This window comes from Pongo abelii, chromosome 8, assembly GCF_028885655.2.
Source record: "Pongo abelii isolate AG06213 chromosome 8, NHGRI_mPonAbe1-v2.0_pri, whole genome shotgun sequence".
NCBI classification, from domain to species: Eukaryota; Metazoa; Chordata; class Mammalia; order Primates; family Hominidae; genus Pongo; species Pongo abelii.
Window position 1 is genome coordinate 131822637 of NC_071993.2, and position 51746 is coordinate 131874382.

General features: G+C 41.9%; 1 protein-coding gene across 8 annotated transcripts; it reads right to left on the reverse strand.

Moving 5' to 3' along the window:
- Positions 1 to 6080: 6080 nt before the first annotated feature.
- EEF1AKMT2 (EEF1A lysine methyltransferase 2) lies at positions 6081 to 51520 on the reverse strand. 8 transcript variants are annotated; one of them, XR_010141641.1, is made up of 9 exons: positions 50435 to 50652; positions 48987 to 49052; positions 47783 to 47897; positions 31861 to 31968; positions 23199 to 23415; positions 18258 to 18375; positions 13660 to 13792; positions 13235 to 13346; positions 6081 to 6416 (listed from the first exon to the last, which is right to left on the reverse strand). XR_010141641.1 is itself a non-coding variant. In XM_063727795.1 (7 exons), exons 1-6 carry the CDS (start codon positions 50773 to 50775, stop codon positions 18281 to 18283), a joined length of 942 nt encoding a protein of 313 aa, XP_063583865.1. In that variant the 5' UTR covers positions 50776 to 51520; the 3' UTR covers positions 6081 to 6416; positions 18258 to 18280. The 8 variants fall into 8 exon arrangements, 4 of the variants coding, with proteins under 4 accessions (XP_063583865.1, XP_063583866.1, XP_054378990.1 ...); XR_010141642.1 differs by lacking the exon at positions 13660 to 13792 and adding an exon at positions 14602 to 14707 and having other exon boundaries at positions 18190 to 18375; XR_010141640.1 differs by lacking the exon at positions 13660 to 13792.
- Positions 51521 to 51746: the final 226 nt, after the last annotated feature.

Genomic DNA, 51746 nt, shown 5'->3' on the forward strand with positions numbered 1-51746 from the left:
TCTCTGAAGGAACGTTTGGAAGAAAAAAATACAGGCCTTCCCCACGCCTCTCCTTAGCTTTTTAACCTGAAAAAGCGCCTGGAAGCTGGATCGGCAGACTCCCAGGTCGCATGATGGGTGACAGCCAAGTGCAGACAGAGTCAAGGGCTACCAATCCTGAGCCAAACCTTCTCCTACTGAATGGGACTATCAATTGGGACAAGTGGCTGTTTCTGTAGTCCACAGCTAAAGGCGGGGGAGGGGACCCTGTAGACCTGCAATTCAATGTCAAAACTGTAACTGACACAAGTTACTCTTAAATAGATAAATTAAAATGAAACCAAAACCTGGCCTAATAAGGAACAGTGAGTTTCACCTGGTCGGCTGACTCCATTCCTTCCCAAGTCCTCAAACCAGGTGGCATCTTTTAAACGAGTCCAGGATCTGGAGCAAGGAGGAATCTCCCTGCCAGCCGGTGGGGACTGCTGGGAACACATATGCTAGCATGTCATTTGGAAGTCTGCTAATATGTTGTAAGCAGCACAAGACGCTTGCTTGGCTTCCCAGGCCAATAAACAATGCCATTCCAACTCCTGCAGCAGTCAATAGGAAACAGTCCCTTTTCTCCACCATCCAACAATTGAACAAACATTTGTTCCTGTTGAACAACCGTCAGCCTGGCTCCATCTGCACCCGCTCCTGCAAGGCGAGCGCGGCGGCGAAGGCGGCGGCACAAATGCCCACCCCAGGATCCCAGACCCGCAATGCAAGCCATTCCGGGGGCCACTTTCCTAACACCACCGAGTCCGGAGATTGTACCGTATGGAAGACTTGTAGTGTGGCCTATAGGAGGCAGAATCCCATTCATCAAACGCTGCAAAGAGCTTTTCTTTGTTCACCATCGTCCTAAGTACAGTACGTGTTAATGAGCCCGGGCGGTCAGATAGAAGGAGCTCGGCTTCAGGGGGCGTCCGAACGCGAGGGACCCGGACAAACCTGTCCGCGCGGTTCGTCGCTGCTGCGGCGCCCCGGCCCGTACTACGAGCATTGTTCCCCAAGTCCGAAGACGGGGGTGGAGAGCTGGGGGCTGGGGGACAAGGTGGGGGGCGGGGGGAGAGATAACACACTTAGGACAACACAAACCGCAAACCCTCCCTGGATTCCGGGTGTCCTCGTTTCTTTCGTCTCTGCCCCAAGAGAAACCCTGAGCTGGGAACCTGACTCCCACGGGCTTGCAAAATCCAAGACTAGCAAAAATGTGACTCGACCAGTGTGCCTGTGCCGGACGGCCCTTCTCGCCATGTGCAAAAGCCACGCCGGCGCGGACGCCCCCACTCCGCAAGCCCCAGCCGTAGCCTCCCCGCGGGCTTCCCCCGCCCGGGACAGAATGCCCCCTCACCCCCATCCTGACCGCCCCGGACAGTCCAGCAGCAGCGGAGCCCGCCGCCTCGCTCCCGCACCCCGGAGGTGGCGGGTGCAAACTTCCGCGAACAAAAGAGTTGTCTGCAAACGATGCGGGAACTTCGAGGCGAATGGGGCCGCCCGGCTCCCGAGACTCCGCGCCTCCTCCGCAGCGGCTAGTCAGGGCTCAAGCCGAGACGCGGAGAGGACACCCCCGGGCGCAGCAGTACCCGCGCCCGCCCGCCCTGGCCTGGGGAGCGCAGACTTTTCCGCCGCAGCCAGGCTTGTTCCTCCCCATGCCTGTGCTCTGACAAGTCTCACGCCTGCATCAGGGGCGAGACCGAGCGCCCGGAGAAACCGCCCGACCCAACCCAAAGGCGAAACAAGGCAGAAAAAAGGAAACCAGCAACATTAGGAAAAAAGAAAAAAAAAAGGCAAGCCCATTGCGCACGCGAGCCGGGCTCCCTCCAGCCGGCGGCCGGGACGCACACGGCCCGGACCTCGCTCGGGGCCAGCCCCCCGGCCACCGCCGCCGCCGCCCGGCCCGGGGTCGCTTACTGTGAGCGGCGGGGCGCTCCGGGCGCGGACCCCGCGCCGTCACCGCCAGCGCTCGCCAAGTCGTCCGGGGTGCCCGCCGCGCGTCCGCCGCGCGCACGCTCGCCTGCCGGCGCCGAGCGCTTTGTACGAGCGGCTCCCGGGGAGGAGGAAATCGACTTGTCACTTCCTGAAGTGTTTGCAACTCGTCCCTTTAACCGGCACCGGCCAGGCCGCCCGCACCCGCCGCCGCCGCGGGGCCGCCCGACCGCGGCTGCGTGAACTCGGCCCGGCGCTTAGCGGGCGGCGTCGCGGGCCCGGGCACTAGGCGCGGCGGCGGCGTGCAGGAGGCAGGCGGCGTGCGGCGGCGGCGGCGGCGGCAGGCGAGTGTGCAGTGCGCGCAGCCGCCGATGGGCGGGGAGTGAGGGACTCGCGGCGCGCCGCCGGCGGGGCTAGAGGGCGTCCTGCGGGCTCAGCCGCGCGCCGCTCGCCGCGCTCGCGCCTGCGAGGCCCCGGGACGCGGGAAGTGGCCCCGGGCCTGGGCCGCGCCACCGCGGCTGCCCGGGCCCCGCGCCAGGGGCCCTACGGGCTTCTCTCCCCGCCCCCCGCACAAGCCGGGATGAAAACGCTGGGCCGCATAGGCTTCAGGCGTCCAGCTTCCGGGTTGTTAGATGCCGAGGTTTAAAAGAAACGATCACTTCAGTGGCGTGCAGGACAGCGGGCGGGTGGGGTTGGGGAGGGGGGACCTTGAAGTGTCACACTTTGGGAAAATAAAGCGCAAGTTTCCTAACTCGGGGCGCTGAGACTGTGTACTTCAGAAGCCACATCCAAAATACATGCAACTGGCGAAGGAAGGATTTGTGGTTGCTAAGCAGAGGCAAAGCATGTTTAGTTCTGTAACTTAGGATGTTGACTTAAGTTCAGGAATGTAACCCTGATAGAATAAGCAGAGTATTTTCATTGTGCTGCTCACCTGGGGGAGGGGGATTGTTTTCCTTGTGAAGTGAAGCCCTAGATTTCCCATTACTCCTTCCTACTGGTGTGTTATTTTATTGACCTTGTATCCAAAAAGCGAGTTTTAAAGAGAAGGTTTTTTAAAACTCCCTATGCCTGTTTTGTGTTCTCCTTTGCCAAAAAAACAAAACACTTCATCACTTTACATGGATTGTGTCTGCGCCATTTGAATGGTTCTATTCATAAATAAGGAAACTTTTTCTGTTGCTTCTAGGAACATTTAATTGGTTTTAATCCAATGTTTCAATCCCAGTATCAAACATAAATGAACAATTAACTTCTTGAGTTTTGTGCGCTTGGGAAACTATTATATTTCATGGCTATTGCTGAAATATTTCAGAATATCATCATACTGGATCCATTCTTTTCAGAAAAGTATGAACTGACATCTCTTTTCACACTACAGCTCACTCCACTGAGTTCTGCTGCATGATTAGAATGGACAGCAATCAGTGGAAAGGATATGAGTCTATTTATTTCAAGTTACATGATGTGGGATAGAGTCAGTTCATCCTAAGAAAGCCAAAATGAGCTAACATACAGAATAAAGAATACTAAGATATTGATATCCTTACCCATATACGTTGCTTTTTAAAAATGCATTAAGGACCAATCTTGAACAAGATCCAAGAACCGATGATGAACAAAAGAAGGCCCAAGGAATAATCTAAGAATGCTGCTATGCTTAACGAAAAGAGTGTTTCCCTAAAGCCATCTGATATCACACAATCACCTCAGCCTTTGAGAGCTTTAAGGACAGAGTTTAATTTACTAACGTTTTATTAGGAAGCCTAGAGTGACTCCTGCTGGCAAACATTCAGTTTATTCCTACAAAATTACTAGTTCATCAGGTCAACTTAAAAAACAAGATGCAGGGTCCCAGGCCTGGAAACAATTATTACAACCATTATTCTTGTTGCTTTCAGGATGATTTGCGTTTCACATTCCAAGGATGGTGGTCATGGCCAGTTCCTCTGCTGTAACACCTCCTTTCCAACCTAAAGCAGCCTGTTTTTCTGGTTCTGAGGCTTTCTTGAGGCTGTCTAGAACTAATATACTTGCTTAAGAAGTTATGCTATTAACCAATAAATAGTTACTTCTCATTTTCTAGATTTGTATCTCCAAAGGCTAAAAAGATATACATACATTAAGACCTGTGTCACACTTAACCTTCCATACTATAGGCTCTTCCCCCATTATATAATAATCCTACAGCTATATTATAAAACACCCTCACTTCTTAGTGCTCAGCTCCATAGTTCTTTACTATGAAAAAATTCTACCCAAAAGGTTGTTGTTATATTAGAGTTCTGCTCAATTCAGAAGAGTAGCTAAAAACGTAGAACTCTGGATTTAAAGCTATGTAAAAGCTGCAATGGGGCAGGGACATGGAGCTAAACTGTCTATCTTTGTTCAATCCGAAATGGTCAAAACCAAATCAAAACCAGATTTTGCACACAACCAGACACCTAAATGCAAATTCATAGGCCAATTTGGGAATAAATCCATAAATAATCTAAAAACTATTACTTGTAACTTTTCCATTATCATCAACCAACGCTAACCTTTTTAAGCCAGAGAACACCCTGGGAAATATAAAATGCAGGGATTACTTGCAGTCTTTTACGTCAAGACCAATATATGACGGCCCGGCACAGTGGCTCACGCCTGTAATCCCAGCACTTTAGGAGGCCAAGGCGGGCGATCACTTGAGGTCAGGAGTTTGAGACTAGCCTGGCCAACATGGTGAAACCCCATCTCTATTAAAAATACAAAAATTAGCCAGGCATGGTGGCAGACACCTGTAATCTCAGCTACTCAGGAGTCTGAGGCAGGAGAATCATTTGATCCTGAGAGGCAGAGGTTGCAGTGAGCCAAGATCACACCACTGCACTCCAGCCTGGGCGACAGAAAAAGATTCTGTCTCAAAAAAAATAAAAAAACAAACAAAATATATGAAAGCCAGGGATAAAACACAGCAATCCTAGTTCTCCCAAAGGAGGACTACCAAATAGAGGCACACTTGTGTGTAAGGTATGCAACACATTTCCACTCAAAACTGCCTGGGAGATAGAAATTGAGTATCATTCTATATTAGAGAGCTCCCCTATTACAAGTTTAAAGCTCTTAAGCAACAGGATGACAATAAGGGTGTGTTTTATTAAGGGTGTAACCTACTATAACTTGTATCAACAAGCTAATAAAAGTATTCACCTAAGCACATTTGTGCAGACGAGGGTAAAGGTTGGGTTTTGATATGCACTAAGGAGTGTCTTAGGTAGTTAGTGGGTGTTTTATTTTTATGCCTTTAGAACCAGATAAATGTGACGTTCAAACAAAGAGCTGAGCTTTGAGGCTTGAGCAAGTACTAGCAAATGTTCAGTTTTTCCCATCAAATCTATCTGTATGTATGGTTGTAAAAAGAGCTTACCACTAAAAAATTATAAACTGGTTTGAGAGAATAACATACTATCCTTTTCAGACTAACAAGTGAACTAAACAAACGCCAAACGTTATACACTGGACACAGCAGTATGCAGATGCACGTGTATTCACCCCTTTATTTGGCTTCCAAAAGCCACTGCCTCTTTGTCACAACCCTTGTATTAAAAGCCAGTCATTCACATTTCACACTGTTCTTTCTACATTTGAAAAGATCTTTTTTAAAGCAGAACCTTTTTAAAATTGCTTATAATAAATTATGAGAAGACAGACAACACCAAGTCCACCTTAAGTATTTTCAAAAAGATAGGTGACTGGAAATATGTTAGCAAAATATACTTCCTTGGAAAATATAAGAAGTTTCTGGTTATAGATGGAAATAAAAAATCTGAACCTATCATCGGGGCAATTTTCATGTCTTACTCAGAAAGAAAAGTTCTGTAAATTTTCCCACATCTTTGTCCAGCTACAACTAATAACCCTACCTACATTAGCATGTAGGGATCACATGACACATTAATCCCTCTGTTCTTTCCTGTCCTTTTTATCCACTGATGAAAATAAGAAATGAATTATAGCTCTGGCTGGAATCATGCATGTGTGTATATACATACATACATACATACATACATGATACATATATAGACACACACACCTTTTTAAAGAGGTATTTGGTTCCTGAGGACAAAATTACTCTTTGATCCAAGAACTAAATAAAACAATTTATTTTCACTGAAAAATAACCTCAGCAATGAGTTTAATAATACCAATCCCACTCCTTTGATACAAAATAAAGAGTTGAAAGCAGCTTGAAGAGGAATGACTATTGAGATCAGTGCATGTGAAGCCACACAGCTTTGTAACTGACTGTCTAGCACCATTGAGGTACGAAAGCATGCCAGCTGGGCCAGCATTGTGCACCACAAAGTATGGGTTGTGAGCCTAAGTCCTGAACACAAACCCTGCTTTCCAAGTTGGCAGGTGCTGAAAACACAGCAAATGTCACGCTTGCAACTCACTGGATGGAAGAGTTCTGGTAAAGTAAGCTAAAAAGAACAGAGCAACAGTTAAAACTTATTTCAACTTCATATTTTTTTTTCAAAGTTAATAGTAACTACTGGTATTATGTGCTACAAGAAAACACAAGCATGAATAACAAACATTTAAAAGTTTATGTATGGTAAATAAAAAGCTTTAAAAAAGTGTAAGAAAGGCTTTTCACTATCTACATTCAAAGTAAATGGCATAAGTAAAACTTATTAAACCTATTTTATTATTCTAATACTAAGGTTCAAAAGCATCTGTTTATGATCTTACATGAAGTAGACTCTAATTATTATCATTATAACATGGTGAGTTTCCTAGTTTGCTTCAGTTACCCCACCAAAAACATATCTAAAAACAAATTACAGTATTTTCATATTGCTATATTATAAATTGCATTTAATCTAGAAAATATTTCAACTGTAGACCAGGCTAAATGTTTATGTTACCATCTTTAAATGAAACCATTTCAACTTTTTTTTCTTAAATATTCTTTAGTGGAATTCACATTCAGTATTTGAGATATAAGCTCAAAACTTAATTTTTCTCTTGTCAACTATCTGCCATAAGTCACTGCCTCAAGAAAAATCGATTTTGAATTCATCCCTAGTGATATGCTCAAAGCTACTGCTCTCCTGCCTTTCCCCCTAAAAATGAAACTGAGTAAATTTCATTTTCATTAGGTAGAAAGGAAACTAAAACTAGATACAGTTGGTGATTTCACAGAGCTTAAAAACCCAATCTAAAGGCTGAATCCTTTGGATTTAAAATGTCAAGAAAAGAAATCTGCCTCTAGTTCTAAAAGGCAGAACATTCCTGGGAGCAGTATGAAAAGAACATTTAGCCTACATACTAGCCTGTGAATTTCTTAACTCTCCTCAGCAGTTTGTCAATCTATTATATTAACCAAAAGCAAAGATCTTTTGTTTGAATTCATACCCATGACTGTTCTAAGAGAGACTAGCCTTGCTGATTTTGTACGTGCGTAACCTGCAGCTATAGGTTTAACTGTACCTATAATATGAAAGAATTGATATGAATGAGAAGTTGGCTTACTATTTTAATTACTAGTTTACAGCTTCTCTTAACTTTTACAAGGGACAAAAAGCAAAAAAAACACCTTGATCAAAACCAGGTTAGTCAACCACTGTACTGTTAAACTACCTAACATAAAGAACCGAAGCTTTGATTCTGTTCTGTCCTAAAGAGGTACATCATATCATATTGACCTCAACTCTGTAGAACTTTCTTAAAATGGTTAAAAGACTAAAGCCCTCTAGGATTAACTAGAGAAAGCAATATGGCTCTGGCCAACATGTCTATAGTGATACTAAGCATTCTAGACATTGAGATAGTCATATAACCACCAATAAAAAGGTTAAAGAAATAAACAAACCTGAAAAACCAAATGTTTTCTTTTGTTTGTTTTTTCTTTTTTTTTTTCTTTTTTTTTGGAGATAGAGTCTCACTCTGTCGCCCAGGCTGGAGTGCAGTGGCATGATCTCAGCTCACTGCAACCTCCACCTCCCGGCTTCAAGCAATTCTCCTGCCTTGGCCTCTTGAGTAGCTGGGACTACATGTGCACACCGCCACTCCCGGCTAATTTTTTGTATTTTAGTAGAGACGGGGTTTCACCGTGTTGCTGAGGCTGATCTTGAACTCCTGAGCTCAAATAATCTGCCCGCCTCAGCCTCCCAAAGTGCTAGGATTACAGGTGTAAGCCACCGAGCCGAGCCAAACCAAATGTTTTCTAGAGTAGCATAAACAACTGATTCACCATACATTTTACACACTACACTGTCAATTCTAGTATAAACTAAGGACAAATCAGATAAACTAAAGTATTACTCAACATCAAACCGTGAATGGCACTGTTAACTTACAGCAAAGGAAATAAACCTGAATCACTGATCAAGGATATCAAATCTGGATGATGCAAAGTAAAAATCAATTATAAAATATCAGGCCACTGCTTCCTAAATGGCCAAGACCCAAATCCAATTCAACACTTTCATTAAATCCAGTGCTACCAGCTTCCTAATGCATGATCCTACAGGGACATGCTCTTGGTTCCTTTGTCTGATATCACTTGGAATAATGCCTTGGCACTCAGACCTAATGAAGGAAGGTATACCATATCCTTGTCCATTTGGTTTCAATTCAAATGCACCCACATTAACATTTTCCCCCACCATACCTACATTTCTTAGTGAATAATTACTGAGGCCGGATGCAGTGGCTCACACCTATAATCCCAGCACTTTGGGAGGCTAAGGCGGGAGGACTGCTTGAGGCCAAGAGTTCGAGACCAGCCTGGGTAACATGGCGAAACCCTGTCTCTACAAAAATTACAAAAAATAGCTGGGTGTGGTGGCATGTGCCTGTGGTCCCACCTACTATGGAGGCTGAGGTTGGAGGATCACTTGAGCCCAGGAGGTTGAAGCTGCAATGAGCCATGACTGCACCACTGCACTCCAACCTGGGTGACATAGTGAGACCCTGTCTCCAAAAAAAAAAAATATATATTACCACTTAAAACAGATAACGATCTAAATCCGAGGGGTATTCTTAGTCTCTGCTGACACATCATAAAGGACATTTCATGAAAATCTGGCATTATACTATCTGGTCCTCATTTCTTTTTTTTTTTTTTTTTTTTTTTTTTGAGATAGAGTCTCACTCAGTCGCCCAGGCTGGGGTGCAGTGGCACACTATCTCGGTTCACTGCAAGCTCTGCCTCCTGGGTTCATGCCATTCTCCTGCCTCAGCCTCCCGGTAGCTGGGACTACAGGCGCCCGCCACCACACCCGGCTAATTTTTTTGTATTTTTAGTAGAGACAGGGTTTCACCGTGTTAGCCAGGATGGTCTCGATCTCCTGACCTCGTGATCTGCCCGTCTTGGCCTCCTAAAGTGCTGGGATTACAGGCGTGAGCCACCACACCCGGCCAATATCTGATCCTCATTTCTTAAATGACTGAAAAAAAAAAAAGGTACTTCAAGCCCAGCACAGTGTACTGCTCAGGAGTCCCAGCTACTTAAGAGGTTGAGGCAGAAGGACTGCTTGAGACCAGGAGTCTGACTCCAGCCAAGCAATACAGTTAGACTTGGTCTATCAAAAAAATAAATAAGTGCTTCAGCACCAGCGCTAGCTAGAGATTAAAGAAGAAGCTACACAGTATGATTTCTAAGAAGTTCTGAAAGGCCTACCTAAACTTTCCCTCTCACTTATCTAGCACTCCTCCTCTCTTCACTCATTTAATCACTCCTAGAACACAAATGCCTACAATGGAACTGAATATACTAAAACTGTGGCACTGAGGGGTAAAATCTCAAACAATTAAACATATTAGCTCCATGGGAAGAAGGGTCCTTGGAGGAAAGAACACTGATTTGGCCTTGGTGTGTGCCAGCAATCCCGCTAAGCTGCTTTACATTTCTCATTTAATATTCACATTCCTAATATGCACGGTCTAAACCACTGCTTCTCTCTCCAAGCTGTTTCAAAGAAATGTAGGGAAGGGAAACCAACCTTAAGTACCTACTATACAGAAGGTACTTTGCTATCACCTGTAACATACTTCTGTTTCACTGGGGAAATAAGCAGTTACAGAGACAAACTGACAGTAGCCTGGAGAGACACAGGGCATAAGAAGGGCAGACCCATATACTATATATACTGTAGTATATACAGCATACTATATATAAGAAGGGCAGACCCATATACTATATATACTGTAGTATATACAGCATACTATATATAAGAAGGGCAAGGGCTGGGCACGGTGGCTCAGGCCTGTAATCCCAGCACTTTGGGAGGCCGAGGTGGGTGGATCACGAGGTCAGGAGATCAAGACCATCCTGGCTAACATGGTGAAACCCTGTCTCTACTAAAAAAAAATACAAAAAAAGTAGCCGGGCATGGTGGCAGGCACCTGTAGTCCCAGCTACTGAGGAGGCTGAGGCAGGAGAATGGCGTGAACCCAGGAGACGAAGCTTGCAGTGAGCCGAGATCGCGCCACTGCACTCCAGCCTGGGCAACAGAGCGAGACTCCATCTCAAAAAAAAAAAAAAAGAATGGCAGACCCATATACTATACCCATATACTATACTCATCTTAGAGTGGCAAATTAGGTCATCTGTGTGTAGTTTGTGTCTTGTGTCAAAAAAGAACCATACTGGGGAGACTCCTCAAATTATCACAATTTTCCTAAGGCCCAGTCTTGATCTCAATCTTTCTATATATAAAAATGGAAGTGGACTAAACAATAACATGTAAATTCCTAACTTTCTTGGATATCTCTAGGCCAGGCACAGTGGCTCACGTTGGTAATCTCAATACTTTGAGAGGCTGAGGCAGGAGGATCACTTGAGCTCAGGAGTTCAAGACCAGCCTAGGCAACATAGTGAGACCCCATCTCTACAAAAAATAGGAAAATTAGCCTGACATGGTGGCATGCACCTGTAGCCCCAGCTGCTAGGGAGGCTGAAGCAGGAGGATCACTTAAGCCTGGGAGGTCAAGGCTGCAGTGAGTCATGATCATACCACTGTACTCCAGCCTGGGTGACTGGGTGACAGAGAGAGACCCTATCTAAAAAAAAAAAAAATAGGCCAGGCGCGGTGGCTCACGCCTGTAATCCCAGCACTTTGGGAGGCCGAGGCGGGCAGATCACGAGGTCAGGAGATCGAGACCATCCTGGCTAACACGGTGAAACCTCGTCTCTACTAAAAATACAAAAAATTAGCCAGGGGTGGTGGCGGGCGCCTGTAGTCCCAGCTACTCGGGAGGCTGAGGCAGGAGAATCGCTTGAACCCGGGAGGCAGAGTTTGCAGTGAGCCAAGATCGCACCATTGCACTCCAACCTGGGCGACAGAGTGAGACTCTGTCTCGAAGAAAAAAAAAAAAACCCCTTTGGTCAAATGTATACAAACTTATCAAATAGATATCAGTGACAATACTCAAATACAAAGTTTAAGAAAACATAGACAAAGGTTTTTTTTAGATTGAATACTCATCTATCTGACTGCTTCAAATATCTTATGTACATATATATATGAGTACAGATACCTTGGTTTAAAAGAACCTTCAAGTTACCTAACAACTGAGAGTTAGCAAATGGAGTATTTAATCTCCCCATCTATACAGTCGACCCTAGAACAACATGGGTTTGAACTATGTGGGTCCACTTATACTTGGCTTTTTTCAACCAAACTCAGATCGATAATCCAATATTCTTGGGATGCAAAACTCACCTATGTATAGATTTGGTTATAAGCAGGTGGTCCCAGTATCCCTCGTGCATACCAAGGGACAGCTATTCTAGAAGCCTATTTTGTAGGGCTTTTTCTAAGCCTCAATTGATTTCAGGAGTATTATGGAGTAAATGTTGGTTTCCCCTACGATCCACATATTGAAGCCCTGACCCCTACCCTCAACGTGATGGTATTTGGAGATGGGGCCTTTGTGAAATAATTAGGGTTAGATGAGGCCATGAGAGTGAGGCCCTCAGGATGAGGTTAGTGACCTTTATTTTGTTTTTGTTTTTGTTTTGAGATGGAGTCTCGCTCTGTCACCCAGGCTGGAGTGCAGTGGTGTGATCTTGGCTCACTGCAAACTCACCTCCCAGGTTCAAGCAATTCTCCTGCCTCAGCCTCCCAAGTAGCTGGGACTACAGGTGTGTGCCACCAGGCCTGGCTAATTTTTGTATTTTTAGTAGACACGGGGTTTCACCATGTTGGCCAGGCTGGTTTAAACTACTGACCTAGGGTAATCTGCCCTCCCTGGCCTCCCAAAGTACTGGGATTACAGATGTGAGCCACCATGCCCGGCTGGGGTTAGTGCTCTTTATAAGAAGAGACACCAGAGAGCTTATGCGCTCTCTCTCCTCCAACGCCATTGCACACAAAGAAGTCATGTAGACACACATAGATGTCACCCACCTACAAGCCTAGAGAAGAGGCCTTAAAATAAAATATACCTTGCCAGCACGATGATCTTGGAATTCTAGCCTCCAGAACTCACTTTCTAGAAATAAATTTCTGTTGTTTAAGCCACCAAATTCATGGTATTTTATTATGGCAACATGAGCTAACAAGGATACACAATGTTAAATATCACTAAGTGCCCCTGTTTTATGGAGAGAAAAACTGAAGACCAGAAAAGGAAAGTAACTTGGCTAGGTCTAATCATTTTTTCTCCAAAATTAAATATTTTTAAAAATCATTTATTTGACATCTATTCTATTGCTTAATAGATTTTAACAAATTACCTGCTGTTATAAAATGAAAGGAACCAAAATAAATTCAACTGAATTTCAAGTTCAGAAAATAATCTGCTTAATTCATTGCAAATAATGAAATGATCTTACTTCTGCTACATAATGTCTTCATCATACAAATTCCAACAGGATACCTTAGCTCACTAACTGAATACTGAAGACAGCTTATTTCGTAGTGAGCTCCAGTATTCAGAATTGCCCTTTTAGTTTAATTCAGTTAATTACTTTTTAATCAAATAACAACCACAACAATTGGTAGTTTCAACTACAAAGCCAATAATTCTGTCCTATCTCTTGAACAAACTATATTATCAATTGTTTGATCCAACTGGCTCTCTCCCTGAATCTGGGCTTTCCCTCTAGGCCTGTTGGGTTTACAGAGGGGATAAACAGCTCAGCCTTGTGTGCCTTGCTTATGACTGATTCTTAAAAATCAAAATATTACTCTCATTCACAATAACAGTATAAAAGCAGCTTCCCTGAAATACAAATGCATCTCAAAGGTTCTATTTATACATAGCACCACATGTAGTTTTCACTCACAATTTCAGGCCTTTCTTCCAAAGCTTGCGTACAGCTCTTTAATTCCGCCAGGTATGTTTCATTAAATACCATATTATGACTTTCCCCATTCAGAAACCAACTAGGCTTCTTACTGAGAACATAGAAGGAAAACCTAATTATCACTGCTTCAATGCATCTAAATTTATTTCATTACCCAAATCAACAGAGTAGGGGCTAGCTGCTGTTGCAGAAAGGCAGACGGATATGGAGTATAAACTGTTCTTTCCTCCACTCTTCCTTCCCCTACCCCACCCCTCAAAGTTCCATGGTTGGAAATCATCCTAACATTTTTTCATCCTAACATTTTTTTAGCCAGGATGTACTAAAATTAGATGGGAACAAAGGCCTGACATTTTCCTATTAGCAGAAGGGTTAGGAGGAAAATGTGAACTGACAGCACCCACACTCTTCTACATTTAGCCTCTTCCTCCCAACAATTCTCTCCTCTTTGCAGCAGTAAGGCAGGCAAAAGCTAGGGAACTACAGCCATCCCAATGCCATTTCGATTCTGCTATCATCGATGATAAGCTGCCTGATCTGTAATATATTAATGAAAATTGAGAAATACAGTTCACAGTCCCCTTATTCAACCAGAGTAGTTTCATATTTTTCCTAAGCTACTCAGAAATATACACGATATGCTAATTGCTGGATCATGTGTAAATTTTTACATATTTGAGAAAACAGATGTATTAGATTTGCTTTTCTTAAGACGCTTCCAGATACTATGAACAATAAAGATCACTCACTAAAATACTTATCATTTGTTGATACGGTACTGTAATAAAAATACGTACGTAAAAATATAACATGGAAGAATTTATCATTTCTCATCTCTTCAGGAAACAAAGAAATCATTTCTTTTGAAAACAAAAATGTAGATTTTGGCTTTTTATTTCTTCTTCTAACAAGCTAGGCAAGTAATTTGCAAATACTTTAGGGCTCAATTGATCTCCTAGTTTAAGTCTTTTTTACAATGGTATCAGCATGACAAAAGTACATTCTGCCAGCCTATACATCTCAGTTTTTGAAGTCCTACTCCAGAAAAGCAGGATAGGATATTGATACATTCATGTCTTAGGAATTATTCCTATCTTTTTAAGTTTATTTCCCCGGGCCTAAACTATAGTGACAGCTCAAAATTCAGCTAGAGAAGCCCTTTTAATGATCAGTCTAATACACTGTGTTGCAAAAGATTTTTAAAACTCAGTAAGTACTGACTCAAGCTCTCTTTTTTCCTGGTTACTGGAGCCCATCTTGACATCTAAGCTGGAAATGAATGATCTTTCAACAACACTCCAGGGATTTTGCTAAGGTCATATTCAATCATTCATTAGGCTTCTTACCCCGTCGCTTTTCAGAGTTCCATTGTAGAGCTGGTTTTATTCAGCATTTATGTAGCCTGTGGGCTTGGGTATTTGTCTGCTTGATGTTGAGTTTCATTTCTATGCCCTGAACATAGGAATCCATCAATTGACCAAAGAATTTCAAACTATTCTTTTACTTTTCTAACAAATTGCATGGTGTATATGAAGAATAAATTAGCATTAATTTTCTTCCATTAACTGTTAATAAAACATGCTGATGAGCTCCCTCTTCTTCTATGGACATCTCTGTTTCCTGCCTAACCAAGACAAATGTAAGGATTTCCTAATTTTTTTCCCCACTATGCAATTGTCTTTCAGCCATATATGCTCCTCACCTCCCACAATCAAGCTCTAGGTCATGGGCAGCCTTCATTCAGTGAAATGTACAAGACAAGACTTCTTTCAGAGCCCATCAACACTCCCTCCCACACACACACACACGCCATTAGCTAAAGAGATTACTGCTGTGGAACACAAGACACTTGGTCTCATACTCTCAAAGCAGAGGGCTGTCCAGGAGCACATACACGTTAGCTTACAGAGCCCAAAAACAGGAAATCAAATCCCAGGGCTCTCCCCTGGAGACAAACTGTTCACATTTGTACAGATTTTCATTGTAGGCCACCAGACAGACAGACAGACACACACATACACACACACACAATTCGTAAAATAAAATTACTTAAAAGAACATAAATGAAAGTCATTAACATAGGCAGGAATACGCTATTTCTTTGTATACCAATTTGAAGAAAATTATTTCAAGGCCATAAGAAACTTAACTACTAATGTAGGTTCCTTAAAAATTGAGGTTTCTATTATACTCTGGATAAATGTGAATTGAGGTCAACATACAGTACCGCATTACAGTATCATGGAAATTTTAAAATAAGTAAGTCCACTGAAGCACATGATTCATAAAAAGACTAAAAGTCTTTTGTATATACTTAGCTCCCTTATTTCTTCAAAAAGAAAAAAAACCCAGAAGATTGCATGCATACCACAGATAAAGAAAAAAGGAAAACTCAGTGCTACTACAATGGGAAAAAAATCATTCAAGGACAGTTTGTACTTATTTTTAAATGGCTTTAGTCAGGCTGCCAAGAGTGATATCAGGTTTGATTCTCACATACATAAATGCCAGTCCCAAAAAGCAACTCTAACTTGTGCACCTGGCTTAAAACAAAATGTACTGAAAACTTTGTATTTGTTAATTGGTGTAACCTACCCATTCAGGCCTCAATTCCCTTTGGACTTGCACACGCACTTCCTACACACAGAAGTGGCCTGTTATGCAGCAATAATCATAGTGAAAAGCAGCAATTCCGTGCAGGCTCCACAGAGAAATCGCGTTTGCATTTCAAACAAGTTTCCTCAAAATAAGCGTCTTTCGATTAAATGAAATCACAATTCCAACTTCTTATCCACAGAAAACAGCATTAACTATGTAACTTACTGCTCCTTTTTATAAGTGCATAATTTCTGTCACAGTTACCCACATATTTATACAATTTAACAATACTAAGTTAAATAATGTATTTATGGTTTGTTTCAGGAACCTAGGGACATTTGCTGGCCTGGTTTTTACAGTTTGGTATTATGTGAAAATACTAATTTCTTATTAGCATTTTTGGACCTTCCATTTGTTCTGGTTTTAGTCCCTAAGAAGCCAGCTTCCAGCAGGATTAGAGTAATAAGAAGAGATGACAACTTCCTTTTCCTAACCTTATCAAAAGCTCTATGGTTAAAAAAAAAAAGAAAAGAAAAGAAAACCTTCACCTTTGCAAATGGCACAAACATGCCCCAAATAGTGACTCGAAAAGCTTTTCAACAAAGAACTATTCCAAGCTTTTTGTGAATCAAACTCAACATCTCAGTCTAGTCACACAGAAAGCCTAGTTTGTAGGATTAGCACATTAAAATAGCATATACTTAACTCAAAATTCTAAGAGTACTTATCTATGTTATATTTGAAATCAAAGAATATTAATGTGAAAAAAAAACAAAGACCCGATCTCAAAAACTATAAAACTTTCTACAGTTTAAGATCTCCTGTCTTGTAAAATCAACACAATTTTGTAAAAAATTTAAATTGCATACATTTTGAAGTAATTTCTCACTTTTTACATGTTGAAAATAAAAGCTTTTCAAAAAATGTTATTTTTGTTGACAGTCCACGTACATGTCCTTCAACTATCTTGTCTTAATGGTTGATCAATGTTGATCTAAATGAAAAACTCACTCCTCCGTCTACCCCTCCCCAAAAAGAAAAGGGACGTAATGTTAGACTTACTCAATACAGGAGTAACATTTGCCAAATAAACAAAAAGTCACTTATGTAACCCAATAGGCCCACAAAGCTGAAAATCATCAAAAAATTATGCAAAAATTTGTATTTGGCTCCAATATTAAAATACTACCACAAATACAAAATGGTATTAAGTATAAATATGACTTATCTTTTCAAAAACATTAATAAACTGTTTCTCTTGCTAAATTAGCCCCTAACTAGAACATCTTTGTGCATATATCACTGCAGGCTTATATAACTTACACTACCCTTTCACAGAAGAATGACAAAATTCTTAACAGAGGCAAGTCTTTGAGTAGGGGGATGGGGAAAAGTAATGAAGGATGATATGAGACAGAGTTGGCTGACTGCTATTATGATACTCCACAGATGAACACTAATAAAATAACTACCTATCTTTTCTAACTGAACTTTATATGTAATCATCATGGGTCTCCAGCTGTACTGCAAATGCTACAAAGGCAGAGACTTAGCACCTGTGAGGCAGAATATGCTAGGAGAAGAGTATGTGTTTTAAAGTCAGACAGACCCAGATAAAAATCCTGGCTCCATCTGTACTGTTGAACCTCATAAAAGTGACTTCACTTCTCTCAGCTTCATTTTCCTTATAAGTAGAAACAAGAACAAGCAATACATACCTCAAGAAGATATTGAAAGGATTCAGTTACTTAATAAGACAACTTAACATAGCGCTAGCAAATAATAACACTCCTTAGTTCTCTTTCCTTCTACTACCCTTACAGTGTGTAGAAGACCATAGCTGCAAAATGCAGGCTTGATAACTTGAGCAACTGATACATTTCTCTGATTTTGTTTAATTATATACATAAAGGTAAGAGGCCTTTTCACAGGTATTAATTAAGTTTAAAAATAACCACCATCCAACACAAAATAGTATTTCTTGTTATATTTCATAAACAGTCTAACAAAACACTAACAAAGTTATTTTGCTTATTATTCTGATGCTGGAATAATTTGGTCAAATATTCATAAATAGTTATCAACTTTACCAAGGCACAAAAATCAAGAATACATGCTTTCTATAAACTCATTTACTACTTTAAAGTTTTTAACTGTTTAGCAGTTACAGGAAATTTTTTTAATCAAAAAGAAAACTATTCACATTTCAAATACAAAAGAAAATTAAAATTATTCTTGATTGATCTCTAAAACCCAACCACTTAGATGCTCATTATTATTATTTTCTTTCACCAATCCAGTATACTCTATTCAACATGTGCATCCTGTGTACTTACTAAGCATTTATTTGCACAAGGATTTTCTGTGTCAGGTTAACTTTGCTGTGTAGATTCTGTGTAGCTACCTGAATTTGTCCAAGAAAAAGTCTCACATTTTTTGGAAAACCAATGCTGCTACACTGTTTCCAGATCTGCCTCCAAAGCTGAACTTGGGTGTTGGCAGCTCTTCGAAAAGTTCAAATCCTGTCAGACAAAATTTAAATACTTTTATTAATAATTGAGTCTCATACTTACATTTATTTATATGCATGCATTAACATTGTACCTTTGAACCCTTTGTAAAACTATGATTCCAAACTCTAAATTGTGCTGAATTTCACTTCATGAGTTTTCAATTCTACTATGTATGTACAGCATATGTATGGTCATCCAAAATCACTTTGAATTTAACAAGGAAAAGACAAGACCAAAAACAAATTGGAAAAAACAGGCTTTCCATCCACCTCCCATTTCCTCCACTTCCTGTATGTCATCCCTGCAAAGCTGTATCTCTGTTAGCCTCTATCACCTGGTTTGTAGGAAGCAGCTAGCATGTGTCAAGTTTTTTTGTTTGTTTGTTTGCTTTTTGAGACGGAGTCTCACTCCATCACCGAGGCTGGAGTGCAGTGGCACAAGCTCAGCTCACTGCAACCTCTGCCTCCAGAGTTCAAGCGATTCTCACTTCAGCCTCCCAAGTAGCTAGAATTACAGTTACGCACCACCACACCTGGCCAATTTTTCATATTTTAGTAGAGACGGGGTTTCGCCATGTTGGCCAGGCTGGTCTGGAACGCCTGATCTCAAGTGATCCACCCACCTCAGCCTCCCAAAGTGCTAGGATTACAGGCGTGAACAACATCGCCTGGCCCTGTGTTGAGTTCTTGCTAAGTGCCAGGCATTATTTTGAGTGCTTTATATGTAGTAATCTTATTAATTCACACCACACATATAAAAGCACTTAATACAGAAAGGCAAAATAACTTGGAAATATAAATGAACTTGTAGAAGAAGTTCTGGAGAAGGGTAGTGATGACAATTGCACAAAAAAATGTAAATGTACTTAATACCACATAAGTGTACACTTAAAAATGGTTATAAAACGGTATATGTATTTCAGCAGAATTAAAAACAGTAATTTATAACAAAGATGAAGACTCAAACTAAACGAACTAATAAAGGGCCTGGAAGACAAGGAACTAGTAACTTTCAAAGCATCACAGTATGGTTTAAAAAAAATTAACTTGGAATCTAAAATCCTAGGTGAAGTCTCAGCTTCACCACTTACTAAATGAGATAGACTGTCAAGTTACCTCTACCATGATCCTGATTTCTATGCACTTTCTATCACTTGAGGCCAGGTATTCAAGACCAGCCTGGGCAACATGGCAAAACCCCATCTCTAAAAAAATACAAAAATAAGCCATTGTGGTGGCCTGCGCCTGTGCGCCTGTAGTCCCAGCTACTTGGGAGGCTGAAGTGGGAGATGCCCGGATGATGGAGGCTGTGGTGAGCCGAGATTATGCCACTGCACTCCAGCCTAGGCAACAGAGCCAGACTCTGTCTCAAAATAAATTTTAAAATTAAAGTAAAATAAAACACCAATCAAGGTTTTCCCTCATTGATGGACCTATTAGTTTTGGAATATTTTTTTCTTGAGGCAGGGGTGGGGTTCTGTATTTTTCTAAATTTTCATGCTTTGAGCTCAAATAACTCTTGTAAACAGAAAAAAATGTTTTAAGTGATGTATACTGGCCGGGTGCAGTGGCTCAGGCCTCTAATCCCAGCCTTAAGCTACTAATACCAATGCACCACACCACCCCATCAAATTCACTGTGATTTTGTAAAGATCCAAATAAGGTAATGTAGTATTTTCCTAAACTATGAAATAAAATGTTATATTAGTTTGCTTTTAAAAAATAAAACAAATAAAGCTGGAAGGTCACTTACTAAAATGCCAACGAGGGCCTGGCATGGTATAATCCCAGCACTTTGGGAGGCCAGGTGGGAGAATCACTTGAGCCCAGGAGTTCCAGACCAACCTGGACAACATGGCAAAACCTCGTCTCTGCTAAAAATATAAAAATTATCCAGGCATGATGATATGTGCCTATAGTTCCACCTACTCAGGAGGCTGAAGTGGAAAAGATCACTTGAGCCCAGGAAGTCAAGGCTGCAGTGAGCCAAAATCCTGCCACTGTACTCCAACCTGGGCAACAGAGAGAGAGAGACCATTTCAAAAATAAAAATAAAAATTATATTATTGCATCAATTGGTCTATCATACTATTTCATTATACATCCTAATTCATGTTATCTAACTTCACCAAATCATAATAACTCAATATTATAAAGCTTATTAAAAGCTTATCGTAAGAAAACTTTTCCAAATTAGGACATTCCTTTTAATAAAATAATATGATGTATCTTAATGCTGGAAAATGCAGGCATTGTGCTGGATACATACATAGTTATACACCCATATTTGTTTTCAAAAATTTTACAAATGCTTTGGATATTTAATAATAAAAATTTTCTGTCTGTATGAATTTTCCAGGAGTAACTTTTTAACTCCCTGAACTAACCCTACAGAATTGGAGTTATTATATTTCAAAATAGAATATACCAAAATATTAATAGTGGTTGTACTCCACTGATGGTAAACAAATTGTCTTAATTATTTTAATCTGTATGCTTATGTGTTGACGTTGATATTTTTCAATTATTTAGATAATAAATTTGAATTACTTTTTCTTTTAAAGGATAGTTCCCCAAACCTGAATAGATTCAGAAAGACTCCCTTAAATTGCTTCTGAAGTAAGATGGGTGGTTATTGTTTTCGTTCATTCATTGTCATAAAGTCAATTCCCTTCGACATCAAATTAGAACACGGGCAAATGGTTCCAGGTAACCCTCACCAAAAAAATTACAACACAAAGTATTTGTATAATCAGGGGTATCAAGGAAAAAATGCAAGATCTGTTTCAACAGTTTTATGAACATTTATAGTTCAAATAAGAAAGAATCTTAAAAGATTGGTGAAACAAGCTTTATTTTATGCAAAGAGAATGTGGCAGCCAGTATGAGTAGTCAGGAACAAGACCTCTGGCAGTGACGCAGGGCAATGTATTCTGTTACTGTCCCATATCTAACTCCAAATACCATTTTCTAAGGGACTCATGCCTAAAAAATGTTTTCAATTGTATATAATTATTTATATAACATTTCCCATTATAACATTTCGCTTAAATTCTGTATTTTGTTCTAAAATTGAACATAGTTTACTCAATAGTTTTCAGACAAAGACACATTTTTAAGTACTCTAACCAGGCTAAAGTCTGTTCCTCATTATCAAAGACAGACAAATATGTTTTTGTCTGCTGGTTCTAGGAGTAAAAAAGAACACCTGTATTTAAAAACCAGGAAAGAAACTTGCCCTACACAGTGTAACTTTGAGCATTTATTAAAACTGTCAAAGTTCAGGAAGAGGAAAGGCTTATTGATACAGGGCCTCAACAGTTCTAAAGGAAACAAATTTAACATGGAAGATAATAAAATAAATGGCATGAAATAAAAGACAATAAATCACATACAATTCTTGTTTTCCAGAGGCAATAGTAATGAAGCCATAAGCTCATATTTCAAGCCTCAAACACTTCAGGTTTTACATTATATAATCTGTCAAAGCCATTGAACACACACAAAAGGACATGTGTTAAGTGTTCTCCCAGCCTATTCCCTTAATACTAAAAAGAAAACAAACTCTAAAATAAGGTATATCCAAAACGGTTATAAATGGTACACAGTAAACTATTCTCTTGAGGTAATTCACTTTCCATTAGCTTGTGACAACTGAGGTTCAAAATTTAACCAAATATTGAGTACCATATTATTTACCCAAGACTCCATCCTGAAAATTTATCCTATCCTTTAAAAAGTACAGGATCAAAAAAAAAAAAAAAACTAATCTGAAAAGGATTCTAAGAAAAAACAAGCAAATATCTGTAGATTCTCAAGATACTTTCCCAGAAATGCCTGTGCACTACATAAAAAACTGGCAGATAAAATATTTCTTAAAAAATGCAAGGAACAGTCTGCCAGAGAACTCAAAATATTTTGTGTATAGATTACAGATTCTCAGTTCTCACAAGATCTCCACTAAGTAGATACGGCACTAATTACACTTTGCTAACTAGGCAAAAAAGGAGCCTGCCTCAGCACCAGAATCTTCTATCAATTCCCTACATTTTAATTCTGTGCAATCTTAAAAATAATTGTTCTATATCCTCTGAAAACAAGAACTGTTCTATAATCTCTGAAGACCTAAATGACCACTAGGGCAAGACAGCTAAAGTATCTATAATATCAAAACTCTCAGCATGTAAGACAAAAGTACTTCTTCCATTTGCATTATTATGGATTTGCCAGTAAATCAGTGCACTGAAGTCAGAAGCACAATATATGTGCTTTTTGTTTGATTCTATAAATAATAGATTATATACCTTAAATAAAAGATTGTATGACTCAAATAGAGAACTTAAGTTTTTCTTTTTTGTTGTTTAGATATGTCTCACTCTGTCACCCAGGCTGGAGTGTAGTGGCGCAATCTCGACTCACTGCAACCTCCGCCTCCTGGGCTTATGCGATCCTCTCACCTCAGCCTCCTGAGTAGCTGGGACTACAGGCACGCGCCACCAATCCCAGCTAATTTTTTGTATTTTTAGCAGACACAGGGTTTCGCCACGTTGCCCAGGCTGAGAACTTAATTTTTACAGGCTCATAAATGTTAGTATTTAACTGCCAACGTTTCTCAGAAAATTTTTTAAAAGATCTCTGGATCTCAACCAATGTTATTTCTCTGTGCTTTGCATATACAGTCAAAAGTTATTGTCAAGGTAATTAACAGAGAAAAAAGCAGGCAATTCCCACAAATAGAAAAGTAAAACACTATAACACAAAACGGGGAGAAAACTTATTTAAGTACATGAAACCTGAGGTAAGCACACATTTAAACACCATATAGTCATTTACCTTCACTGAATTCATTTAGCAACTCTTCCTTGGTCCAATTACATGACGTTATTAGAAAAAAGCCTTTTACTTTCAACACCCTGGAGAGAGATTTCACATATTGCTTCCTCTTCTCAATTGCATTGTCAGGATTAAGGCTTATGGCATCAAAAGTCCCTTTGTCAATACAAATATGAAATCCAGACAGCTGTGTGGAGAGATTCAAAAAGTCTTCTACCTATATTAAAAGTCAACGTCTATGTGAGAACAATTAAAACAAAATTCTTACAGAATATAAGTGACAACCTGTAAAAGGTTATTAATAAAAGGACCCGTTAATTATAATGGCATTTTACATATAATAAACATATTTTCAACTTTATAGCTAACTTTTATGAGCTTCATTCCAAGATCATTAAAGCCAAGATTAATAAGAGAGACTGATATTTCCTGAACATTCCAAATCTCTACAAATTTGGAAACAAATCAAAAGCCAGCCATATTCCCTAATAATACCAGCACATTATGGAGCTCATGAGCCTAGTTTATGAAAAACCTGTTTCTGTCAAAAAGTAGAAAATTTTACATATTCTTAAAAATGACAATTTATTTGGAACTAAGTTCACCGGAAATAAGATTTTTTGGAGACAGGAGTCTTGCTATGTTGCCCGGGATAGACTTGAAAACCTGAGCTAAGCAATCCTCCCATCTCAGCCTCCTAAGTAGATGTGGCCACAGCACTCAGCTATGGGAATAAGATTTTTAGCTTATATTCCTAGTGTGTAACCTAAAATAAACACGGTAGATCAAAAGTTCTTGGGCCTTGGCTGGTCTGAGTGCAGTGGTGTTTACAACTAATCGATCACAACCTGTTACAAATTTATTCCTTCCTTCTCTATTACCACTGCTTCACTTGACCAGCCTTTAAAAAAAAAAAAAAAAGAATTTCTTGGGTCTTGACTAAGCAGCTTACGAAATTACTAATGGATATAATGAATGGCATAAGGCTTAAGAAATTAAATAACTTTTAAACTGTAATTACTTAAGTTGGTAAATTTCATGCACTTTAGAGGTGTAAAGTCATACATCACCATCTCATTCACTGTCAATAACTTGATGCATAATAAGCATCGGAAATAGCAATCTGCCTCAATTTTATAAAATATTTACAATTTACCAATGAAAATTCTGAAAACTCATTTTGAAAAAAATAATTAGGCAATTAGCTCACAATTATCCATACAAATTTAATACAGCAATTGTAAATCATGTTTAATCTAAAACTCTATTGACCTAAAAATGTATATACTATTGATGTATATTGGAAGGTGGGTCTTCTCCCTTCCTTCACGTCCAAAGTATTCACTAGACCTGAAGCAAAATAATGACTATCACTCTGAAGAGCTAACTTTGAAGAGGCTTCCTCATCCTAAATGCCTATATAAAAATACTCATCTATTCAGCAAATATTTTGTGGACATCTATTGTCAGGTACTTTTCAGACCCTGGATATAACAGTAAACAAAATAGAGCCAGGCGCGGTGGCTCACGCCTGTAATCCCAGCACTTTGAGAGGCCAAGGCGGGAGGATCACGAGGTCAGGAGATCAAGACCATCCTGGCTAACAAGGTGAAACGCTGTCTCTACTAAAAATACAAAAAATTAGCTGGGCATGGTGGCATGTGCCTGTAGTCCCAGCTACTTGGAAGGCTGAGGCAGGAGAATCTCTTGAACTGGGAAGCAGAGGTTGCAGTGAGCAGAGATCACGCCACTGCACTCCTGTCTAGGCGACAGAGCGAGACTCTGCCTCAAAAAAAAAAAAAAAAAAAGAAAAGAAAAGAAAGAAAATATACCTTTAATTCTACAAAGAGAAAGATAAAAGATAAATAAGCTAAATAAGTAACTTCAGATAAAATGCCATGAAGAAAATAAAACCAGAGAAATAAGACATTAAGTGACTTGGAAGAGAAACAGTTTGGAAAACAGAGTAGAAACTTTTCTTGGCCAGGCACAGTGGCTCACACCTATAATCCCAACACTTTGGGAGGCTGAGGCGGGTAGATCACCTGAGATCGAGAGTTCGAGACCAGCCTGACCAACATGGACAAACCCCGCCTCTACTAAAAATACAAAAATTAGCTGGGCGTGGTGGCGCATGCCAGTAATCCCAGCTACTCAGGAGGCTGAGGCAGGAGAATCGTTTGAACCCAGGAAACGGAGGTTGCGGTGAGCCGAGATCATACCATTGCACAGCCTGGGCAACAAGAGCAAAACTCCGTCTCAAAAAATAAAAACAAATAAATAAATAAAGTTTTCTCTAAGGTGTTATTTGAGCAAAGATCTGAATTATAAGAATGAATCAAACATGCTAAGATCTGGGGCAAGAATACTCTAGGCAGAGGGCAGCAAGTATACAGACTCAAAATAAGCTTGACATGTTTCAGGAATAGAAGAAAAGCCAGTGTGACCGGAGTATTGATGATAAACGAGGAAGAAGGTAAGAAATGAGGGACTTTGTAAGGCTGGATGAGGTTCAGAATCCATTTACAACACAATGGGGAAGTCAATTCAGGATTGTGAGCAAGGAAGCGACATGAACATACATTTTTAAAAATCTGGCCAGGGCTGGACACAGTGGCTCATGCCCATAATCCCAGCACTCTGGGAGGCCAAGGCAGGTGGATCACTTGAGGTCAGGAGTTTGAGACCAGCTTGACCAACATGGTGAAACCCGGTCTCTACTAAAAATACAAAAATTAGGCCGGGAGCAGTGGCTCACACCTGTCATCTCAACACTTTGGGAGGCCAAGGCAGGCAGATCACCTTAGGTTGTGAGTTCAAGGCCAGCCTGACCAACATGCTGAAATCCCATCTCTACTAAAAAAATACAAAGAAAATTAGCTGGGTGTGGTGGTGCATGCCTGTAGTCCCAGCTACTCAGGAGGCTGAGGAATGAGAATTGCTTGAACTCAGGAGGCCAAGGTTGCAGTGAGCCAGGATGGTGCCACTGCACTCCAGCCTGGGCAACAGAAAAAGCCTCCATCTCAAAAAATAACAAATAAAAAATCACTCTGGCTTCCCTGTGGTGAAAGAACATCAGAGCAGCATGAGTGGAAATGGAGAGGCAAAATCAAAGGCTACTGTAGTAGTTTAAACAAGAAATAATGGTGGTTCGGACTTCACAGGGAGCAATTGAGATAACAAGAAATGATCACATTCTTGATATATTTTGAAGATAAAACTGGCCAGAAGCAGTGGCTCATAACTGTAATCCTAGCACTTTGGAAAGCAGAGGCAGGCAGATTGCTTGAGGCCAGGAATTGAAGACTAGCCTGGGCAACATGGCAAAACCCCATCTCTACAAAAAAATTAGGTGTGGTGAAGCAGGCCTATAGTCCCAGCTACTCTGGAGGCTTTGGTGGAAGAATCACTTGAGCCCAGGAGACTGAGGCTGCAATGAGCTGTAATAACACCACCACACTCCAGCCTGGGCTACAGGGCAAGACACTGTCTCCACAAAAAAAATAAAATAAAATAAAAATTAAAAAAATATATATATATATATGTATATATAGGAATATATATGTATAAATAAAACTAACAGAATTGGATATAGGACTTTAAGGAAAAAGAAGAATCAAGGATGACTCCTTGGGTTTTGGGTAAATGCAACAGGGTAAATGGGAGTGTTATTAGTAGAGACGGGAAAGACTGGGGAAATCAGGTCTGAGGAGGAAACCAAGAGTTTCATTTTGGACTTATTAAGTTGAGAGACTATTAGCTTTCCAAATGGAAGTTTTGAATAGGCAGATTTTACAGGCATCCCTCAGAGATATTGCAAGTTCTGTTCCAGACCAACACAACAAAGCAAACATCACAATGAAGCAAGTCACACAAAATTTTTGGTTTCCCAATGCATATAAAAGTTATGTTTACACTGTATTATAGTCTATTAAGTGTGCAATAGCATTATGTCCTTTTAAAAAATGGGTGCCTTGCCAGACATGGTGGCTCGCACCTGTAATCCCAGCACTTTAGGAGGCCAAGGTGGGTGGATCACCTGAGGTCAGGAGTTCGGGACCAGCCTGACCAACATGGTGAAACCCTATCTCTACTAAAAATACAAAAATTAGCCAGGCATGGTGGCACATGCCTATAATCCCAGCTACAAGGAGGCTGAGGCAGAAGAATCGCTTGAAACTGGGAGGCAGAGGTTGTGGTGAGCCAAGATCACGCCATTGCATTCCAGCCGGGGCAACAAGAGTGAAACTCCATCTCAAAAAAAAAAAAAAATGGGTGCCTTAAAAAATACTTTATTGTAGGCCGGGAGTGGTGGCTCATGCCTGTAATCCCAACACTTTGGGAGGCCAAGGTGGACGGATCATCTGAGGTCAAGAGTTCGATATCAGCCTGGCCAACATGATGAAATCCCGTCTCTACTAAAAAAATACAAAAATGGCCGGGCGTGGTAGCTCACACCTGTAATCCCAGCACTTTGGGGGACCGAGGCGGGTGGATCACAAGGTCAGGAGTTCAAGACCAGCCTGGCCAATATGGTGAAACCCCAACTCTACTAAAAATACAAAAATTAGCTGGGTGTGGTGGCGGGTGCCTGTAGTCCCAGCTACTCGGGAGGCTGAGGCAGGAGAATCACTTGAACCCAGGAGGCGGAGGTTGCAGTGAGCCAAGATCGCACCACTGCACTCCAGCCTGGGTGATAGAGCAAGACTCCATCCCCCACAAAAAATACTTTATTGTTAAAAAACACTAACAAGCCATCATCGAAACCATGAGTAAGTCATAATCTTTTCTCTGGCTGGAGGGGCTTGCCTCGATGAGGATGCCTGCTGACTGATCAAGGTAGTGGTTGCTGAAGGCTGGGGTGGCTGTGAAAATTTCTTAAAATAAGACAGTAATAAAGTTTGCCATATCGACTGATTCTTCCTTTTATGAAAAATTTCTCTGGAGCACATGATATTGTTTGATAGCATTTTACACACAGTAGAACTTCCTTTGATACTGGAGGCAATGCTCTCAAACCTTGCTACTGCTTTATCAACTAAGTTTATGGAATATTCAAAATCCTTTTTCAACAATGTTCACAGTAGATTCCATCTCAAGAAACCACTTTCTTTGGTCGTCCACCATAAGAAGCAACTCCTTATCTGATCAAGTTTTATCAAGGGACTGTAGCAACTCAGTTACATCTTCAGGCTCCACTTCTAGTTTGCTACTACCACTATATTTGCAGTTAATTCCTCCACTGAAATCTTGAACCTCTCTCCAAGTCATCCATTAGGGAGGTTGGAATCAGCTTCTTCCAAACTCCTGTTAATGTTGATATTCTGACCTCCCATGAATTATAAATGTTCTTCACGACATGTAGAATGGTGAATCATTTCCAGAAGGTTTTCTTTTTTTTTTTTTTTTTTTTTGAGACAGAGTCTTGCTGTTTTCAATTTACTTTGCCCAGATGCATCAGAGGAATCACTATCTATGACATCTATAGCCTTATGAAGTGCATTTCTTAAATAACACATTTAAGACTGGAAAGTCGAAATTACTCCTTGATCCATCACGGGCTACAGAACAGATCCTGTGTTAACAGGCATAAAAACAAGATTAATCGGCTGGGCATGGTGGCTCATGCCTGTAATCCCAGCACTTTGGGAGGCTGAGGCAGGCGGATCACGAGGTCAGGAGATCCAGACCATCCTGGCTAACACGGTGAAACCCCGTCTCTACTAAAAATACAAAAAAATTAGCCAGGTGTGGTGGCAGGCACCTGTAGTCCCAGCTACTTGGGAGGCTGAGGCAGGAGAATGGCATGAACCTGGGAGGCAGAGTTTGCAGTGAGCTGAGATCGAGTCACTACACTCCAGCCTGGGTGATAGAACAAAACTCCGTCTCAAAAAAAACAAGATTAATCTTCTTATACATCTCCATCAGAGCTCTTGGGTGAATTCATGCATTGTCAATGAACAGTAATACTTTTGAGTCTTTTTCTTTTGGGGCAGTAGGTCTCAAAAATGGGCTTAAAATATTCAGTAAACCATACTGTAAACAGATGTGCCGTTATCCAGGCTTTGTTTTTCCATTTATAGAGCTCATGCAAAGAAGATCTAGCATAATTCTTACGGGCCCTCAGATTTTCAGAATGGGAAATGGGCATTGGCTTCAACTTAAAGTCTTCAGCTGCATTAGCCCCCTCTAACAATAATGTCAGCCTCTCCTCTGAAGCTTTAAAGCCAGGCACTGACTTCTCCTCTCTAGCTATGTAACTCCTACATGGCATCTTCTTCCAATATAAGGCTATTTCATCTCCATTGGAAATCTGTGTGTTGTTTAGCTAGCTTCACTGGTTATTTCCTAGCTAACTTGCTACACCTTCTACCTTCTACATCAGTACTTAGTGCTTTATCTTGCACTTTTATGTCATGGAGATGGCTTCTTTTCTTTTTCTTTTTTTTTTTTTTTTTGAGATGGAGTCTCGCTCTGTTGCCCAGGCTGGAGTGCAGTGGCATGATCTTGGCTCACTGCAACCTCTGCTTCCAAGGTTCAAGCGATTCTCCTACTTCAGCCTCCCAAGTAGCTGGGATTACAGGCACCCACCACCATGCCCGGCTAACTTTCTGTATTTTTAGTAGAGACGGTTTCAGCATGTCAGCCAGGCTGGTCTTAAACTCCTGGCCTCAGATGATCCTCCCACCTTGGCCTCCCAAAGTGCTGGGATTACAGGCGTCAGCCACTGTGCCCAGCCAAGATGGCTTCTGTTCTTAAATCTCATGAACTAACTACTGCTAGCTTCAAACTTTTCTTCTGCAGCTTCTTCACCTCTCTCAGCCTTCACAGAATTGAAAAGAGTCAAGGCCTTGCTCTGGATTAGGCTTTGGCTTGAGAGAATGCTATGGCTGGTTTGATCTTCTATCTGGAGCACTAAAACTTTCTCCATAACAGCAATAAGGCTGTTTGACTTTCTCATCATTCATGTGTTCACTGAAATACCACTTTTAATTTCCTTAAAGAAATTTTGTTTTGCATTCACAACTTGACTAAATTTTGTCACAAGAGGCCTAGCTTTTGGCCTATCGTGGATTTCAACATGCCTTCCTCACTAAGCTTAATCATTTCTAGCTTTTGATTTAAAGTGAGAGATGTGTGACTCTGCCTTTCAACTGAACACTTACAGGCCACTGTGTTGAGGTGGGGGTTGTTTATTTTTTTATCCTTGTTTTTTTCTTTTTGTTTTTTGAGACGCAGTCTCCCTCTGTCACCCAGGCTGGAGTGCAGTGGCACAATCTTAGCTCACTGCAACCTCCACCTTCCAGGTTCAGGCGATCCTCCTGCCTCTGTTTTTTTTTTTTAAAACAGTCTCCCTCTGTTGTCCAGGCTGGAGTGTAGGTGGGACTACAGGTGCCCGCCACCACGCCTGGCTATTTTTTGTACTTTTGGTGGAGATATGGTTCCACCATGTTGCCCAGGCTAGTCCCAAACTCCTGACCTCAAAGTGATCTGCCCACCTCAGCCTCCTAAAGTGTTGGGATTACAGGCGTTAGCCACTGCGCCTGTCCCACTGTAAGGTTTTTAATTGGCCTAATTTCAATATTGCTGTGTCCCAAGAAAGAAGGAGGCTTGAGGGGGAGGGAGGGAGATAGGAGACCAGCCAGTAGGTAGAGCAGACAGAACATACATTTATCAATTAAGCTCACCATCTTAGGTGGGCACAGTTCATGGTGCGCCAAAACAATTACAATAGTAATATCAAAGATCAATGATCATGAATCACCATAACAGATAAAATAATAATGAAAAGCTCTGAAATATTACAACAATTACCAAAATGTGACACACAGATACAAAGTAAGAACATGCTGTTGAAAAAATGGTGTCAACAGATGGGGCTCAACAGGCTTGCCACAAACCTTTGTCAAAAAACATACCATTTGGGAAGCCAAAAAAACAAGGCATGCCTGTCTATAACTCTAGAGCTCAGAAGAGAGGCCTGGGCTAGAAATATAAATTTAGGAATCATCATCTCACAGATCATAGGACACAAAAATAAACTAAATGATTTTTGGCGACATTATACCACTTGATGCATTTAAAACCTTTTGATCTGGGCCGGGCGCGGTGGCTCACGCCTGTAATCCCAGCACTTTGGGAGGCCGAAGCGGGCAGATCACGAGGTCAGGAGATCAAGACCGTCCTGGCTAACACGGTGAAACCCCATCTCTACTAAAAATACAAAAAATTAGCTGGGCGTGGCTGCAGGCGCCTGTAGTCCCAGCTACTTCAGAGGCTGAGACAGGAGAATGGCATGAACCCGGGAGGCGGAGCTTGCAGTAAGCCGAGATGGCGCCACCGCACTCCAGCCTGGGCAACTGAGCGAGACTCAGTCTCAAAAAAAAAAAAAAAAAACCTTTTGATCTGGTTAATCCATAGTTAAGTATTATGTGTATTTGCAAACATCAGGAGCAGCAGTGTATGAACAAACATACAGAAGAAAAAATAACTTCCCCAAACCAACTAGATTAAATTTTTAATATGGCTATTTAAAAATGTTTCAATTTGTATTATTTATGATTGATCCCTAATTTATGTGAGTTTAAAACTTGTCAATTAATATGCTCTAGAAACATTTAACCTCTATTGTAAATATTACAGTAATATAAATAATAGTTACCTTTAACTTAATGTTAGATAAACCTTCTTTTTCTATAATACTTCCAGAAAGCTGAATTGCAGAAGGAGAGTAATCAATTCCAGTAATATTAGAGAAACCAAATTTTGCCTAGAGAGAGAGAAATAATTTTATACTTTAGTATAAAATTTTAATATAATGTTTTGTCTATGAATTATAACATTCCTTTAGGACTGGGGTTATCTTATTTTTGACGTAGAGAAAATGACATATAATCCAATAATTCATAATGCTTAAATTTTATTGTAGACTCTAAATAAAAACTGAAAGTGTATGTACTATGACAATGCCTTTGTTTTCATAATATTTTATCTCTTTTTCAAAAGGAAATTCATGTTCTCAAAAATAATGAAAATATATGTATAAGCCCTCAGGCAAAAAAAGGTAACATTAACTTTTGATGCTGATAATTTCCAATTCACACATAAATTTGTCATATATTTTACTTAACCCAATTAAATTATATTAACAAAATCAATGCAAATGTAATAAGCTATCAATTTTTAAATTTTCCCTTCAGTGTAATTATACATTATGCAATTCTCTACCAGCCATGTGATTTTTAACCATCCTACATTTGTATACTACTTTTACATCTTTAAAAATATTTCATACATCCCATTATATCTTTACAGAAAACCTGTGAGGTAGGGTGGGCAGGTATCAGTATCCCCAAGAAGTTTCTTTAACTCATTGGACTTGAGAGTTTTGGTGTTTACTAGCCATTAACCCATCTAGGCTGTGTAGTGTCTATGGCAAAAGCATGGAGGCTTCTGGTCTTTACACAGACCCTAACAACACTAAACATTTTTAGACCAATGAGACTAAAAATAATTTCAAAGGAAACATGAAAAACAAAGTAAGTTACAAAGTACAGTATAGCCTGAAATTCCCTTCCTGCTCTTCACCATTTACTAAATGGTTACTTCGTTTAAAACTTAACCTACTGCCACATCAAATCCATGAAGACCTACCAAGTCTTTTTAACCCTAAGTAACTGATTCCTAATCTAAACTCAAGGAACAAGTATACCAATTACTTTCTACAGGTAGAGTGCTCCCTTTATTTTTGATTTTAATCTAAAGGTCTAATATTCTCTTTTTTGATGCCAACCTTCTACCCTTTTAGCTGTATCCCTCCTTACTCCTTGAGATTTTCTCCCCATTTCCCTTAACTGCTTCTCTGGGAGACCTAGAACCCAGGATGAGTCTATTAACTGATTCTTACCGGTTCCTTCTTTTTTTTTTTTTTTTTTTTGAGACAGAGTCTCACTCTGTCACCCAGGTTGGAGTGCAGTGGCACGATCTCGGCTCACTGAAAGCTCTGCCTCCCGGGTTCACGCCATTCTCCCACCTCAGCCTCCCAAGTAGCTGGGCCTATAGGCACCCACCACCACACCCAGCTAATTTTGTTTTTGTATTTTTAGTAGAGATGGGGTTTCACTGTGTTAGCCAGGATGGTCTTGATCTCCTGACCTCGTGATCCGCCTGCCTCGGCCTACCGGTTCCTTCTTCTCCCATGCCTGTTTATTCTTCTAGTACAACTTATAAAAATCACAAATAGATGTTTTAGGTTTCTAGAGATATCACTCAGGGCCTCAAACTATCTCCAATGTCTTTCACGTTCAATTTCTGGCACCCAAAAATGAGCAGACATTCAAGGAAACAACCAAACCCAAGGGGAGAAATTGACTTTAGAAACAGACCCGACAGGAGACCCAAATAAATGAATTATCAGGAAAAAGATTTCAAAACAACTGACAGAAATGACAATGACAAGTGGGAGAATTCTAACAGAGAACTGAAAACTACAACAGAGAAACAAACCGGTCCAGACACGGTGGCTCACACCTATAATCCTAGCACTTTGAGAGACGGAGGCAGGCAGATCACCTGAGGTCAGGAGTTCAAGACCAGCCTGGCCAACACGGTGAAACCCCATCTCTACTAAAAACACAAAAATTAGCCAGGCTAATTTTGTGGTGGCGAGTGCCTGTAATCCCAGCTATTTGGGAGGCTGAGGCAGGAGAATCGCTTGAACCCGGGAGGTGGAGTTTGCAGTGAGCCGAGATCACGCCACTGCACTCCAGCCTAGGCAACAGAACAAGACTCTTGTCTCAAAAATAAATAAATAAATAAAAATAAACAACATAATTGAAAAACATAATAATTAGGAAATTCAAGGGTGGGCTTGATAGCAGACTAGACACAGCAAAAAATAAAAAAAAAAATCAGCAAAGAACAGTCAGAAGAAAATATCCCTGTTATACACAGAATGACAAAAGAATGGAAAATTAAAAACAGGAAAGAATATCAAAGACATAATATGGGCCGGGCATGGTGGCTCACGCTTGTAATCCTATCACTTTGGGAGGCCAAGGCAGGTGGATCACCTGAGGTCAGGAATTTGAGACCAGCCTGGCCAACATGGTGAAACCCCTCTTTACTAAAAATACAAAAACTAGCCAGGCGTGGTGGTGGGCACCTGAAATTCCAGCTACTCAGGAGGATGAGGCAGGAGAATTGCTTGAACCCAGGAGGTGGAGATTATAGTGAGCCAAGATCGCGCCATTGCACTCCAGCCTGGGCTACAAGAGCAAAACTCTGACTCAAAAAAAAAGACAGAATAGAACACAGAATATAAGATGTAACACATACACACACACAGTCATGTGTCATCATGGAGTGTACTTACAAAAACCTAAATGGTAGAGCCTACTGCACACTTAGGCTACATGGTATGGCTTATTACTCCTAGGCTACACACCTGTACAGCATTTTACTGTACCGAATACTGGAGGCAACTGTAGCACGATGGTATCTGTGTACCTAAAGATTTTTTTTTTTTTTTTTTTTGAGACAGGGTCTCACTCTTGTAACTCAGGCTGGAGAGCAGTAGCACAATCATGGCTTACTGCAGCCTTGCCTCCTGGCTCAATCAATCCTCCCACCCCAGCCTCTCCAGTAGCTAGACAGGCTCATGCCACCACCATGCCTGGTTAATTTTTGTTTTTTTGGTTTTTTTGTAGAGACAGGGTTTCGCCAGGCTGCCCAAGCTGGTCTTGAACTCCTGAGCTCAAGTTATCCACCTGCCTTGGCCTCCCAAAGTGCTGGGATTACAGGCATGAGCCACTGTGCCCAGCCCTAAAGATATCTATACAAAGAAAAGGTAAAAATACAGTATTATAATCTTATAGGACCACCATTGTATATGTGGTACATTTCAACTGAAATATTGTTATGTAGTGTATGACTATATATACATACACACACACACAAAACCCTCTATATCCACAGGAGTTCGAGACCAGCCTGGCCAACATGGTGAAACCCCATCTCTACTAAACACACAAAATTAGCCGGGCATGGTGGCAGGTGCCTGTAACCCCAGCTACTTGGGAGGCTGAGGCAGGAGAATCGCTTGAACCCGGGAGTTGGAGGTTATAGTGAGCTCCGGAGTTGGAGGTTATAGTGTGTATGCATAGACAATTTTAACACACAGTCTATACATACACACACACACACACACACACACACACATACATACACACAAACATATATATATACCCAATCCATATGTGGAATCTGAGAGGAAAGGAAATGAGAATAGGGCAGAAGAAAAAATGGCATATGGCTAAGAATACTCCAATAGTGACAAAGGACCCAAGCCTCAGATTCAAGAAACACTATAAATTCAAGGCAGATGAAAGCAAAGAAAACTTCACCTAGACACATCATAGTGTATCTGATGAAAAACAAAAACAGAAAAATCAGCTGGGCATGGTGGCTTACGCCTGTAATACCAGCACTTTGGGAGGCCAAGGCAGGCGGATCACCTAAGGTCAGGAGTTCGAGACCAGCCTGGCCAACATGGTGAAACCCCGTCTCCACTAAAAATACAAAAATTAGCCAGGTGTGGTGGCACATGCCTGTAATCCCAGCTACTCAGGAGACTGAGGCAGGAGAATCACTTGAACCCCGGAAGCAGAGGTTGCAGTGAGCAGAGATGGCGCATGGCACTCCAGCCTGGGCGACGGCGCGAGACTCCGTCCCAAAAAAAGGAAAAAAGAAAAACAGAAAAATCTCAAAAACATCCAGGGAGTAGGGATGCGGGATACAAAGCGACAGATTACCTTTAAAAGGACGACAATAAGGCTTATAGCTAACAATAAGTGATAAAGAATGGAAGCCAGAAGATAGTAAAAGAAAAATAGTAACCTATAATGATATAGCAAAAACATCCACCAAAAATGTAGGAAAAGTAACCACCAAAAATGTAGCTGATCAATGAAAAAGTAGTATGTATAAGAAATGGTCTTCAATGGCTGTTAATATAACAAAAAGATGAATGTTCTATGCCAAATGTTCTACGCCACATATGCAAATATACACCAACACCTAATAAGTTTACTTGCCAAAAAAAAAAATCTAATAAAAATCTCTCAATCCAGGGTCAGCAATCTTTTTCTTTTTTTTATGGAAACACGGTTTCCTTCTGTCACCCATACTGGAATGCAACAGCGTGATCACAGCTCACTGCAGCCTCAACCTCCCCAGGCTCAGGCAATTCTCCCACCTCAGCCTCCTGAGTAACTGGAATTACAAGGACACACCACCACACCTGGCTATTTTTCTGTGTCTTTAGTAGACACAGGGTTTCACCATGTTGCCCAGGCTGGTCTCAAACTCTTGAGCTCAAGCAAACCTTCCACCTTGGCCTCCCAAGTGCTGGGATTATAGGTGTGAGCCACCATGCCCAGCCAGCAACCGTTTTCTATAAAGAAACAGAATAGTGGCTGGGCGCGGTGGCTCACACCTGTAATCCCAGCACTTTGGGAGGCCGAGGCGGGTGGATCACGAGGTCAGGAGATCGAGACCATCCTGGCTAACACGGTGAAACCCCGTCTCTACTAAAAAAAACCAAAAAATTAGCCGGGCATGGTGGCGGGCACCAGTAGTCCCAGCTACTCGGGAGGCTGAGGCAGCAGAATGGTGTGAACCTGGGAGGTGGAGCTTGCAGTGACCCGAGATTACACCACTGCACTCCAGCCTGGGCGACAGAGCAAGACTCTGTCTCAAAAAAAAAAAAAAAAAAAAAGAAACAGAATAGTCAGGCGCGGTGGCTCACGCCTGTAATCCCAGAACTCTTGGAGGCCAAGGTGGGTGGATCACGAGGTCAGGAGATCGAGAGCATCCTGGCTAACACAGTGAAACCCCGTCTCTACTAAAAAATACAAAAAATTAGCCGGGCATGGTGGCGGGCACATGTAGTCCCAGCTACTCGGGAGGCTGAGGCAAGAGAATGGCGTGAACCCAGGAGGCAGAGCTTACAGTGAGCCGAGATCACGCCACTGCACTCCAGCACTCCAGCCTGGGCGACAGAGCAAGACTCCATCTCAAAAAACAAAAAGAAACAAAATAAATATTTTAGGCTTTGCCAGCCATACAGTCTCTGTTACAACCAGTCAACTCTACCAATGCAGCACTTAAGCTGCCATAGACAATATGCAAATGAATAAATGTGGCTGTATTTCAACAAATATTTATAAAAACAAAGGAGGTCCAGATTTGACCCATAGACTGTGGTTTGCTTACCCTTAATTTAGGTCTAATTTCCAACCTACAGACAACACAAGGGACAGAAAACATGTTAAATACTATAGAGATGTAATTAGAAAGTTCACATTGTGAAAAACCATTCAGACAAATGAACTACCTTCTACAAAGAATAAATCGTAATGGTAAATAAAGAAATCATGCAGTAAAAAATTAAGACATGTCAACCAATTGCAACGTGTGGACTTAACAGCAAAATGAAGGTGACAGAGAAAAAAGTCAGTGAATCTGAAGACAGATCAATTGAAATATAACATTTGGCCGACAAAGACAAAAATGACTTTTAAAAACTTGAACCTGTGGAGTTCACAGGGACCTGTGGAGCAACAGAAAAATTGACATTTCATGTATATAGACTCCCAAAAGGAAAGGAGAAAGACAGTAATACAGAAAAAAATAGAAGAAACAAAAGCTAGAAATATCACAAATCTGGCAAAAGACAAAAGCTTACAGATGCAAAAAGTTCAATGAACACCAAATAGGATAAGCCAAAGAAATCCAAGCCACAGCACACATCATAAGCAAACTGCAAAAAACAAAAGACAAAGAAAAAAAATCTTAAAAGCATCCAGGAAAATGATGCATTCATAGGAAAACAACAATTCAAATGACTGCAGATTCCTCATGAGAAAACATGGAAGTCAAAAACAAGTGACGTAACTTTTTTTTTGAGACGGAGTCTTGCTCTGCCGCCAAGCTGGAATGCAGTGGCGCGATCTCGGCCCACTGCAACCCCCGCCTCCCAGGTTCAAGCTATTCCCCTGCCTCAGCCTCCTGAGTAGTTGGAACTACAAGGGCATGCCACCACGCCCAGCTAATTTTTTGTATTTTAGTAGAGATGGGGTCCCACCATGTTGGCCAGAATGGTCTCCATCTCCTGACCTCGTGATCTGCCTGCCTTGGCCTCCCAAAGTGCTGGGATTACAGGCGTGAGCCACCGTGCCCGGCCCATAACATTTTTAAAGTACTGAAAGAAACGGCTAGCTCAGAATTCTATATTCAGGCCGGCTGCAGTGGCTCACGCCTGTTATCCCAGCACTTTTGAAGGCTGAGGCAGGCAGATTATCCGAAGTCAGGAATTCGAGACCAGCGCGGCCAACATGGTGAAACCCCATCTCTACTAAAAACACAAAAAGTAGCCAGGCGTGGTGGTGGACACCTATAATCCCAGCTACTCGGGACGCTGAGGCAGAAGAATCACTTGAGCCCAGGAGGCGAAGGTTGCAGTGAGCCGAGATTGTGAGATTGTGCCACTGCACTCCAGCCTGGGTGACAGAGTGAGACTGTGTCTCAAAAAAATAAAATAAAAAAGATTCTATATTCAGCCAAAAAAAAAAAAACATTCCTTAGGAATGAAGGTGAAATAAAGCTATTCTCAGGTAAAGGAAAACAAAAAAAATTTGTTGCAAGAAAACCCTCTCTAAAATAATTTCCAAGAAGAGTTTCTTAGACAGAAAGAAAAAAAAAGCTCAGAAGATCCAGAATACAAAGGTGAAATAAATATCTAGGTGAATATAATTAAATATTCTTCTCCTACTGCATTCCTTAAAATGTTTGAAAAAAATCATAATATTATCTAATGGAATTTTCAACATAAAGGTAATAGTAAAGACAACTACAACATAAAGGTGAAAGATCAAGAACCCAACATGATAAGGTTTTCACATTCCACTTATAGTGGTAAAATACTGATTCCAAGGAGATTTTGACAACTATATATATTGTAATCTACACAGGAACCACTAGAAAAGCCACACCAAAAGACACAGTCAACTGCTTAAAGCAACCACTAAAACAGCCATACACAAAGAGATATATTCAAGAAGATACACATAAATTAAAATGAAATACTAACAAATGTTCAAACAAACCAACACCAGCAGGAAAGGAAAAAGAGAAGAAGAAAAAACAGAGGTAAGGCCAGGCACGGTGGCTCAAGCCTGTAATCCCAGCACAAAGGGAGGCTGAGGCGGGCAGATCACCTGAGGTCAAGAGTTCAAGACCAGCCTGGACAACAGGGCGAAACCCCGTCTGTACTAAAAATACAAAAAGTAGCCGTGTGTGGTGGTGGGTACCTGTAATCCCAGCTACTCAGGGATCACAGGCAGGAGAATCACTTGAACCCAGGAGGTGGAGGTTGCAGTGAGCCGAGATCCCTCCATTGCACTCCAGCCTGGGCAACATGAGTGAAACTCTGTCTCAAAAAAAAAAAAAAAAAGAAAAACAGGTAAAAAAGGGAAAACAATAAAATGTAGACCTAAATCCAAACGTATCAATAATCACATTGAACATAAATGTTCTAAATACACCAGTTAAAGGTTAGAGATTGTTAGAATAGATAAAAATAAGTACCAACTATATGCTGGCTACAAGAAATTCACTTCAAATATAATAATAAGGTAAGTTAAAAGTAAAAGGATGGAAAATGATATAACATGTAAAAACCAAACAAAAAGGGGCTGAACATCATGTCCACTAGGATGGCTATGATTTAAAAGATAGATAATAAAAAGTATTGGTGAGAATATAGGGAAAAAACTTTTTTGGTTTTTTTTTTTTTGAGACAGAGTCTTACTCTATCTCCCAGGCTGGAGTGCAGTGGGGCCATCTTGGCTCACTGCAACCTCTACCTCCCAGGTTCAAGCAATTGTCCCATCTTAGCCTCCTGAGTAGCTGTGACTACTACTCAGGCACACACCACCACGTCTGGCTAATTTTTGTATCTTTTGGTAGGGACAGGGTTTCACCATGATGGCCAGGCTGGTCTCAAACTGCTGACCTCAAGTGATCCACCGGCCTTGGCCTCCCAAAGTGCTAGGATTGCAGGCATAAGCCACTGTGCCCAGCCAAGAATATGGAGGAATTTAAACTCTCATGTATTGCTGATGGAAATGTAAAATGGTATAGCCACTGTGGAAAACAGTCTAGCAGCTCCTTAAAAGGTTAAACTTACTGAGTATGCTTAACTGGCATATGACCCAACAATTTCACTCCTAAGTAAATACCCAAGAGAAGTGAAAACATATGTACACACAAAAACTTACACATGAATTTTCTTTTTTTGTTTTTGGAAATAAGGTCTCACTCTGTCACCCAGGCCGGAGTGCGGTGGCATAATCATGGCTCACTGCAGCCTCGACCTCTTCAGGCTCAGATGATCCTCCCACTTCAGCCTCCCAAGTAGCTGGGACTACAGGTGCACTAGCCACCAACCAAACCTGGCTAAATTATTTTATTTTTTTTTTTTTTTTGAGACAGAGTTTCACTCTAGTTGCCCAGGCTGGAGTGCAATGGCGCAATCTCGGCTCACCGCAACCTCCGCCTCCCAGGTTCAAGTGATTCTCCTGCTTCAGCCTCCCGAGTAGCTGGGATTACAGGCATGCACCACAACGCCCAACTAATTTTATATTTTTAGTAGAGACAAGGTTTCTCCATGTTGGTCAGGCTGGTCTTAAACTCCTGACCTCAGGTGATCCGCCCACCTCGGTCTCCCAAAATGCTGGGATTACAGGTGTAAGCCACCACACCTGGCGATACATACATTTTTCAAGTTCACATGAAAAATTCCCCAAGACACACTGTATCTTGGGTCTTAAAACAAACCTTAACAAATTTAAAAGGATTGAAATCATACAAATCATATAAGGCATGTTATCTGACTATAACCGAATTAGACTATAAATCTGTACCAGAAACATAACAGAAAAATCCCAAAAACATGGAAATTAAGCAGATTTCTAAATAACTCATGGATAAAAGAAAAAAATTAGAAAAATTAGAAAATATTTTGGACTGAATAAAAATACAACAAATCAACAATTTAAAAAAAATTCAGGTGAGGTGTAGAACAATTTTTTAAAATATAATATATCAAAATTTGTGGGGAGTAAGCAGTGCTTACTGATAAATTCATAGCATTAAATAATTTCATTAGAAAAGTTTCAAATCAATAACCTAAGCTTCCACCTTAAGAAAGTAAAAAAAGGAACAAAGTAAAATCAGGAAGAAAAAAAAAGAACAGAACTCAATGAAATTAAAAACATAAAAATAGGCAGGGCAGGGTGGCTCACGCCTGTAATCCCAGAACTTTGGGAGGCCAAGATGGGTGGATCACCTGAGGTCAGGAGTTCGAGACCAGCCTGGACAACATGGTGAAACACTGTCTCTACTAAAAATACAAAAATTAGCGGGGCATGGTGACACACACCTATAATCTCAGCTACTCAGGAGGCTGAGGCAGGAGAATTCCTTGAACCCCAAAGGCAGAGGTTGAAGTGAACCAAGATCACACCACTGCACTACAGCCTGGAAGACACAGCAAGATTCCATCTTAAAAAAAAAAAAAAGGTCTAAATGTAAAAGGTAGGCTGGGCGCGGTGGCTCACCCCTGCACTCCCAGCACTTTGGGAAGCCAAGGGGGGCAGATCACGAGATCAGGCGTTTTAGACCATCCTGGCCAACGTGGTGAAAGCCCATCTCTACTAAAAATAAATACAAAAATTAGCCAGGCATGGTGTTGCACTCCTGTAGTCCCAGCTACTCGGGAGGCTGAGGCAGAAGAATCACTTGAAACCAGGAGGCAGAGGTTGCAGTGAGCCGAGATCATGCCACTGCACTCCAGCCTGGGTGACAAAGCAAGACTCCGTCTCAAAAAAAAAAAAACGAATGTAAAAGGTAAAATGTTAAAACTTTAAACAAAAACACAGGAGAAGTTCTAAGTGACCCTGGGTTAGGCAGAGTCCTTTAATATGACAACAAAAGCATGATCCAAAAAAGGAAAAAATTAATTGGACTTCATCAAAATTAAGAACTGCTCTTCAGAAGATACTGTTAAGTGAATGAAAAGATAAGCCAAAGAACAGAAGAAAACATCTGCAAATCTTGTACCTGGTGAAGAACTCATATCCAGAATACGTTAAAAATTGTCAAAACTTAATAAGTAAACAATCCAATTTAAAAATGGGCAAAAGATCTGAACACACATTTTACTAAAGAAGATAAACAGGCCGGGCATGGTGGCTCACACTTGTAATCCCAGAACTTTGGGAGGCCAAGATGGGTGGATCACCTGAGGTCAGGAGTTCGAGACCAGCCTAGCCAACATGGTGAAACGCTATGTCTACTAAAAATACAAAAAAATTAGCCAGGCGTGCTGGCGCGCACCTGTAATCCCAGCTACTCAGGAGGCTGAGGCAGGAGAATCACTTGAACCCTGCAGGTAGAGGTTGCAGTGAGCCGAGATCATGCCACTGCACTCCAGCCTGGGCAACAGAGCGAGACTCTGTCTCAAAAAAAAAAAAAAAAAAAAGATACACAAGTGGCAAACAAGCACATGAAAAGGTGCTCAACATCATTCATTACTATTAGAGAAATGCAAATTAAAACCGTAAGAAGCTACTACAATTAATATCAAAAACAGCCCACTATATGATGATAGAAGTGACACCAGTGGTCATCTTTAGAAGGGAAGGAGTGGGAGGGGCCACAAGGAAGCTCCTATGGTACTAGAAATGTCTTATTTTTTGGTCAGGTTGGTGAATAACACAAGGGGTTCATTTTGTACCACTTATGCTCACCTTTCTACGTAAACTACACTTCAATTAAGAAGTTCAGGGCCGGACGTAGTGGCTCACACCTGTAATCCCAGCACTTTGGGAGGCCAAGACGGGCAGATCACAAGGTCAGGAGATCGAGACCATCCTGGCTAACACGGTGAAACCCCTTCTCTACTGAAAATACAAAAAATTAGCCGGGCATGGTGGCGGGTGCCTGTAGTCCCAGCTACTCGGGAGGCTGAGGCAGGAAAATGGCGTGAATCCGGGAGGCGGAGCTTGCAGTGAGCCGAGATCGCCCCACTGCACTCCAGCCTGGGCGACAGAGCAAGACTCCGTCTCAAAAAGGAAAAAAGAAGTTCAGGCCAGGCAGAGTGGCTCACACCTGTAATACCAGCACCTCTGGGAGGCCGAGGCAGGCAGATGGATTACCTGAGGTCAGGAGTTTGAGAACAGCTGGCCAACATGGCAGAACCCCATCTCTACAAAAAATACAAAAATTAGCCAGGCATGGTGTACGCCTGTAATCCTAGCTACTCATGAGGCTGAGGCAGGAAAATCGCTTGAACCCAGGAGGCAGAGGTTGCAGTGAGCTGAGATGGCACCACTGCACTTCAGCCTGGGTGACAGAGCAAGACTCTGTCTCAAAAAAAAAAAAAAAAAAGAAAAGAAAAGGAAAAGAAAAATTTACCTCAAAAAAGAAAAACACTTCCCAAAAACGACCCCTTTTGTCCCAAAAAGGGGTCCCCGTTTGTCCCAAAAACGACAAACATTTAAGGAAGACATAACACCTTTTTTTTTTGAGACGGAGTCTCGCTCTGTCACCCAAGCTAGAGTACAGTGGCACAATCTCAGCTCACTCGGCTCACTGCAAGCTCGGTCTGCCGGCTTCACGTCATTCTCCTGCCGCAGCCTCCCAAGTAGCTGGGACTACAGGCACCCGCCACCACGTCCAGCTAATTTTTTGTATTTTTAGTAGACAGGGTTTCACCATGTTAGCCAGGATGGTCTCGATCTCCTGACCTCATGATCTGCCCACCTCGGCCTCCCAAAGTGCTGGTATTACAGGCGTGAGCCACCACGCCCAGCCAGTAACACCATTCTTAAAATTTCAAAAAATAGAATTTCAACTAATGATACCAGCATAACCTGAAACCAGAACTTGACAATAGCATCACAAGAAAATTACAGGACAATCTCCATCATGAGAGAGCTGCAAAAATCCTAAACAAAATATTAAACTGAATCTAGTGGCATATATAAGTTTGGTTTATTCCAGAAATGCACTTAACATTTGAAAATGGGCCAATTTAATTCATTAACATTAACAGACCATAAGAGAAAAATCACTTTATTATCTTGATAACAGGAAAAACATTTGACAAACAACAAGATTCATGAGAAACACACACAGCCAGGTGTGGTGTTGGGTGCCTGTAATCCCACCTACTTGGGAAGCCGAGGCAGGAGAATTGCTTGAGCCCAAGCGTTCAAGGCTGCAGGGAGTTATGCTCACACCACTGTACTCCAGCCTGGGAAACAGAGCAAGGCTCCATCTCTAAATTAAAAAAAAAAAAAAAAAAAGACAGAAACCAGCCAGGTGTTGGTGGCTCACACCTGTAATCCTAGCACTTTGGGAGGCCAAGGCAGGCAGATCACCTGAGCTCAGGAGTTTGAGACCAGCCTAGGTAACATGACGAAATCCCATCTCAACTAAAAATACAAAAAATTAGCTGGGTGTGGTGGCACCCACTTGTAATCCCAGCTACTGGGGAGGCTAAGGCACGAGAATCACTTGAACCTGGGAGGCAGAGCTTGCAGTGAGCCAAGACTGTACCACTGCACTCCAGCCTGGGTGACAGAGTGAGACTCCTTTTCAAAAAAAAAAAAAAAAACACACATACACACATACATACATACATACATGCATGCATACATACACACACACACACACATACACACATACATACATACATACATGCATGCATACACACACACACACACACACACACACACACACACACACACACACACACACACACACACACACACACCCCTTAGCAAAGCAGGAATAGCTTCCTTAATCTGATATGGAGTTATCTACAAAACAAACAGCTAACATCACACCTAAGACTGAAATATTGAAAGCATTTTCTGAAAAGGGAAAAGAAGACAAGGATGCCTTCTATCACCACTTCTTTTCAACATTCTACTGGAGGTCTTAGACAATGTAATAAGAGGAAAAGTTATAAAGGATTGGGAAGGAAAAAATAAAATTGCCACTATTCACAGTGTACATAATTATATGTGAAGAAAGCCTAAAATAATCTACAAACTGGCCGGGCACGGTGGCTCACACCTGTAATCCTAGCACTCTGGGAGGCCAGGGCGGATGGACCACTTGAGGTCAGGAGTTCAAGACCAGCCTGGCCAACATGGTAAAACCCTGTCTCTACTAAAAGTACAAAAAAATTAGCCGGACATGGTGGCATGCGCCTATAGTCCCAGCTACTTGGGAGGCTGAGAGGCAGGAGAATTGATTGAACCCAGGAGGCAGAGGCTGCAGTGAGCTGAGATCGCACCACTGCACTTTAGCCTGGGCTACAGAGTGAAACTCCATCTCAAAAAAAAAAAAGAAAGAAAAAGAAAAGAAAATAATAATCTACAAGCTATTAATCTCAAAGGATAAATCTTTAGCCTCTACCAGTAAACTATTAAAACCCAAAAGAACCTATATAGGTAAAGAAAGAATAAATGAAACTGATATAATTGTACAAAGGAATCTTTTTTTTTTTTGAGACGGAGTCTCACTCTGTCACCCAGGCTGATCTCGGCTCACTGCAAACTCCACGTCCCGGGTTCACACTATTCTCCTGCCTCAGCCTCCCGAGTAGCTGGGACTATAGGTGCCCGCCAGCACTCCCGGCTAATTTTTTGTATTTTTAGTAGAGACAGGGTTTCACCGTGTTAGCCAGGATGGTCTCGATCTCCTGACCTTGTGATCCACCTGCCTTGGCCTCCCAAGTGCTGGGATTACAGGCATGAGCCACGGCGCCCGGCCACAAAGGAATCTTATATGGCAATAAAAATGAACTACATAGCGAGGCATAATGGCGTGTGCCTGTAATCCCAGCTACTCATGAGGCTGAGGCACGAGAACCGCTTGAACCCAGGTGGTAAAGGTTGCAGTGAGCCAAGATCGTGCCACTGCACTACAGCCTGGGTGTCAGAGCCAAGACTCCATCTCAAAAAAAAAAAAAAAAAAAAAGGCTGAAAGACACCAGGAATAGCACACCCTAAAGAGTTTCATTTATACCTTCAAAAACAGGCAAATTAATCTGATGTTAAAACTCATCTTTTGTTCACGATTGCTAGATAGTGGTTACTTTTAAAAAGGAAGGAGGGCCAGCCTGGGCAACATAGTGAGACCTTGTCTCTACAAAAAAATCAAAAAATGAGGCAACAGGATCGCTTGAGCCTGAGAGGTTGAGGCCACAATGTGCCATGATCTCAGCAGTGCACTCCTACCTGGGTGACAGATTGTTACGTGGATGTATTCACTTTCTGATAATTCACTTAGCTGTACACTTCTAATTTGTGCACTTTAATATACACATACTATATCTCAATGTTTCAAAAAGGGTTATTTCAAGTTCTTCTAATCATATTCCACTACTAAAAACATTTTAACAATTCCTCATAGCCTAAATGCAAAATCGAAGGTCTTAAGCATGGCAAAGCATAATATGGTTCCTATCTTTAACTTAATCCTCATGTCTGTCCATCCCCACGTATACTTTGTATTTCAATTTATCAAATTATTTACAGGCCCAGAACATAAAATACTCTTCAGCCTTCATGCCTTTAGATATTTCCATTAGTTGAAATCTTCTCCCTCTTTACACTCCACTAGGTCACCATACTGTCCCTGAAATTTCCACCCAACTTGGATATTTACTCCTCCAAGATGCTTCCCTACCCCTCCACTCCAAAATTAATCACCCTCTTTTCTATATTCAGTGTATTACTGCATGCATCAAGTGATAGCACAACTGTCCATATGTCAGTCCATACTCTATTGTAATGTAAACAATTCAAGCACAAAGTCTAAATTTTCCTGTTGCCAACGCCAAACATGAGGCTTGGCATGCGGTGGTTACTTAACAAATTTCACTCTTATGTTTATTTCTGTACTAATTAAGACTGTAAAACTATCTAGGATGAAGCCTAAGTCTTATAATTCCTCCATAGCACACAGCATAGCAAGAGCACACTACAGGCATACAACAGTGATGGTTTAGCTAGCAGCGTAATGTTTACCAAAACACAGTTCCATGGACAAAATGCGCTTTTCAAACCATATGCTTACCTAAGATAAGGTACGTATGTCCTACTGGAATTGCAAAAGGTCATCTTTATATATATACATTTCCAGAGTTTTAAGCTACAAGAAACCAATAGCAATCACCTAGTCACAACCCTTAGGAAAGAACAGAAGCCTAGAAAAATTAAGTGGCTTACTCAAGGTTAAGGCTATAGCCAAAAGGGTCAAGACTAGGACTCAGATTGCCTAGGTTCTCCACAATCCATGTAGCCTCCCTTTTGTACTATGTGACTTCTCCAAGTATGACTGCTTTACTATTTTATATTTAGATGGTTAATATCCTCAACTGCAGGGCCTTTAAAAATTTTCCTTTTAAAATTTGTCTCTAACAAACAAATACTAAAAGTACCAACAAGTTCAACCAGGAAAACACCATTTCCAGTTCCAATATCAAGCACTGAAGCATCCAGTGGAATCTTGTGTTTCTGCATCCACCTTATTAGTCGATTCATACTCTCTTCTCCAAACCTGTTAGAGAGAATCAGTCAAATAACTGAGGGATACAGAGCAAAAGTCACCACTATATTCCATTTAAGCTATTTATACCATATGCTCAAACTCTTATTTGAAAGTGAAAACATCTGTGACTGCTTAAGCTTTGTCTCTACTGTAATTTAGGAGAAACCACTTCCAGGAATACAACAGAATAGACAAGGTCAATATGTTATTTACTAACATTTCTATATATCAGCATTAACACTTGTATGTGTTGGTGTCTCAGAATTTTATTGTTTATTGACAAAGTACAACTATAGGGTGAAATGCTGTCATCAAATGTAAATGTGAGATATTAAAAGAGGGCTCACACCCATTCTCCCAACACTTTGGAAGGTAACGGTGGGAGGACTGCTTGAGGCCAGGAGTTCGAGACCAGCCTGGGTAACACAGTGAGACCCTGTCTCTACAAAAAAGAAAATTTGCTGGGCATGGTGGCATGCAGCTATAGTCCCAGCTACCCAGGAGGCTGTGGCGGCAGGATCACTTGGGCCCAGGAGGTCCAGGTTGTACTCCAGCCTGGATGACAGAGTGATACCCCACCTCTCTAAAAAAAAAAAAAAAAGTAAAAAAAAATAATAATAATAAAAGAAGAGACATACTTTAAATCTACCCACTAAAGCCAGACTTAATCCAGGGTTCCCAGGATTTTTAGGCATTCTTTGGGTATAAGCACTTGAATATATGCTTTTTTTTTTTTTGAGATGGAGTCTCGCTCTGTCGCCCAGGATGGAGTGCAGTGGCGCGATCTCGGCTCACTGCAATCTCCACCTCCCAGGTTCAAATGATTCCCCTGCCTCAGCCTCCCAAGTAGCTGGGACTACAGGCGCGCGCCACCATGCCTGGCTAATTTTTTGTATTTTAGTAGAGACAGGGTTTCACCATGTCGGCCAGGATGGTCTCTATCTCCTGACCTCGTGATCTGCCTGCCTCGGCCTCCCGAAGTGCTGGGATTACAGGCGTAAGCCACCGCGCCCGGCGAATATATACATATTTTTTTTAAACACACACACATATACATACAATCTTCTAGATTATAACTTGATTCTTTTCCTAACTCACCAGATTTCACCTGTATCTCCATATTCTCGGAAAGTTTGCAGTTCTCTCTCATAGACAGCATCCCAACTATGTAAACAATGAAATGCAAAGCAAGACTCTTGAATTAAACTGTATTATGAATTAAATGTATGTTTCTAATACATTACAGAGCTATTTATGACAGAGGTTTAAACATCACTAGTGTTATTAATAAATACACATAGTTCAATCTTTTAACGTCCTTGAGTTAAAAGAAGGAAATATATGGGCAAGCAGAATACGTTTATACTGTACATGTAAAGCATTTAGGACAATATCTGATGCACGACAATAAGTTTTAGCCTAAAAAAACACAGAGACATTTATCCACGTATCCCTAAGTCCCTGACCCAAGTTCAAAACTTGATGAAACAAGCACATCTGGTCTCAAGTGTGCAGGAGCAGTCTCTTTCCTGTGCTATTTGTCTCTGCCTATTCCAGTCTTCTAGCCCTCCGTTTAAATTTTCTCTGGACGCTTTTCTTCTTTTTTTGAGACGGAGTCACGCTCTGTCGCCAGGCTGGAGTGCAGTGGCGCGATCTCGGCTCACTGCAACCTCCGCCTCCCGGGTTCAAGCGATTCTCCTGCCTCAGCCTCCCGAGTAGCTGGGACCACAGGTGTGTGCCACCACATCCCTCTAATTTTTGTATTTTTAGTAGAGACGGGGTTTCACCATGTTGGTCAGGCTGGTCTCGATCTCCCGACCTTGTGATCCGGCCGCCTAGGCCTCCCAAAGTGCTGGGATTACAGGCGTGAGCCACCACGCACCCGGCCCTCTGAATCCTTTTCATTTGCCGTCTCTTTTCCTACAATGATTCTCTAGAATCCCTGCTCCCTCTCATCCCGCCAATTTACCTCTCCCCAACTGTTCCCTGCAGTCATTCATCCACCCACATTAATTCATTTAATAATTCCTGAGCGTCTGTTTTAAGTCAGATCGCTTTCTCTCACCCCAAGATCCCCCACTATCTCCCCGCTCCCGCCTCGGGTCATCCGCTATTCCCACCCCACTTCCAGCTCCCACATCCCTCCCCTCCTACCCAGCCTTTTCGGCTCCCAGGCCCAGCACTTCTCCCTCGGTCTCTCACTCTCGCCGACCAGCCCTACTCGCCAGCCTCGCCCTCTCCCCCTTTCCCCCAAGCCTGGCCCTCAGGTTCGAGACTCCCAAAAGGCCTCCCAGGAGCCAAAGCCTGTCCCGCACCCACAAGCCCCTTGGGCTCCAATCCCTTGAAACGTCGGTTAACCGCGCAGGGCGACCCCTAGGGATTCCACTCTTTGAAATCCCCGTGAGCCCCCGCCAGGTGGCCCTGCTCCCGTCACGCCCCCGAGGGTCTCCCTGTCCCTGAGCCCCGGGTCTCCACCCCGCCGTCCCCTTCTCGGGGCCCAGGCAGGGGGGCATGGCTCATCCTCCCCTGCTCAGAGTCACACTCACTGCTTGCGGGTACCCAGCGCCGACGGGACGAAACCGTCCTCCCCGCGACTGCCCTTGTCCGACCGCGCCGCCACCGCAGCGCCACCGCCGCCGTCAGAGCCCGAGCTCATTTCGCTCCACGTCCTGGCCGGCCGTTGGGGCCGCCATAGAGACGGGGCACAGGCAGAGCGGACGAGCGGACCGGCGCCTCTAGGCGGCGGGAGGCCGCCCTCTCGACTGCTCCAGCCCCCGCGCTGGGGCTGGGATGGGGACGCGACGCCTTTCGCGCTACCCCCGGCTCCCTGCGCCGGCGCGGACCGTGCGCTCTCCCCACAGCGCTCTCTCCACAGCGTTAGTGGCATCCCCTTCGTCGAGGTTCAAGAGCGGCTGTATTTGGGGACTGCTGTTTGTGAGGGACCATTGCATTTTGGAAAACGGCTGGCCTCAGCACCGTGGACACCTAAAGCCGACGCCGCTCTACCCAAACGCAGAAATCACTTCACCTCTCCACCGCGTGCGCCCGTCTGCGAAGTGGGTGAGAGCGTCCATCCAGATATTTGGCTCCTTGGCAAGAGGCCAACTTCGTTTCTGGCTAAGATTCTGACTTGAAAACTGCGTTCTGGCCTCTTGTGACTTGATGTCACCGGTAGACGTGGAAATTTATGTCCAGGGAAAGGAATGCCCTGCAACTCTCCACAATACGCCAAACACGGGGATCAGTGTGTCGTGAAAGAAAGACTGCTAAGTGAGAGGATGCCCGGATAAGCCTCAGCTCTGCCTCGACCCAGGCACCTGGCCTTGCTTAAGTTTTTGTTTTGTTTTGTTTTTTGAGACGAAGTTTCGCTCTTGTCGCTCAGGCTGGAGTGCAACGCAATGGCGCGATCTCGGCTCACCGCAACCTCCGCCTCCCGGGTTCAAGCGATTCTCCTGCCTCAACTTCCCGAGTAGCTGGATTACAGGCGGGCGCCACCACGCCAGGCTAATTCTGTATTTTTTTTTTTTTTAGACGGAGTCTCGCTCTGTCGCCCAGGCTGGAGTGCAGTGGCTCGATCTCAGCTCGCTGCATGCTCCGCCTCCCGGGCTCACGCCATTCTCCTGCCTCAGCCTCCGGAGTAGCTGGGACTACAGGCGCCCGCCACCACGCCCGGATAATTTTTTGTATTTTTTTTTAGTGGAGACGGTGTTTCACCGTGTTAGCCAGGATGGTCTCGATCTCCTGACCTCGTGATCCACCCGCCTCGGCCTCCCAAAGTGCTGGTATTACAGGCGTGAGCCACCGCGCCCTGCCTAATTTTGTATTTTTAGTAGAGATGGGGTTTCTTCATGTTGGTCA

What these genes read in the sequence shown, in the direction of transcription:
- EEF1AKMT2 (XM_063727795.1), bottom strand. Translation starts at nt 50,775, where the DNA reads ATGCCACTAACGCTGTGGAGAGAGCGCTGTGGGGAGAGCGCACGGTCC. An exon ending in GGAGATACAGGTGAAATCTG is followed by an intron (nt 47,898 to 48,986) that starts GTGAGTTAGGAA and finishes TCTCTCTAACAG; the next exon opens with GTTTGGAGAAGAGAGTATGA. An exon ending in TATCTAACATTAAGTTAAAG is followed by an intron (nt 23,416 to 31,860) that starts GTAACTATTATT and finishes CTTTTAATATAG; the next exon opens with GTAGAAGACTTTTTGAATCT.